The sequence below is a fragment of the Lygodium microphyllum genome, chromosome 22, assembly GCF_053477565.2.
Source record: "Lygodium microphyllum isolate KBCC chromosome 22, Lygodium_microphyllum_v1.1.10, whole genome shotgun sequence".
NCBI classification, from domain to species: Eukaryota; Viridiplantae; Streptophyta; class Polypodiopsida; order Schizaeales; family Lygodiaceae; genus Lygodium; species Lygodium microphyllum.
In genome coordinates, this window is record NC_141156.1 from 55,010,740 (window position 1) to 55,082,828 (window position 72,089).

Consider the following 72,089-nt stretch of genomic DNA (forward strand, 5'->3'; position numbering starts at 1 on the left):
CGAAGAGGGACCGTCATGAAGAGGAGACAAAGAATCCATCCTCAAGCCTTTGCGGTGAGTACATTGCTCCCTCTTGGTTTGTTCTTATTCTTTCTTCTTTTCTTCTGTTTTTTGTGTTGAGAATGAGGTGCATTGAGGGAGAAAGGAAGTGAGAGAGGGAGAAGAAGAAAAGAAAATGAATAAAGAATGAGAGAGAGGGGGAATCAACATGAAACATAATAAAGAGAGAGAGAGAGAGAGAGAGAGAGAGAGAGAGGAAGGAAAAAATGAGAATGAATGAGAAAACACAAGGGGGTAGAGAGACAAGAAAGAGAGAAAATGAGAGAGGGAAAAGAAGGAAAAGGAAGAGAGAACGAGAGAGAGAATAAACATGAAAGATAACACACACACACACACACACACACACACACACACACAGAGGAGAATGAATGAGAAAACACAAGGGGATGGAGAGAAACAAAGAGAGGGTTTTTCTTGAGAATGACGTGCATTGAGGGAGAAAGATAGGAAATGAGAGAGGAAGAAGAAGAAAGGAAAAGAATGAATGAATGAGAGAGAGAGAGAGAGAGAATAAACATGAACAATAATAAAGAAATGGGAAGAGAGAGAGAGAGGGAAGGAGAGAGAAGAATGAGTGAGAAAACATAAGGGGGTGGAGAGAAACAAAGAGAAGGGAAACAAAGAAAGAGAGGAGAATGAGTGAGAAAAAATAAGGGGATGGAGCAAAACAAAGAGAGGGGCAACAAAGAAAGAGAGAGAGAGAAAGAAGGAAATGAGAGAGGCAAAAGAAGAAAGGAAAATGAGGAGAGAGAGAGAGAGAGAGAGAGAGAGATAAACATGAAAGTTAACAAACAAATGGGGAAAGAGAGAGAGAGAGGGAGGGAGGGAGGGAGGGAGAGAGGAGAATGAGTGAGAAAATATAAGGGAATGGAGAGAAACAAAGAGAGGGGCAACGAAGAAAGAGAGAGAGAGAGAGAAAGAATGATAGGAAATAAGAGAGGGAGAAGAAGAAAGGAATCTCTTAAGGGGGTGGAGAGAAACAAAGAGAGGGGAAACAAAGAAAGAGAGAGAGAGAAAGAAAGATAGGAAATGAGAGAGGGAGAAGAAGAAAGGAAAAGGAAGAGAGAACAAGAGAGAGAAAGAAACATAGGAAATGAGGGAGGGAGAAGAAAAAAAGAAAAGGAAGAGAGAACGAGAGAGAGAGAGAGAGAGAGAGAGAGAGAGAATAAACATAAAAGACAACAAAGAAATGGAGAAAGAGAGAGAGAGAGGGAGGGAGGGAGAGAGGAGAATGAGTGAGAAAACATAAGGGGGTGGAGAGAAACAAAGAGAGGGGTAACAAATAAAAATAGAGATAGAAAGAAAGAGAATGGGGAGAAAACATAAAATGAAGAGTCCAAAGAAAGGTGCAAAAAAGGGGGAGAAAACTAAGACTTTACTTTACATTAATTTTGTTGAGTTACAAGGGAAGAAATCCCTTCTCAAGCAAATTAAGAAAAAAAGAGAGAATGAGAATAAAAACAAATTGTTTGTCGTAATGTAGACAAAATGAAAAATGATGAAGGTCGTGATGTTCAAGATCGCGAGGCATATCTTAATCAGCATGTCCATGTCATGGCTCTCAATGCAAGTTGGCGATTAGACGAAAGTGTCACTTTTCTATATGTATGATACTTCGGCGAGTTTCAATCGGAGATCATTGATCAGGCGATCTCAAAATTTGAGCAAATGGTAAGAAAAGTGTGTATCAATCATGCATTATATTCACAAACTAATTGAATATCATATACAAAAACATTGGATGTGGCCATAAAATGTATACATGGAGGTGATGTCTCATTCCAAGGAGGAGTGGACCTATTGGGGCCAATTAGAAGAGTTCATGGGCATGCAATAGATGGAGTGCCTAAGCCAATCCACCACTTGGAAGGCACTACCCAGTCTATACCGTCAATACCAAAGGAGATAGGCAGTGTTTCAAAATTTCCTACAATCTTAGAGCCTGAGATGGAGGCAATGATTGATTTACTGATGGCCATGGATGTCGAGACATCTGATTTGCTTAGAAAGGAAGCATCCATACCATTATATGATGGGTGTCGAGTATCTCACCTAAAGACGTTGCTTGCATTCCTAAGTGTGCAAGAAAAATACATGTGGAGAGATGCGAGTGTGACCGAGTTGTTCAAGTACCTTCTACATACGCTTCATTGATTTCTTTTGGGTACCATTATAAAAAACAATTGTTCTTTTTCAAGGTGTTTTATAATTTCTTTTCAGGTTGCTAAAGTATCATATACTACCACTTGGAAATACCATGCTTGAGTCTCATGATGATGTGCGACATGTTTTACGAAAGCTTGGCATGGACTATAACAACATCCATGCATGTGTCAATGCTTGCGTACTATTTTGAGGAGAGTACGACACTATGGAGGCATGTCCAAAGTGTGGTGCTAAAAAGTATCGATAGGACTTGCAAGGGCAAACCATCCCGTAGACACTTTCCACTTATCCCCCATCTACATCACATGTTTCGTACATTGGACTTAGCAAGCTTGACAATGTGGCATGGGTTGAATAGAACCACAAATGGAGTCCAAGAAATATCAGTGGATTCACGTGCATGGAGCCACATTGACTCTACCTTTCCAAGCTTTGCACGAGAGCTAAGGAATCTTTGGCTTGGTCTTGCTATGGATGGTGTGAACCCATTTGGTCTCCGCTCAACTTCTTACAGTGTGTAGCATGTAGTCCTTGTTAACTACAACATCCCACCGTGGCTTTCTACGAAGAAATGACACCTGATCCTTAGCTTCCTCATTCCTGGCCACTATGAAGTCAATAATATGGATGTTTATCTCCATGCATTAGTCGATGAGCTTAAGATTTTGTGGGAGGAGGGGGTCACCGTGGAAGATATGAGCAAGTGCAATGGTCGATGGTCTGCCAATATATGAGCCATTCTCATGTGGACCATGCATGACTTTTCAGGATTTGGGGTGTGCTCAGGTAAGTAGGCTTCCATTCTCATAGACTCTCGACAGTCACAAACCATGTAGAAGATGGTATATTAAGAACACACCGCTTTCTTGCCAGAGGGTCATGAACTGAGAGAAGGTTTTCTTGGATGACTTCCAGCACGAATGAATGCCCAAAGCTAGTACGAGCTGAAAATGGTCCACAGAAGTCACATCTAAACAGAATACGATGGTTCTCAATTTTCTATGAGTTGCCGTATTGGACCCACTTATAGATCTTTCACTTGTTGGATCCCATGCATATTTCTAAGAATATGGGCAACTTACTATGGGACCACATCACAGGAAAGAGAGACACTGCAGGGGCATGAATGGATTTCAAGGAGGTAGGCAAGATGGAGGTGCTTTGGCCACAGTCCACTGCTGATGGTCACTTGCAACTACCTCATGCTCCTTGGGTTTTTTCCACTAAAGAAAGGTACAGTGTGAAGCAAATTATTAGGTCTATCCGCACTCCGACCAGGTATGATGCATTCTCTCAGATCCGTGTATTCTAAAGATGACCAACTATCAAGGCTAAAATCCCATGATTGACATAAGATATGTCAGGTTTGTACTACAAATGGATTGTAAGTGACCTGCGTATTTTGCTATTCGGAGTGTAGTCATTGTTCGTAATGCTTCTTCATTTGTGGCAATTTGTATTACTGATTGCCTTCACAGGATGCCGTACTCTAGAAATACATGGGGTGAGTTACAACTTTTCAAATTTAGTGCGATGGATCTCACAAGAGATCAATACATCCTCTATTGAATCCACAAGGCGGGGAGTAATGGAGATAGCCTGTCTCTTTGTGAAGTACATACCCATCAGCATGCTTACGATACAAACCCACCTTCTAGTGCATCTCTTGTAGATGAAGTGGAGATTGTTGGACTTGTCCATACGCGATGGATGTTCTTCTTGGAGCACTTCATGAGAACCCCTAAAAGGCTTTTTGCGACAATGAGCTCGACAAAAAGGTAGCATGGCTGAAGGTTTGTTGGTGTTTGAGGCGTTAGTGCATATTTCACAATGGCTACCAATGATGGATTCAGACAACAATATGCTATGGTCACTGAAGGACGATGATAGATTAATCGGAGATGTTGTGGTTGGAAATAGGGTAGAAAAAAGGATGGATGCTACAATGGAGGAGAAAGTGAATCGTTTTTGTATCTTGCACCATGCCTCCATGGAGATGTGGCTCGCTAGGTACGAGCAAGCCAGGAAAGATCAAGAAGAAGCACAATCCGAATTTCAACATAGTATGCGCCATCGACCAATTTGATATCGTGAGGGCATGGAGAAGATGCTGCAGTTTATGTTTATGTAATAGTTACATGGAGCTTTCATCGCAGCCTCTCACGAAGGGGTGGAGGTCTCTATCCGAAGTGCAAGAGTATATGATGAAAGCAATGTTTCCAGAGTAGATAAGGATGGTATGTAGATAGAGGGGTCGATATTGCAATGGGTGGAGGTCGCCCAAAGCTTGGAGTAGAGGAGGAAGAATTGTGTAACGATGATGGAAAGACAGGAGGCCAAGATTTCTTTGAGAACGAGGTGGACTCATCCTTTTATGGTGATCTTTCTATCGACCTTCTATTGTATGCGGAGTTATGTTAGGAGATTGATATGGGACCATAGGCTATGTCATACTTTTAGCATCCACCTACTCAATTCAGTGATGATGAATGGCTTATAAGGGTACTCTAGAATATGCATTTTAAGTAATATCATTTTTTTCAAAGTTATATTACCATGCTTTACTTGAATCTCTATATTGATTATGGTAATATCAATTTTTGTATGCGCATGTGATCTTTGACGATATTTGGAGAGCATGATGAGTCGAGGGATGAGCGACGAGGAGTTGCAAGAGATCTTCACACATATGTCTCTAGATCATATAGCTTGATTTAGAGATATGGCAAACTTAGAGCTGTCTCAGACACCATCAGGCTATTCTATTAGATATACTTCGACATGCTCTGATGCTTTGGTTTCGAGTAGATGAGATTGACACTCCAGACTTGGGCCAGGCGGAGGGAGTGGTTTTGAGGAATCTACTTTGGCATGCTCTAATGCTTTGGTTTCAAGTACACGAGGTCGACACTCCAGGCTTGGACCAGACGGAGGGAGTGGTTTGGGGGGATGTTGTAGAGACGTGGATGTAGTGAGTTCATGGTTGACTTGAGATACATGTGCTACTCCTTACTCTCGTGTAGGTTTGAGAGAGGATGGGTTAGGTGGTTGTTGTGGAGGTACCAATGCAGTGTCTTCGATGGTTAACATCAAGTAATAAACTTTATAAATCAATATATTTTTATTTATTTAATACTTATTTCACATTAAAATAATATATTAGTATTGAAAATATAATATTTAGAGAAATATGGAATATGACTAGAAATAATATCAATAAAAATACACAACACAATATGATATAGGATAAAATCTAATACAATATATAATTTATCCCATTATAAACATTGTTGAGAAGTTGAGTCCTACAAGTTGGTTCAAAGTAGTTTCTAGGTATATTGCAAGTGTGACTTTATTTGTTATTTACAAGTGTAGACGTTACAGATTTGGAATCTATAAGATTTCAAGTATTTGCTAGGTTGTAGACATAGAAGACATCTACATACATATTGCAAGTTATAGTATGTATTGGGTAATTAGTGAAAAAGGCTAAATGTTCTAAATGTACTACATTTGGTATTGGCTTAGTTGTAGATTACAAGTTTTCAAGGTTTCTTGTGATCAAAATATCTGACAATTATAACTAGACTGTTAGTGAGAAGCTTGATAAAAATAATTATCTTGCTTGAAAGTTCAAGATGATAAATTTCTTAAGAGAGACAAAGGCAATTGAAAGGAGACATAGTAGTAGTACACCTAAAGTCCCTTAGCAAAATGCTACTGTAAAATAGATAAAGGCTAAGAAAGATTCAAAGTAGTAGACAGAGAGAAAACTAATGTATTGCTTATCTATGAGTGTCACAAATAGTATGGTAGCCTATTTGCACGAGTCTAAAACCCCACTATTACATGAAAAGACCTAGCAAGATTGTTTGAAGTAAACACAAAGTTTTACAAAGCTACAACTCAAGTTGGAGCTAAACCAAGTTAAAAGAGAGAATATGTTCCTCATGGTTGAGGCTAAGGTGGTGGCCATGCTCAAAATTATAGTACATAACAAAACACAAGGAGGACAGTCTTAAGGAATGGGGAGCCAAAGAGGGCAAGTTGCAGGTTTTAATGGAAAATAGCAAAATTATGGTGATGATAGGAGTTGTTGTCATTGTGGTGAGAAAGGTCATGTTTTTAGAAAGTGTTTCAAAAATAATACTAATGCTAGAAATGGAAAAAAGTAGCAAGGTATTGATGCTTCCACTAGCAAAACTAATGACGACAAAAGTAAGCAAATCTTTGTTATGCAATATTTTATGAATACTATGATTGTTGATAGTTCATCTAAGAATGATGTATGATATGTAGACTCAAGTGTCTTTAATCACGTGACTTCTTGTGGAGAGTGATTTAGAGAGATGCACAGTCTAGAGTCTTCAAAATATGTAGAGAGAGGAGATGATACAACCCATCCCAATACTCATATTGGAAATGTGATTGATGGGATGATATAGCCTATCCCATTACTCACATTGAGAAAATTCCATTACATATGCAGTATGGTAAAACAAAGTTCTTAGCTAATGTGTTGCATGTACCAAACATAACTAAGAGTCTATTTTCTATTGATTAGATGGTAGAATAGGGATTGTATATTCAGTTTCACATTCAATGATTGTTTTGTAGAGGACCTTGAAAATAGTTTTCGATTGATTACAAAAGATAAGTATACTTTCTGATTGTTTACTTTTAATATAGGTCTACCTGAAATGGATGATGTGGCTATGTTTGTTGAAATGTTGTGGCTGATACTGAAATTTGGTATGCACAGATTGATCATGTAAATGTGAAACATTTGAAAAATATATAGCCAAAATAAATTTTGGATGGCTTACCAAATGTTAGAGTTGATGGGATGTATTAAGTATGTGCAACATGTCAATTTGGAAAGTAATCAAGGCATGCATTCCCATATGAAAAGCATATATGTAAGAAGCTACTTGAGTTGACACATTATGATGTGTGGGGTCCTACAAAGATTGCAACTATGAGTGGTTACAAATATTACATCTCCTTTGTTGATGATCGAACTCAAAAAGCATGGGTTTATTTTATACATGAGAGTTCACTCAATCTAAAAGCTTTGAGACTTTGGTTGAGAAGAACCTAAGGCTATATATTAAATATCTAAGGTTGGATGGAGAGGGAGATTCCTTTTTTAATGAATTTTCTAATTTATTATAGAAAAATGGTATTCGAAGGTAATTTATATGTAAGTACACTATATAACAAAATAGATTTACTAAGTGAAAAAATAAGCATATTACAAAGGTGACTCAAGCATTGATATCTGAAAGAGAGTTATCTCATTACTATCAAACTGAAGTAGTTGCTACTATTGTATATATTATGAATAGAATACCTACAACTATTGTACATGATATGACACTAAAGGAAAAGTATTCTAGTAAGAAGTCATCTATACCTCTCAGCTAAAATTATTTGGATGTATTTCCTTTAAGTATATTCTTGATGAGTTGCATAGTAAATTGCATCCCAAGGTTAAAAACTGTATATTTGTGGTATCTCTTGAGCACAAGGGATATAGATACCATAACCCTGTTATATATAAGTTGAGAGTTAGCAAAGATGTTGACTTTGATTAAATGAGCACCAAATATAACAATGTGCAAGACATACTTGGGGTTGATGTGCATGAGAGTATGGATGTAGAAGAAATGTGTTAATGGACATTGAATGGACCACAAGAGTCTCCTAGTCATGTAGCTATTGTTGATAGAACTTGGAGTGGTAGATAATGGACACACATCATTCCACTAAGTACATCACAAATGTCAAAGAAAGGCAAGGAGAAGGTTGGGGTCTCACCTCTTATGATTGATGTATCATCAAGTTTCTCTCACCTTGATGTAGATTCACATGGTTCTAAGTAAAGCTGGATGAAGAGTTTGAGATTCCATCTATTAAGACACCTGGTGTGAAGAAGGCATAAGACGGTGCTAAGGCACCTAATAGTGATTTAGTTCCATGTAGGTTAACAAGAGTATATTTAACAAATACTCATTATCCACTATATTATCCCAATGCTCATCACTATGCATAAATGGCTAAGGTTGTGCAGGTGTAGAGTCCATTAGCTTTGAGGATGCCATGTGTAATGACCATTGGGATAATGTTGTGGATGAAGAAATGGTTACACTTAAGGCAAAAGACACTTAAGATTTAGTGCCTTTACCAAAAGGTAAGAAATTTATTCATTTGCAAATTTCTCTACAAAGTGAATAATAAGTTTGATGGATCAATTTAGCACTATTAGGCAAGACTAATTGCCATAGGCTATATGCAAAATCTTGGTATTGATTATGAGGAGAATTCTCTAATGGCTAAAATGGCTATTGTGAGGACTATCATAGTAGTGGGTGAATCAAATGATTGGATCGTATATAAAATGCACGCTAAAATTGCTTCTTATATGGGGAGTTGTAAGAAGAAGTTTACATTAAGCAGTCACCTAGTTATGTGGATGACAATTATCTTGATTATGTATGTAAACTTTGTAAGGCCTTACATGATTGAAGCAACCACCTAGGGCATGACATTACATGATTGTGGAATACCTTACTAGTATTGTATTCTATAGAGAACATACTGATCACTCACTATATGTATGTGAGAGTGATGTAGGTATTGTAGTCATTACAATATATGTAGGTGACTTGATTATCATAGGTGACAATGGGACAAATATTGACCATATGAAGAGTCTTCTTCTTAAGGCTGAGTTTAAGATGAAAGATTTAGAAGAGCTATGTTATTTTCTTGGTATAGAGATAATCAAAACTCAAGAGAGCATATGATTACCATAGAGACAATATGCTTTAGATATGCTGAAAACGATGGTTGATCGTAAGCCAATCTTAATACCTCTAGATTTAATGATAAACTTAATGCAAATGAGGGTGATGTGATTGAAGATTTCACTGTGTATATAAACATTCTGGATAGTCTTATTTATTTGACAATCATTAGGCTACATCTAAACTACATAGTTGGTTAAAAGAGTTAGTTTATGTACCTTCCATGAAAGCCACATTTGGATATAGTGTAGTGCACATTACACTATGTTAAGTATCCACTTAGCTATGCCTTACTCTATGTTATATGTAGCACTGGACTTGAATGGCTACACATAAGGATATAGGAGAATAGTGAGGCCATTTCTGATGCATATTAGTGGTGTCACTATTGCGACGCAAATAGCGACGGTACTCAAATGAAAAAAAGTGGGCCAAAACCCAAGTGCTCCATTTTGTGCGAAAGAACGAAAGAGGTAGCAAACTGCATCGTACATTTGAGAGGGAGAGGGAGAGAAAGAGAGAAAGAGGGAGAATGAGAGCTTCTCGTCGCCACCGCCGCCATTTGCGAAGAAGAGGAGGAAGTGTACGAAGGGCGAAGACATTAGGAAAAAAATGAACTCACAAATGGGCCCTTAAAAATAATATAGTTTAAGATGTGAGCCTTTTGGATTGTCCAATAGGATGGCTAGATGTTGACATCCATGGAGGGTGAATCTTCTCTCTCCAAATCTTGGGCTTTCTATTAAAAAAAGGGGTAGTGGGGGATTTAAAAAAGGGAGAATAAATAGTACACAAAATTTGAGTTTCTCTTACCTTGTATTTCCCCCCTTTTTTTGGAGAATTTTCAATTTTGGTTTTTTTCCCTCTCACGAGATCAGTTTGACCTAAAAGTTGAGCAATAAACCACTTTCCCTATCTTCTCTATACTCGTGAATTTTTGTCTCCATTGAAGCTCCTTGCTGAGAGTAATTAGGGTTTTGAGCGTTATGCTTACCTCTGCACTTTCTTCTCCATGCAACTCCAAATTTTGGGCAAAACACAGGTGCCCATCTCTTTTTATATTTTCTCTTGTTTGCTATTTTTTCAATAGGTTTTGATGTCATTTCTTACTGTTGTTGTTGTTTTATTGCAGAGGTTGTTTGGGGCAAGAGATAGAGGTGCTCATCTCTCTCTTCTTTCTTTCTACCCTCTCTCTATGTGTTGTTTCTCTTTTATGTTGTGTTTTCAATAGAATTTAATGTTGGTTCTTATGGTTGTTTTCTTGTAGAGTTTATTTGGAGCAAAAAGCAAAGGTATTAATCTCTCTCTATATTTGGTTTTTTTTTTGCTGATATCTTTTCAATACAACACAATGTTAGTTCTAACCCTTATTGTTGTTTTATTGCAGAGATCATTTTGGGTGGCATTCCATAAGTGCTTATCTCACTACAAGGATTGTAACGTATAGTGACGGCGGGTAGCGACGCAGAAATAGCGGCGTCGCTACACAGGGAAAAAAAACAGGCGAAAACCCGAGCGCGGTTCATTTCACGCATTTTCGTCAAACATTTCAAGAGGGAGAGTGAGAGAGAGAGCGACCGTCTTGCATAGGGAGAGAGGGAGAATAAGAAGGCTTGCCGCCGCCACCGTTCGCGAAGGAGAGGAGGAGCCTTCATCACGAAGAGGAGTCGCCAAACCCTCGACATATCTCTTCGGTGAGTCCATTCTCTCGTTCTTTTGCTTATTTAGGAGAGGAAATGAGAGAGAAAGAGAGGGAGAGGGAGAGGGAGGGAGAGAAAGAGAAAGAGAGGGGGAGAGAAAGAGAAAGAGAAAGAGAAAGAGAAAGAGAAAGAGAAAGAGAGGGAGAGGGAGAGGGAGAGGGATGGGGAGGAAATGAGAGAGGGAGAGGGAGGGAGACGGAGGGGGAGTGCATTCTCTCTCTCTCTCTTTTACTTTTGCTTATATAATTTGTGTATATATATTGAGAGAGGGAGAGGAAATGAGAGAGAGAGGGAGGGAGAGGGAGGAAATGGGAGAGGGAGGGGGAGGAAGGGAGAGGGAGAGGGAGAGGGAGGAAATGGACGAGGGAGGGGGATGAAATGAGAGAACGAGAGGGAGGGAGAGTGTATTCTCTCTCTTTTTATTTATTTTTTATATAATTTGTATATAATGAGAGAGGGAGAAGAAATGAGAGAGAGGGAGACTGAGAAAGAGAGGGAGAGTGAGGAAATGGGAGAGGGAGGGGGAGGAAATGAGAGAGGGAGAGGGAATGAGAAAGAGAAAGAGAAAGAGAAGGAGGGGGAGGAAATGAGAGAGGGAGAGAAAGAGAAAGAGAAAGAGAGGGAGAGGGATGGGGAGGAAATAAGAGAGGGAGAGGGAGGGAGAGTGCATTCTCTCTCTCTTTTACGTTTGCTTATATGATTTGTGTATATATATTGAGAGAGGGAGAGGAAATGAGAGAGAAAGAAAGGGAGAGGGAGAAAGAGAGGGAGAGGAAGGAAATGGGAGAGGGAGGGGGAGGGAGAGAGAGAGAGAGAAAAAGAGAGGGAGAGGGAGAGGGAGCGAGAGGGAGAGGGAGAGGGAGAGGGAGAGGGAGGAAATGGAAGAGGGAGGGGGATGAAATGAGAGAACGAGAGGAAGGGAGAGTGTATTCTCTCTCTTTTTTATTTATTTTTTGTATAATTTGTATATAATGAGAGAGGGAGAAGAAATGAGGGAGAGGGAGAGGGAGAGGGAGAAAGAGAGGGAAATTAAAGAGAGGGAGAAGAAATGAGGGAGAGGGAGAGGGAGAAAGAGAGGGAAATTAAAGAGAGGGAGAGGGAGGAAATAGGAGAGGGAGGGGGAGAGGAAATGAGAGAGAGAGAGAGAGGGGGAGGAAGAGAGAGGAAATGAGAGAGGGAGGGGGAGGAAGAGGGAGAGGGAATGAGACAGGGAGAGGGAGAGGGAGAGGGGGGGAGACGAAAACATAATAGGGAAATGAGAGAGGGAGAGGGAGGGAGAAGAAATGAGAGAAGGAGAGGAAGAGAGCAAAAGGGAATGAGAGAGGGAGAGGAGAGAGAAAAAAAGAGAGAATGAGAGAGAGAAAAAGAGATAAGATATTAAACATAATAGGCAAAGAGAGAAAGAGAGGGTGTGAGTGAGGGTGAGGAAGAGAGAAGGAGAGGAAGAGAGAAAAGGAAATGAGAGAGGGAGAGGAGAGAGAAAAAGAAATGAGAGAGAGAGGAGAGAAAAAGAGAGAAAGATCATTAAACCTAATGGAAAAATAGAGAAAGAGAGAGTCAGGGTGAGGGAGGGAGAAGAAATGAGAGAGGGAGAGAAAGAAAGAAAGGGAAATGAGACAGGGAGAGGAGAGAGAAAAAAATGAGAGAGGGAGAGGAGAGAGAAAAAGATAAAACTTTATTAAATCTAATAGAGAAAGAGAAAAATAGAGGGTCAGGGTGAGGAAGGGACAGGAAATGAGGGAGGGAGAGAAAGAGAGAAAGGTAGATGAGAGAGGGAGAGGAGAGAGAAAAAATGAGAGAGAGAGAGAGGAGAGAGAAAAAGAGAGAAAAATCATTAAACCTAATAGGGAAAGAGAGAAAGAGAGGGTGAGGACGAGGGAGGGAGAGGAAATGAGAGAGGGAGAGGAAGAGAGAAAACAAAATGAGAGAGGGAGAGGAGAGAGAAAAAAATGAGAGTGAGAGAGAGAGAGGAGAGAGAAAAAGAGAGAAAAACCATTAAACCTAATAGGGAAAGAGAGAGAGAGGGTGAGGGCGAGGGAGAGAGAGGAAATGAGAGAGGGAGAGGAGAGAGAAAAAGAAAATGAGAGAGAGAAGAGAGAGAAAAAAGAATGAGAGAGGGCGAGGAATGAGAGAGAGAGGAGAGAGAAAAAGAGAAAAATCATTAAACCTAATAGGGAAAGAGAGAAAGAGAGGGTGAGAGCGAGGGAGGGAGAAAGAAAGAAAGAAAGAAAGTTATATTAACGTCTTCTAAAGACCAAAACTGGCCTATGAGACAAACTGTGATACAACTGATGAGGTCCAGCTATCCAAAATAAAAGTGCTGAATGAAAAGCTAAAAACTGGAAACTGAAAATACGGTGCTGTGAGTGTGATAAGTGTCGTGTATATGTATGTGCGTATGTAGCTCTGGTACTCCAGATAATGGCTACAAAAGGGGAACAAATGTCGGCTGTGATAGGGGAACAACTGTCGGCTGTGATAAAGTGGTGCGATGTGTATATGTAACAGATGTAGGGAGATATACTATTCTAGGATGTAGTAGCAGTCGTCGAAGTCGCTAATAGCAGGTGATCCCTCCTGGATGTAGAATGTGGTACATCGGCGGTGGAGAAAGAGCAAACTGGAGATCTGAGATCCAATGTGTCGAGTGTCGTCAGATCTCAGTCTGTTGTCGATGTAGATCAAGAATCCTCCGGATCTCCTGTCGGTGTGGCTGTGGGGTCCGAAACCCACGGATCCTCGTGCGGCGTCGGGTACGCTGGTCCTCAGCCTGCTGTAGTGTGAGCCCGGAGGTCTGGCTGGAGGCTGGTACAGTAGCTCTCATTCTGTCTGTCTGAAAGAACTGTGTAATAGTCGTCTGGATGGGCCCCTCTCTGACTGGGACCCGCTGTGTGCTCTGCTCTCTGATGTGCCATGCCTCTCCCAGAAAACGGCCAAATGATCTCTAATCCATATCAGTCATACATCCCTGAAGTGAGCTGCTCAATGTGTATCTAGATCTCAACTCTGAGTATGCCGGGCATCTGAGAACAAAATGCTCCTCACTCTCCACCTTTGATCTGCAAAGGGGGCATATCCTCTCCTCCCACGGGATGCCACTGGCTCTGCCACTCTCAATCATAAGCTGATGTGATGATACCCTGAGCTGTCCAATAAGAACTCTCAATCGATGTGGCATATAGATCTGCATATATCTCGGAATCTCTATGAATCCCTGCTCTGATATCCTCAAGAACTGTGTATAATAATGTGCCATCTTCGATGGCAGTGGCTGTGCAGGGCTGACCCATGTCCTCTGTATATAAATATGCCATATCTCCTGTCTGATGACTCTGTTCCTCTCAGAGAGAGAGAGGGTGTAAGTGGGAGCCTGAGTATCATATAGAAGAGGTGGGAGTCTATCAATGTCCAGCCCATGTTTGTCAAGCCAAGCTCTAGTCTGTGCATACCATGATATGGTATCCCCCGCTCGAGCCATCTCCTGAGATGCCATATATGCTCTATATGCAATGTGATCTCTGTCCATATCCTGAAATCTGTGTAGGAAGCAGACTGTCTGAAATAATGCCTCGACTAGCATGGGTGGTGTGGCAAGCTCTGCTCGCACAATGTCATGTGGGACTGAGGCCTTGCTGTGAATCAATCTAGATATCATGATCACCTGAGGTCTCTCCATCAATGTCCATACATAATCGGCAAGGCCTGGCCCCCATATAGTTGCTCCATACATCAGTGCTGGAGTGACTAGAGTATCAAAGAGCCACCCCTTGGTGCGGGGCTCCTGGAAATGTGCCTGATGACATTGTGGCTCCATAAGAGCCAATGCTGAGTATCCTCTAGTGAGGCGGTCACGAGCTGCCTGTGTCATCGAGAAAGTCCCTGAAGCTGCTGTAAAGGTGACTCCCAAATATACATATGATCCAGTGACCTCAATACTCCCTCCTGCTACCATGAAAATACTCTATCTGCGTATCTGAGCTGATGTATGGAATATAAGAACCTTGGTTTTACCAAGGTTCACTGTCATGCCTCTCTATATGCAAAAATCATCCAATGCTAATAAATGCTGCTGTAATCCCTGAGCTGAGTCTGAGACCAACACAATGTCATCTACATATAGTAAGATATGAACTGTGGCTCCACTGAGATCTATACCTCCACCGGCTCGTTGTTGAATAAACTCTGCTATCTCATCAATGTATAGCCCAAATAGAGTCGGTGAGAGTGGGCATCCTTGCTTCACACCAATGGTGCTCACAAGGGGATCTGATATACCTCTCGGACATCTGACTCTACCAGTAACCCGCTCATATAGTGCATAAATACCCCACATCATGTCATCATCCACCCCTAGATCAAGTAGGCGTCTGAAAAGCCTCCCTCTCGGAACCGTGTCAAAGGCTTTGTGGAAATCCACAAAGCAACAGTACAATCTCTATTTCTTCACTCGTGTCTGGTCGATCAGACAACGGAGAGTGAAGATGTGGTCTATGGTAGAAAATGCCCGTCTGAACCCTACCTGTCTGGGTGTGCGCATGCACTCTCTCTCTGCCAGTGTGCTGAGCTCCTCCTCCATCACCGTGCCATAAAGTTTGGACAAAACTGGCCCAATCATGATGGTCCTATATGTGTTAGGATCCATAGGATCCCCTGACTTGTGGATAGGTACAATGGTGTGCTCTGTCCACGAGTCAGGGAACCCCTCAGACAATGCACGGTTGAAGAGGTGAGCAATGAGTGGAGCCAATGTGTCTCTGCCATATATAATATGCTTTGCCTGAAGATCAAACTGGTCTCGAGCGCGGCCATGCTGTAACCGTGAGATAGCATGTTTCACCATACTAGTGGTGAAAAAGAATGAAATACCTGGTCTCGGTGTACATGGTGTGGGTATCAGCAGCTGTGCGGGTACATGATATAAACTCTGTGCGTATCCATGCCATACTGCAGGGTCATGTATCGGTGTGGGTGAGCGTGGTTCTCTGATCTGCCTCCATGCCTCTACACAATCTCTGCTCATAAGAAGGTGGTATATATCCCAATATCTCTCCTCCTCCCATTCCCACTTTTTACGGCGGGTCAAGCGGTGCATGCATCTCTGCGCCTGTCTGTGTGTGATCTCTCCTCTGGCCTCCAAATCGCGTAGCTGTTGACGTAGATCTCTACACTCATCATCATACCACCTATTCTGTGGCATGGTACCGGTCCGAGGGGGGTGCGTATATGTGTGATGTGGAAAACTAAGTGTAGCAGAATCATGCAGAATGTGTGTGATATCAGTGGTCAGTGTATCAAGGGGTGCATATGGATCAAGTGACGTGATGTGCTCCTCCAGATGCTGTGAGTAAACATGTGAGAGCTCATGAGTGAAGTGTATGGGAGTATGCATGTGGGGTATGATATCTGCAGGTGGTGATGGTAATGAGGTGAGGAGTGAGAAACTGAGAAAGGTGTGATCGGCACTAGGTGGAAGTCTCCCAAGGCCGAAGGACTCGATAGTATGCATCCCATCGATTGGTCCGAGCAGATAATCTACAGTACTCTCGCCCCCCCCATGTGGGAAGCATGTAAGACCTCCTGAATATGGCCATCGTGCCATCCCGTTATAAATAACGAGATGATGTCTACTACCAAGCTCAAGTAAATGCCCTCCATACCCTGTGGCGTCTGGCCCAGTATCTGTTGACTCCCTACTGATCCCCAACTCCTTAGGGTCTAATGCTCTCATGATCTCTGGCTGCTCCATATCAAAACTCTCACACTGTCGGCTCTGTGTGCACTCGTTGAAGTCCCCCATAAGGAAGACCTCACCCAAACTAGAATATAGAATAATGTCCTCTGAGAGCTGTGAATAAGGGGAGGGGGAATCTCTGGCCTGAATATCACCCTGCCTAGTAGCATATCTGGACCCTCGTGGTGAAAAGTAGCATACTGCCATATAGATCCATCTCTCATCTAATATCTGCACTCTGATCCATATGTAACTGGCCTCCTCATCTCATCTCACTAACTGGATATGTCTCTGTATCCCCTGACGGAATAGAACTGCCACCCCTCTTGAGCCCCTAGATGTGCTCTGCCTAGTAGTAGCCCGGTATGCAGATACCCACTCAAATCCTATAATGCGTGGGAGCCCTCTCTCTGGGCTCTCATGTGTCTCTGTGAGGCATATAACATCATGATCGGGTAAAATCTCCTCAAGTCTGTCCAGTCGTGACCATAGGGAGCTGTTGCAGTTCCAAACTGCCATATGTATCGGGGTCTCCTGTACAGTCCTCTGCCTCGTCTCATAGGCCACGCCCCCCTATTTGGTGGGGCGTCCATCTATAAAAATCTAGCCATCTCGATAGAAGGCCTTACGGCCTTCTCTACGTGCTTGGAGTATCTGTGGCATGCATGCTCGTCTGTGTGCAATCTGCATTTGAGTCAGGTCCTCATCCATGAAGATGGGAGCCCTAGTCATCCCTCGGAGCAAAACCCGCTTCCGAAAGAAAGTGGCTCTGTCCTCCGGTGTGCTCATATGTAATATCAGAGCTCTGACCCTGGTAGTATCTCGTCCTGCACGCCATGCTTGAGTAAAGGGCATGCTCGTGTACCCTAGTTGGGTGCATAGCCCGCGTGCGTCCTCCTCCGGAGAAGCCCCTTCGGAGAGCCCGATAATACGCACGTTCAATCTACGCGCGTTCCTGAGCCTCTCCTCCTCTAAGGTCTCCTGAACCCAGACTACCTCCTCCTTTTTATTTTCTTCCTGGACCTCCTTCTTAATGTTCTTCTTCACTACCTCAATCCACCCCTCCTTATTCCCTTCTAATTCTTCCTTCATGTTTGCTTTGATTTTTTCCTCCCATCCCTCTCTCGAAGCCTCAACTTCGGTTTTAATGCATACCTGGAGGTCCTCTCGGCATTCCTTCGTGATAGCCTCTCGGAGGTCCGCTTTGAAATCCGCGTCCTCTCTTGCCTCCCGTAGATGTGACACTTCCGTTTGTAGCTTGTCCAGGTCGGTTTTGAGATCCCTCTTCTCTTCCGTGAGTGTCTTCACCATCTCCTCCAGTCGCCGGATCCTCTCATGGAGCCGGCGGGTTTCTTGGTTCAAGCCATTATCCGCATCCTTCTTGAAATCTTTCTTCGCCTCCTTGATAGCTTGGCTGATTAGAAGCTCCACGTTATGGAGCTCGAGCGGCATGTCGCCTCACGAGGAAAAAGCCCCCTCGATAGACCTGTTGAATGTCAGAGAGACCACCTTCAATGAAGAAAGTTTCCCACTTTTCACCTCCTCCTGAAACTGCACATCCACAAATGCTGTCCCAGCTTGCACATTCTAGGAGCCTTCCTTCTGCAATGCCTCTAAGCTTGACAATGTGTAACCCTTTGGAAGAACAAAAAAATCCTGCACACTACGAATCTGAATGTATGTGACCCCAGGCTGGGCAGGCTGTTTTAGAGCATGAAAAGCGAGAGCAAAAATGCAAAATCCTCCAATGCCCAAAGATGTGAAGTCGTATACATGACCTCTTTCTAAAGACAACTCTATTTGCCCAAGACGTTCAACTTTCACACCCACGTGCTCCACTCTCTTGCCTGGCAATGGATCTATCCACACCTCCCCTGCTACTGTCTCTCTACTGTGAAAGACAGGAAATGTTGAGGAGAGACCATTTTCTTTACGAATGGAGGCCTGCTTTCGTGTTTCTGCATCTGTAAACTTGATTGAGACTGTACATGGCTGCTTGAAAGCTCCAACAAGATAATTCTGTCACAAGGCTGTTCGTTCCAGGATCTTGCAGTGGAGTGTTGAGGTCCGTGCTCTTTCAGCGTCGCAGTTGAGGTCCGTGCTCTGGGCTCAGCCAATGTTGTCTGCTGTTGATTCCTCCCTAGTTCAGTCTTTAGCTCCAGGCCGTTGTTCCAACCGCCGGTCGATGCTGCTTTCTCCTTGAATTTCGTAGCTAGAGATCGAACTGGACTAGCGGGCAAATCAGGCGGGCACTAGTGGAGCTCGGTTCACACGACAGGGGCAGAGCTGGTCGTGCAAGCGGCGCTTAGCTAGAGCAGGCGGAGGCGCAATCAAGTAAACCAGGGGCCAGGCAGGCAGTGCAATTGGAGGTAGACACAGGGATTTGGCGTAGGGGAGAGGAAATGAGAGAGGGAGAGGAAGAGAGAAAATGAAATGAGAGAGGGAGAGGAGAGAGAAAAAAATGAGAGAGAGAGAGAGGAGAGAGAAAAAAGAGAGAAAAACCATTAAACTTAATAGGGAAAGAAAGAAAGAGAGGGTGAGGGCGAGGGAGGGAGAGGAAATGAGAGGGGAGAGGAGAGAGAAAAAGAAATGAGAGAGAGCGAGCGAGGGAGAGGAATGAGAGAGAGAGGAGAAAGAAAAAGAGAGAGGGAGGGAGAGGAATGAGAGAGAGAGAGGAGAGAGAAAAAGAGAAAAATCATTAAACCTAATAGGGAAAGAGAGAAAGAGAGGGTGAGGGTGAGGGAGGGAGAGGAAATGAGAGAGGGAGAGAAAGAGAGAAAACGAAATATTATGTGCTAGGTACTGAGTACTAGGTACTAAATACTAGTGTTCTATGATACTATATGCTAGGTCATAGAAAAAGAGAGAGATGGAAGGAGAGGATAACAATCTAAGAGAAAAAAAGAATGATAACAAAAACAAATTGTTTGTTGTAACGTAGACAAAATGGAAAATGAAGAAGGTCCTATTTTTCAAGATCACGAGGTGTATCTTAATCAGCGTGTCCCATGTCCTTGCTCTCAATGTAAGCTGGCAATTAGACGAAAACGTCGATTGTCTATAGAACACATACGACGATTTGGCGAGTCTCAATCTGAGATCATTGATCAGGCGATTGCGTATTTTTAGCAAACGGTAATTTGAAGATAATATCAATCATGCATTGTACTCGCAAGCTAATTGAGTACTATATACAATAAGATTGGGTCTCGCTGGCAAATTTTCTATCCAGGGAGGTGATGTCTCATCCCAAGGGGAAGTGCACCCTTTGCGGACAATTAGAAGAGTACGTGGGCGTGCGATGGATGGAGTGCAGGAGCCAATCCACCACTCACAAGGCCAATCTATATCGTCAATGCCAGAGGAGACAAGTAACCTTCCAGACCTACCTACAATCTTGGAGCCTGAGATGGAGGCAATGATCGATGCATTGATTCCCATGGATGTCGAGACTTCTGATCCACTTAGAGAGGAAGCATCCATACCATTATATGATGGGTGCCGAGTATCTCGGCTAAAGACACTGCTTGCACTTTCAAGTGTGCAAGCAAAATACGGGTGGAGCGATACGAGTGTGACTGAGTTGTTCAGGTACCTTGTACATACACTTCATTGATTTTTTTTTTTGCACTATTATTACAAACATTTGTGCTTTTTCAAGGTGTTTAATGATTTTTTTTAGGTTTTTGAAATATCATATATTACCACCTGTAAATACCATGCCTGAGTCTCGTGATGATGCACGACATGTTTTACGAAAGCTTGGCATGGACTACAATAACATCCATATATATATCAACGATTGCATACTATTTCGAGGAGAATACGAGACTGAGACATGTCCAAAGTGTGGTGCTCACAAGTATCGACATGACTTGCAATGGCAAACCATCCCTCAAAATTTGCTCAAACACTTTCCGCTTATCCCTCGCATAAACCACATGTTTCGTGCGTCCGACATGGCGAGCTTGACAACGTGGCATGTACAGAATAGGTCCATAGATGGAGTTCAACGAATATCAACGGATTCACGCGCATGGAGCCACATTGACTCTACCTTCCCAGGCTTTGTTCGAGAGCCAAGGAATCTTCGATTCGGTCTTGCAATGGATGGCGTGAACCCATTCGGTCTGCGCTCAACTTCTTACAATGTGTGGCCTATAGTCCTTGTCAACTACAATATCCCTCCATGGATTTCTATGAAGAAAGGACATCTCATCCTTAGCTTGCTCATCCCCAGCTGCTACAAAGTTAAAATTATGGACGTGTATCTTCGTCCATTAGTCGATGAGCTTAAGATTTTGTGGGAGGAGGGGGTCACCGTGCAAGATATGAGCAGGCGCGATAGTCAGCGGTTAGCCAATATTCGAGCCATTCTCATGTGGACGATGCATGACTTTCCGGGATTCGGAGAGTGCTCAAGTGAGCAGGCCTCCGTTCTCGCTGGTAATATCTATATTTTATCTCGTTCAAGTAAGTGTTCACTAGGTCGTGGTGTTGGAACAGGTCTGGTTACCTCAGGTTATCATGCATGTCCATTGTGCGGACTCTCGAAGGTCACGAACCATGAAGAAGATGGTATATCAAGGACACGCTGCTTTCTTGCCAGAGGATCATGAACTCAGGGAAGGTTTTCTTGGACGACCTCCAACACGTATGAACGCCGCAAGCTGGTACGAGCTAAAAATGGTCCACATAGAATCACATCCAAATGGAATGTGACGGTTCTCAATTTTCTACGAGTTACCATATTGGACCCACTTACAGGTGTTGGATCCCATGCATATTTTCAAGAATGTGGGCAGCTTGTTATGGGACCACATCATAGGAAAGAGAGACACTATAGGGGTACGAATGGATTTAAAGGAGGTAGGTAAGATGGAGGCACTTTGGCCGCAGTCGAGTGCTGATGGTCACGTGCAGCTTACTCGCGCTCCTTGGGTTTTGTCCACTAAAGAAGAGCGCATTGTGAAGCAATTAATCAAGTCTATCTGCACTCCGATGGGTAGGATGCCTTCTCTCAAATCTGCATTTTCTAAAGACGATCAATTATCAGGGCTAAACTCCCATGACTGGCATAAGATATGTCAGGTTTGTACTACGAATGGATTGTAATTGGCGTGGGCATTTTGCTATTTGAAATGTAGCCATTATTCATAATGCTTTCTCATTTGTGGCAGTTTGTACTACCGATCGCGATCGCAGGATGCCTTGCTCCAAAAATACGTGGGGCCATTTACAAGTTGTCGACTTTGGTGCAATGGATCTCAAAGAAGGAGATTAAGACGTCCTCTACTGAATCCACAAGACGGGGAGCAGTGGAGACGGTCTGTCTCTTTGAGAAATACCTGCCTACCAGCATGCTCACGATACAAATCCACCTTTTTGTGCATCTTGTAGATGAAGTAGAGATTGTTGGACCTGTCCATACGTGATGGATGTTCTTCTTGGAGCGCTTCATGAAAACCCTGAAAGGCTTTGTGTGACAACGAGCTCGGCCAGAAGGTAGCATGACTGAAGGTTGGCTGGTGTCTGAGGCGCTAGTGCATATTTCACAATGGCTACCAATGATGGAACCAGACAATGAAATGCTATAGTCGCTGAAGGACGATGATAGATTGACTGGAGATGTGGTGGTTGAAAATGGGGTAGAAAAAAGAATTGATGCCTCAATGGAAGAGAAGGTGAATCGCTTTGGTTATTGCACCATGCCTCTATGGAGACGTGGCTCACCAAGTACTAGATCGCTAGGCAAGATTGAGAGAAAGCGCAAGCTGAATTCTGACATAGTATGCATCATCGACCGATTTGATATCCCAAAGGCATGGAGGACATGCCGCAGTTCATGTCAATGTGATGGTTGCATGGAGCTTTGACCGCAACGTCTTCTGAAGGGACAAAGGTCTCAATGGAGGAGTGGGAATTCTCGAGGGGATGTAGTCCAAAGGTGATAAGGGGTTTAGAATCTGTCGTATCTAAATTTTATATGTGACATCTAATTTGAGTGTTTCAATGTACAGTACAAAATATATAGTGCAGCGTGGTCACGCGGACGGCATTTTCGCGTAAAGCGTATTGACAAAATGCACTCCACAATGGACAGTGGTATCATGGCAAGGTTTAAGCAAGAGAGCTAGCGACGAGCAATGGATCTAAACACGATTGTGGATATCGAATTCTTTGAGAATGAGGTGGACTCATTCTTTTGTGGTAACATGTCTATCGACCTTTCAGTATATGCGGAGTTGTGTCAGGAGATTAACATGGGACCATAGGATACTTCATACTTGGAGTATCCACTTAATTCGTTGACCAATCGCTTATAAGGGTACATAAGATATACATTTTAAGTGAGATTTTTTTAAACTGATTTATATTATTGTGCTTTGTATGATTTAAATTGATTATTCTAACATCATTTTTTGTCTGTGTAGGTGACATTTTCAGGATGAGTCAAGGAATGAGCGATGAGGAGTTATAGGACATCTTCACATGCATGTCTCCAAACCAGATCGCGAGATTCAGAGATATGGCAGACCAGGAGTTGTCTCAGTCTTCGTGAGGGCGCTCTATTAGATCTACTTCAGCACGATCAGATGCTTCGGCTTCGAGCAGATGAGCTCGACGCTCATGACTTGGGCCAGAGGGAGAGAGTGCATCGGGATCAGGGGGATGCTGCAGAGATACAGAGATAGTGAGCCCTCGGTCAACACAGGATACAAGTGCGACTCCTCACTCTCATGGCCCTTCTAGGGAGCGTGGCTCAGGCTCAGGTGGATACTGTGGAGGCATGGACGCAGTGTCTCTATCTCATTGTTCAGCTGGAGGTGTGTCACCTCAGGGATTTGTTAGACCTGTGGGGACGTCTACTCCAGTTACTCCGGCTTTTGCGCAGTCGTGAGTAGGTGGCATCCTTGTGGGTGCCACTCTGAGAGATATTACCCCGGTCGGTACACCAGATGCACAAGGGTCTCCTGGATATGCCCAGGAGCGTGGACGCAGATGGGAGAGGACCCTCTTAGGCAGACTCCAAGGGGGTTATGGATATCTAGTCGATAGTAGGTCAGGAGCCATCATCATGAATGATGAAGGGAGGAGGGTGATAGCTCGCATGAGAGAGTTGTGCCAACAAGTTTTTCGGCACAACGTCTTGGATCATTGGAAGAACATACCGGAGGGAAGCAAGGACTACATAGTAGCATCCTTGCACGAGAATTTTCCAGTGCCAGTCTCAGTAGATAGATTCTCTATGGACTGGATGATGGATTACATGCGTGTATACATGTCACATAGACGATCCGACACACGTAAGGCAATCAAGAGTGGGACTGCAAAGCCCAAGTGGTTAGATGCAGATAACTGGCACCGACGACTGAGGGACGAGGCTACAGATTCTCCAGGACGTTGGACTTAGCAGTGCGAGGCAGCGAGGGCACAACTTGAGGCCGTAGTGGTCCATCATCTTGGGAGTGGCGGCCACAGGACATATTTGGAGGACTTTGTAAGTTTTTCTTTTATTTTGCTTGTTTCTTTTTTTGAAATATTCTTTGTACTGACAATCATGTTTCTAATAGTTAGCGTTTTCTTTTCTTTGCAGCACTCCATTACAAATCGCGATCCGACTGGCCTTGAGACTCGATATGCAGAGAGGCATGGTCTCACTTCATTGATCGACCGATTGTATAGACGCGGTGGCCCTATAAGTCACTCATCTTTCTTGTCTGTAGTTACCGTGAGATATTTGAATGCATTATTGTATGGTGGATTGATGTATTGTTTCTTTTTCTGCAGAGTCCGTTCGATGCTTCTTTGTGACGGGATGAGCCTTCAGGGGACGAGGATATGTAGCTTGCCCTTGGATCTGTGGAGCTCACACACCTTTATTTTTGAGTCGCCTGATCTATGTAGACATTTTTTATGTATTAGTGATATCTTGTCATGATTGTACCAATCACTTATTATGCGATCATGTATTTATTTCATATATCAGTTTTATGATTTCAGTATACATTGTTTTTGTTTGCAAGCACATTGTACAATGCAAAAACTATTTTGTATGGCTCTCATAAAGCACACAGTGCTATATGTGCTGCCCTACAAATTTTTTTTCCCTGTTACCGTCGCTATTAGCGTCGCAAATTTTACTGCTCGCGTCGTTATTGGCATCGTTATATACGTCGCAAACCATCACTATCAGCGACGCTGGTAGCGATGCTGATACCGACTATTCTATGGCGTCGCCAATAACAATGCTTTTTGCGATGACAGGGGCAAATTTTGTTATTTGAATTTTCGTCGCTTTAAACGTCGGTATAAGGTCTATATCTTGTAGTGTGTGTCTCTCTTCCTCTCTCTTTCTCTCTCTATGTTTTCTCTTTTCTATTGTTTTTTCAGTATACCTTCATGTAAATACTAACTCTTGCAAAATTATCTTTTGCAGAGATCAATTTGGGCAAGATTGGATATGTGCTCATTTCTTTCTCTCTCTCGTGTGCTCACACACTCTCTCTTTCTTCCTCTCTGCATTATCCCTTTTCTACTATCTATACAATTGGGTTTGATGCTAGTTCTAACTTAAGGATCAATTGTTGTTGCAGCACTTAACACAAGGTAGAGCAGAGATTCTGTAGCTCAATTTACAAGTAAATCTGCCATATTTTGTGGTGCTAAAATTTTTTCATTTAATTAGTGACTTTTATATTTGATGGGATTGATGTTTTCTTATGTCCATCATTTGCAATGGGTTTTAATTAGCAATGATTCAATCTTATCTTCAGCAGATCAGCTTATAGGTGAATCGGCCCTGTTTTGTATTGCTTCTATTCATGTAGTTATCTAGATATTTTTTGCTAAAAGAGATTCATGCAAGTATTTTTGTTAAAAGGGGGTATTGTACAAGGTTTAGGTGAAGCATATAACTCTCGATCAACTATTTTGATGTGATGAGTGATTCCTTTGTGTTGGATGATATGGATCTGTTGGAAGTCGATGGTTCAAAAATCCTCTGCTTTATTGGTCCTATGTGTCCATTTGGATCTCCATGTCAATTGGCAATGATCCATAACTCTTGTATCATATCATCCATATAACACACAATGTGTTCAGTCTTAGAATATCTCATGTGTCAATCCAATGTGTCTGTTAAGATTTGCATGCCATGTGGCTGCTATCCTTGTAACAACTACTCTATAATACCCATATTTCATACAATGTATTGAGTCAAATCAGACTTCTCTTCATTATAATAAAATTTATTTAGGCAAAATTCTCTGAGTATTCTTGTGCTATTCTTTTCATTATATTTCGTGTAAATTGTATGATTAAAGTGATGTCTTGAAATTAAATCTATACTTTGTGTTGATGTATATATCCACATGTGTTTCGATATCAATGTTTATGTCTGTTTACAAAAGAGTAAACATCTCTTAATGCCATGGTGATTTGTATGGCATATTGGTGATTACTGGACAGACTTAAAATGCTTATTATTTAGGGATTAATACATACTTATTTACATCTAATGCATAGGTTATAATGCTTGAGAGAAGAACAAGCATTCTCCCGATAGAAGTACGTAATATAAAAGATGAAGAAGGGAATTGGATCACTAATACGTATCATTGCTCGTCTTCGGTATATATGCGTCCAAGTATGAAGGGAGCTTTCAGGGTGAAAGCATCTACAATTGCATATGTATCAAAGCACTGGAAGGGTAAAATTTTAGCTCTGAAACAAAGGAATGTTGATTATCACCTTGTAACAGAGGCATTTGTACAACATGTATTCATGTAAAAACAAATACATATTGCGCCCACTGTGCCCTTTCAACGAAACATTGCAAACATTAAGTATTTGTAACTCATTGAGAATGAGAAATTTCATGATACCTATGTAACAACTTGTCTCATATTTACAGAAGTATACTCTTCGGATTGCTGTGAGTGGCAAAATCTTGAGAGTTTCACTGGTTCTTCTAAGTGTTACCACCTCAAAATCGGTAGATTGCTCTTTGAGGGGTATACAGCTAAGCAACTCGCAGAGGACCTTGTTTTTTTCTATGACTCCAAGTACATATTGCCCAAGGGGAGTTGAGAATATGGAACCCTTGACTCTATGCACATATCGAATCTCAATAGCATAGAATGGCCATTGTGTAATAGCGACATTTTGCACATGTGTAGCACAAAAATTTCAGCAGACATATTGAATTCTATGAAGCCAAGCACTAGCTCAAAGAATGTATATCTAAGCTGGTTCATACCAATTGCAATTTTCTCTCTTAGTTGACTATTATCTTACTTTGGGATGAATCGACTAACTTTCCTTTCCAATTACAGGTACTTTGTCGCACGACAAACTTTATTCCTAGTGTTCAAGTATCGTAGATGGAGGATGCTCAAGGGTAAATGGTTGTGCCTTGATCAAGACATGCGTGAAAGTGCAGCTATGGATGTTGCTGTCATTTGTGAGGGCCGCGAGCCCCAAGTGTTGCAAATGGAGGATGATTGGCCCTTGAGTATAATGCGCCAAGAAATTACAATGTTAATGCAGAATCCACCTGTTAACTTCTATTTTAAACTAGATGGTAGAAAAATTTTAAGCCGAGTTGAGGATACTATTACCAGTGGAAAGTGTGTGGCTCCATATATTTTAGAAATTGAAGAGTCTCCCTCAAAATCCAAACATCACAAGTTGTAATATCCAACACCTATAAATTCTTGGATTTTTTTGGTCAATAGAATATTGTCGTTTACAAACTTTTAATATTTAAAAATTATGGTATTTATGCAAAATCATACACTTGTTATACACTTTCCACATCAACACATTTACATATGTATATAAACTTTACAGAGATGTAAGTAAAGCCATAACTAAATATTGTATGCGAACAACCCTTAGTGGTTTAAAACTTAAGGTTTTTAATGTAGAACTAGTTTAGTTCTTGTTTCATTGTTTCATTTCACACTTTCTCTCTTCATCTCTTTATATCCACCACATCCCTCCTGCCTGCGATGGATGCTTACGCACACTTTGATGAGTGGATCCACGAGACTATATTTGCCAACCAGGGTGACGAGATATTCCAGGTTTTCTCTAAGAACTTCAACCTTGAAAGCATGCTCTCATCGCTGCATCCCCCTCTTTAGGTTTTGGAAGAGTTTGTGAACACCATTGCTATATGCACATACTCTATCGAGGGATCTGACATGACTTGGGTGCCTCTGGAATAGCTTATGGTATTTCAAGTAGGGAAGAATCACCAAAAAGTGGTGAATAGGTGTCTGGCCCATATGGATCCTTCACATAGAGTATGCATTGTTCCGATGGGAAGTACACCATGTACATCACCTTTGGATCTTGTGGAGTGTGATTGCGCATTGGCAATTTACCTCCTTGCATTGGATACACCCCTAGAGGAGGAGAGCGATGAAGATACAACTCCACAGGCTATTTCTATCACATACACGAGAGAAGAACCGGTTGAAGAGCTCATAAATGTTGAAGAGGAACATCAAGTGGTGGTAGAGCAAGGGTTGGCTCTCATGGTGCCATCTTCTTTAGAATAGCCGCAAGTCCACAAACGCAACCTTGCCTCCTTGACACCCATTGAAGTAGATGGTGTACAATACTTGCTTCTATCAGATGTACTGCAATACTTGGAAATAAAGGAAGAAGAGTTGTTTTCTATCCTAGTCAGGGTTTCAATGGAAGACCTGATCGATTATGATTACATGGATGTGCAGCCAACAATGGCAGAGATTGGAAGATATGATGGCACAAGCTTAGATAATGTGATAGCGATCATAGCAGCACAGGAGCATATTACCTCGGTTGAAGAAGATTACCTTGTGCCAGATACTGAATTTGTAGCATTACAGCATGATTTGTTCGACCAAGGCCCCGGCTTCCTAGCAAGGAGTTTGTAGATCTCTCTGCCCAAAGAGATGCCTCCCTGACACACGAGGAAATGAAGATACAAGATGATCTGGAGAAGGTGATATTTCTAATTACCATATATTTTTATGCAATGAAACTTGACAATAGGGTGTGTCGGGTCCCCAAGAGTCCACCGGTGAAATATTGGCAAAAAATGATGCCTGCAGCTGCCTTGTCCGAAGTCTGGCATCTGGGGGCCCAGATACGCCAGACAGCTATGGGCATCATTTTTAGTCAAGATTTCAAAAAGTGGCCCTAGACGCTAGACTTCGGACAGGGTAGCTGTAGGCATCATTTTTTGCCAAGATTTCACTGGTGGACTCAAGGGACCCGAAAGCACCCTATCATCAAGTTTTCATCGCTTTTTGATAACTCTAGGTTAGTCGCTAAATATATTGTTTGATTTGACTTTGTCGTTTAGGACATACTTTATATAGATGAGTTTGCATCAAGGAAAGGAGGAGCTCGACATGCCGATCAATGCAAGGATTCAGCTTTGAAGGAGTATATTGGTAATCTTGTTGCAGATTTGGTGGTCTTCCATAAGAAGGACTCACCAGAAGGGCAAGAAATAATCATGAAAATTCAAGCTTTGACCAAGTTTGGACATTTTCAAGCGATACTTGTGACATCTAGCTTGGAGAAGGTGGTGCTAATCAAGCGGTCAAAGCTTCTTTACTTGTTTGACCAAATGCGTGATGGAGCAATGTGTATGTTTGCTACATTAGGCGACCTCGCTAAAGTGTTAGATTTGCTTCTCCTGGAGAGGATGTATGAGATGTCTCAAGGGAGCCTTCATAAAGAAAAAGAAAAGAGGTCTGGAGCAACTATTTGGTTTGAAGTTCCACGATTGGCACAAAATGATTCAAGTAAGGGTATCTCTAACCATGAATATAGTAATTAGTGGAGTAACTATGTGTAAACTTTGGGGTATGATGACTTTTTGTTCAACTAATAATTTGATCTATGAATATTGTTTACATTCAGTTCGTACTTTCTACTAGCATATCCCATTGTGTATCCAAAGATGTACGTGATATCATTTACAAGATGGGAGAGCTTGTGAGGTGTGTATACATTGTATTTTTTCATTATATATCTTTGAATTTCTACACAAAAATAAACAATTCTCAAATACATCTTGACAGATACGCGAGCTCGAAGGAAATTGATCCAAACACATTGCAAGATGCTCGAGTATTATCTGTTGAGGTGGTTTGTTTGGTGGAGGAAATTTTTCCTCGATCCATTTTGACTACTCAATTACATTTACTCGTACATTTGATTGATGAGATCACACTTTGTGGGGCAGTTCATGTAAGGCGGATGTTTTTTCTTGAGCGCTTCATGAAAACCTTGAAAGATTTTGTGAGGCAAAAAGCATGGCCTGAGGGAAGCATGGCTGAGGGTTGGTTAGTGCAATCATCCCTTGTTTATATCTCTGAATATCTTGTTGAAGTGGATCCCTCTCAACCACGACTATGGAAAGATGATGAAGACTTGAGGATGACCTCTATAGTACCTCAAGGAAAAGGAATTAGTAAAGTGCTAACAAAAGAAGAACTTCATAAGTTAAAAAGTTTTTGTGTGCTCAATAGTGATATAATGAGCAAATGGGTAACACTATATAATGAAGCAAGGAAAAGAAGAAAAAGTGAAAGACAAGAATTTCGCACTAGATATGGACGTAATGTCTCATTTCTAGATCACCTAAATGTGCTCCCACGTCATATTGATATAGATTGGTTACATGAGGAAATGGAGAGAATGGAAAAAGAGGAGGAAATTAATATATCTCAAGAAGAGTGGGAATACGCACGAGGTTGCTTATCAAAGGTGAGACATACTATCAATTAATTTGTTTCTATAAGTTTTATTTTATATAAATAATTGACATGTTTGATCTTTTATCTTTTACTACTAGTGCACATTATTCAATGCACTTTGGTGTAAGGGTAAACATCTTCGAACTCAACGTATAGATGAAAAGAGAAATACCCAAGATTGTGGTGTCCTTGCTCACTTCGAGGATGCCAATGGTACCATGGAAGGTTATTGTGGCTTGATCCAAGATATTCTGAAGCTTGACTTCAGACGATTCTTTATATATGTACTGGATGTGAAGTGGTTTAAAGAAGTGGTAACAAATGGTGAGCATTGCATAATTAGACGTCATCCAAGTGGTTTTGTAATCATTGACTCTACAAAATTTCACCAAAACAAGAATGACACATTAGTACTACCTCAACAATGCGAGCAGGTATATATGCAAAGGCTAATTTTTTTATATGTATACATGTGATACATATACACAATATAATAAGTACTTAAGTTTTTTGCTTTTGTTTTTCAAATACAGGTTGTGTATCATCCAATGGTAAAAAATAACCGATGGTGGTATGTCATCCCTATATCTAATCGTTCAAAACCAATATATGGTAATATTACCGACATGGAGATAGTAGATGGCAATCCAACAATTAATGATGATGTGCATGATGACACCATAATGGATGATATACATGATATAGTACAAGATGAACCTCGCGAGGATGTTCAAGGAAACACAGAAGAAGACAATAATGTGATTGTCGATGATATTGATGAAGTTATTGAGCAATATAGTAACACATCTGATAGTGGGATAGACTTATTTGTTTTGTTACCTCTTGGTAACATAGACCTAGAAGTAGATAGTTTAGCAAGGGCTGATCTCATTGAAGATTAGATGGATCATTCACTGTAACATACTTAATTTGCTTATTGATTCAATGTGTATTCCTAATTCTATGCTTTTTATCATGCGCACACGTGCATACTCAAGAATCAATAGTCAATTTTAAAGCTAAATTGAATTTTCCATAATAAAAAGGAAGTATCTTTTATCATCTTCAAGTACGTAGAGAAATTACGAGATACATATTGCAATGCTTGCTACTAATTGTAAGGTTTCTGTCGCTTGCCGCTAATTACTTATATAAGGCTTGTCAACTGGAGGAACTGCCATTCATTAGAGAGCAATGAAAAAGTAATTATTAACTCTATTTTTTTAATTCAATGATTCAATGTGTATTCTTAATTCTATGGTTTTTATCATGCGCACATGTGCAATCTCAAGAATCAATTTCAGGTGGTTAAATAATTATTAACTTTGGTTTTTTAATTATGTGAATTGCTAATTTTAGGTGGTTAAATAATTGTGCGTCTGCTGGCGCGTCTATATTAGCGTCTATTTGCGCAGATATATAGACGCAAAATGCGTGTCTATTTACACGCATGTTTACACGCACTTATAGATGCTCTGATAGACGCGCCCGACTTTGCGCATCTAACATGCACGTCTATGCCTCGTTTTTGTTGTAGTGTAGTAGCATTCTTGTATGAGGAGTTTGTAGTACCCATCGCAGCAGATAGGTTTTTCATAGGCAGGATGATGGAGTGCATGCGTATGTACATGTCACATAGACGATCATACGCACACAAGGCACTTAAGAGTGGGGCCTCAAAGCCCGAGTGGCTGACACAAATGACTGGCGTGCCGACTCAGGGAGGAGGCTACAGATTCTCTAAGATGTTGAAGACAGCAGCGCGAGGTGGGTGAGGGCATGACTAGAGGTAGGAGTGATCCATCATCTTGGGAGTGACGGCCATAGGACTTATTTAGAGGATTTTGTAATTTTTTCTTTTGTTCTGCTTGCTTATTTTTTTACAATATCCCTTGTACTGACAATCATGTTTCTAACAGTTGTATTTTGTTTTGTTTACAACACTCCATTACAAACCGCGATTCCAACGGCCTAGAGACTCGATATGCAGAGAGACATGGTCTCACGGCATTGATCGACCGATTGTATGGACGTGGCGGCCCAGTAAGTCACTCATCTTTATTGTCCGTAGTTACTAATTTTAATTAAAATAAAATACATTATTGTATGGTGGACTGATGTATAGTTGTTCCTTTTTTTGTAGAGTCCGTTCGATGCTTCTTTGCAGCAGGACGATGTTCCGGATGGCGAGGATCTATAGCTCGCCCTTGGATCCGTGGAGCGCACATTCTTTTCTTTTTTTGTTATGTGATTTATGTAGGAATTTTCTATACACTATCTTATTATCATCCTTTGTATATTTCCATGATTATACCATCGCTTTTATTATGTGATCTTGTATTTATTTTATGTATTAGTCTTATGGATTCAAGTACACTTTGCCTTCATGGAGATAACCATTGTACACTTTTATTGTAACTCTTTTATATGGCCCAAACAAAGCACATAATCCTGCCACAATTTTTTTTTCCTTGTAACCGTCGCTATTAACATCCCAAATTTACTACATGCATCGCTATTAGCATCGCAGTTAGCATCATAAATCGTCGCTATATGCGTCGCTATTAGCATCACATAGCGAGGCAAATAGCAACGATAATAGTGACTGTTCTATAGTGTCGCTAATAGTGATTCTTATAGAGATATTTATACCAATCATATGAACGATGCTATTAGTGATAGCAATAGTGACTATAATAGTGGTGCTTATAGTGATGATGTGAAAACTGTCGAGCATGTAGCATCGATATGAGTAGATCTCCTTGTTGTGTGATTTTTGATTGCACTCTCTTTTTGCAACTTCCCCAACATTACATTGGTCCTTCACTGGTTAGTGGATTGCATTTCCAAATTTGCTCATGAATATTTGATTAGTGCTCCTACAAAATTGACTTTAGTGTTTACATATTTGCTTAAATTTATAGTTATATTACTGAGAGTTCTAAAAGTTTATTTGAATTTTATCTTGCTTGTAGAGAACTTTTTGGCATGCTCTGTGTGTGTGTGTGTGTGTGTGTGTGTTGTCTCCAAGTTCAATGGTCCTCATGGTAACACATGTTATGCATCTGTCATGCAAAGATCTCCAAGTTTAACAGCATAAGCATGTGCAACAAGTTTTCTTGGATGGGAAAAATAAAAAATGATCTTACACGACTACAAAAATTGACATTACGACGATGCTTAAATCATTCGAGAAAAATCAAGCCACATATTTACCAGGTGGCCATCCCAATGTTGCACGTTTTCTTCAAAACTATTTTACTACTATAAAGCCACTACACTATTGTCTTCAAAAGTTTCAAACAATTGGGCCCCATCACACGATTGGCCCCTTTACATTATTCCTTCTTTCATTTCTATTTACTTTTCATACAGAATATTGTTTAGTGTATAGGTTCATTCACACAGACAAACCTTTAAGGTTTTTAATTTATACACCTTAACCATCTATTAGTACAGATATTATACAATGTAGACATATATAGTACAGAGTACATATGCATATACATTCATATATGCATACCTTTTTGCACACATGCATGATTACATGATATAGCCATACAATAAAAATACAAAAATGCAAACATGCATATATACTTCATGGATGCACCTATAAGAAACTTTCCATATCATGTGCATCAAAAAGGTTTTAAAAATCCCCTTTACTTACAAGTTATCAAGCTCTAAAATGATTCTAAAATGACCTTCTTTTCTTAAGAAACTTACTTTTTTTTTCAAATTGCACACATGCATGCGCATGTGCACACACATACACCCACACACCTCTACATGCATCCAAGTCATAGACTAAATCTCCATTTACTTGCTTAAATATATTACAAATAATGCCATCAGCTAGCTTTCAAATTTTAAGTACTTAATATATCATACTTACTACTAATCATATATTTAAGTAGAACAAACTCTTACCAAGAGATACTTAACATTGTCTATCAAAGTCTGCTTTGTTCTTCATTAGACCATTTAGAATCTCTACCTCAAATCTTTAAAGTAGTTTTAGTGCCTTCTTACAGAGGTATGGAGGATCTACAAGACTTCTAGGAATAGTCACCCCACTATCCATGTGCAAGTGGAGATTGTGCTGGACTCTGTTGTGATGAGGTGATGATAAGAGAGAGGAAGCACATTGGATGGAAGATAGATGAGGTCCATTTTCATGGAACGGCCATTACACATTTGGTACATCACTCTTGATGAGTGATTTAGCTAAAGTTTGCCCCAAGATGATATAGGTCAAGGCAAGCATAAGTATCCACACACTTGAAATTTACTTGCACGTGGAATAGGTTGTAGAGTTAAGATGCTGCTTTCATGTAATGCAAGGAGGCCACTGTGATTACATCAACTTGTCATAAGCAAGTTATTCCTACTTTACATTTCACAAAAGGAAGACTAAATGTCATAGAAGAGGGATTTAAAAAAAGGAATGTCGAATTTCATAAAAGGAGGGTTTTTGAAAGGAAGATTGAATTTCATTAGAAGGAGGCTTGTGTTGTAAGTGCTAGAAACTATATTGAGATATCATATATGTTATTGATATTGATATTTCATGAAAGGAGGCTTGTTTGGTAAAATGGTAAAACCATATTGAGATATCTATCATATATGTTATCGATATAGAATAAGTGTTGAAGGATCGATATAGAAGTAAGATGGAATTTCATAAAAGGAAGGCTGAAGGATGGCAATGTGTCTTTTACTTGGATTGGTTGGAGCCATGAAAGCCTTTTCTTTTTTTGGATTGGAGTCCTCTCTAGGAAGCTTTTGCAGAGACTCTCGGGGGGGGGCAGAGACAAAGGGGACAAGGCGAGTGAAGGCAACAGTTTGCGAAGTACGCGAGGCCTGCATCTTCATAATGGGTGCGTGAGCGCGGTTGCAGAAATGGCTGCCAAGGGGAGAGGGAACTGAGAGAGAGAGAGAGAAAAGCTTTAGCGCGCGAGAGAGAGAGAGAGAGGCTTTAACGGGAGGCGGAGAGAGACGTCTCGAGCCCCTGGATGCGCACCAGGGTCCATGGCGGGGCCCGCATCACGAGTTGCCGGAAGCATCGTAGATTCGCCGCGTCACCGTGACGTCAGCCTGCCCCACGAGCGACCAGTCGAGGTCCAATCACATCTCGTGGCCCCTCCCCACCACGTCAGCACCGCGCCGGGCCCTTCCCTCCCGGCGCGGGGAACCAGCGTGGGCCCCCACAGGCCAAGTGCACAATTACCTGTGCGGCTCTCCCGTCCCGTCCGGATGTGTACCCCATCTTGTCGCAACTTTATTTTCCCCACTTTTCTTTCCCGAATTCGGTCGTTTAAAAATCGCAAAAATAATAATTGGGGGCTTATTCAATTCTGAAAAAAATAATTCCTCTCTCTCTCTCTCGCTCTCTCTCTCTCTCTCGCATCGATCCATCGCCCCATCAAATCCTGGCTTTTTTCCTCGCCCCCACTGTGTGTTCGCACAGTGATGATGATGATTTACCCCTCCCTTTTGCTTGTCATCCTTTAGATTCCCCACTGCCCCTCTCTCTCTCTCTCTCTCTCTCTCTCTCTCTCTCTCGTACACCAGGCTTAAAGATCTAGCGCCCCTGTTGTAGCCCAATCTGGAAGTAGGATTCACACAGGACGAGCTGCGCCGCATCATTGATGTTTGCCAATGTGAAAAAAAGAGTGGAGGGTCAAAAAAAACCTAAGAAGGGATTAGAAGGCGTGGGTGGAACGTAATCCGGGGGTTAATTAGGGTCCCCGAATGGAGTACTGATCAGAGGATCAAAAGGCGTGTGAGCTGCAGGATGTCGATGATCAGAGGAGAAGGAGAAGGAGGAGGCGATCAGAGAATCAGTGCTGGTGGTGGCGTGAGGATGATGCAGAACGGGGGGACGACAATAGAGACGATAATGATGCAGGAGTTTGGGACGACGTCTATGGGGCCGGCGCAGGAGCAGCAGCAGCTGCAGGAGGGGGCTGGGAGAGGGATGGATAGTAGGATGGTGCAGGGGTTTGATCTGAGCAGGGTGGTCCAGCAGCAGCTGGTGCAGCAACAGCAGGCGGGGGGGGTCGGTGCGGGCTCGAGTCCCGGGCCTGCGGGCGGCGGGGCGGCGGGGAGAGGGGGAGCTGCAGCTGCAGCAGCGAGTAATACCCCGAGCCGGTACGAGGCCCAGAAGAGGCGAGACTGGAACACGTTCGGGCAGTATCTGAAAAACCAGAGACCGCCGCTGGCCATGTCGCGATGCAGCAGCGGGCACGTGCTGGAGTTCCTGCACTACCTCGACCAGTTCGGCAAGACCAAGGTCCACACGGGCGGCTGCCCCTATTTCGGCCGGCCCCACCCCACCCCGCCCGCCTGCCCCTGTCCCCTCCGCCAGGCCTGGGGCTCCCTCGACGCCCTCATCGGCCGCCTCCGCGCCGCCTTCGAGGAGCACGGCGGCAAGCCCGAGTCCAACCCCTTCGGGACACGTGCCGTCCGCCTCTACCTCCGCGAGGTCCGGGAGCTCCAGGCCAAGGCCCGCGGCATCGCCTACGCCAAGAAGAAGCGCAAGCGCCCCGGCCCGCCCCCCGCCCCGGACTCCGAACCTCCGCCCCGGGCCCCCCCGCCCGCACCGCCAGCTGCAGGTATCGGCCTCACCAGCTCCTCCTGCCACATCCCCTCGTCGCCCACACGTGCCCCGCCCCAGCTGCCTTCCTCACTGCCAGCTGCCTGTAGCTCTACAGCAACCGCTGCTGCCGCCAGTTCGGCCCTTACTCACTTGCCGGCCCCCGATCTCCACGTCCAGCTTCCTTCCCATACGCATCTGCATCTCTCACAGTACACCATGTAACCTGCTCAAACGTACTATTATAACATCTCACAGCATGCAATAAACCATCGTACCCGGTCTCTTCCCTCCCTCCCCCCTTCCAATTACCATCAATATAGCTCTCCATATAGGGAGCGTCCCAACCTTCAAGCAGGTACAGATTTACATAATCACCCTTAACAGTACAGGATCTAATTGTTGTACCCTAACGACAGTAGCCAGCTAGTTTTGCTGTATATCAAGTATATAGTAGTGATTATATCTCATGACTGATCTCTTTGAGATCAAAAAATCAAGGGAAACACACTCATATTATCGACTGATTTTGGAGGATTCTACATGATCGGCTCCGGCCACTTCAAGTTTGTGATTCGGGACCCCAAGCTCGGTGAAAATGGAAAGCTTGCAGCTGCATCAAAGCCAGCGAGGTGCAGCCCTTTCTTACTTCCGAGCTCTTGATCAAAACATGTAACTAAAATAGGAAGCTGAAGAAGGTACTTTTAATTAACTGCTTCCTGTATTTGTGCTGCAATCCTATCCAGAAATTTTACGCGCTGATCATATGCTGCATCTATCATCAAGTTCTCACGATTCGGTTTAACATATTAATGCACATTGGTGATGGCTGACCATGATCAGTCCTACTTTACGCTATATTAATGGACTCCTGAACGTAATCATGTCGCTCACCATAAGCCTGCTTGCTTGATGGTTCAGACTCGATCATGATGATGATAATCTCTATGCTGACGTGATGGTTTTCAATCGGTCCAACTCATCCACCCTAAACATTATGCTATAACCCAGTTACGCAAGCTTATGAGTTGGACTTAGTAGTTGTCACTAAGCCACTAACAAATGATCACATGTAATTATGTACTAGATACTGATACTAATACTAGTAACGAGAGCAGAACCTAGTCACAATCTTAGGGGCTATGGCTATGCATCAAAACTTGGCAATGATGTTATTCATTTGAGTATTGACTTGAAGCAACAACCCACATTATCCTACAAGAGACATTATATAAGATATTCTCTCATGAAAGGGCAAATGCTTATACATTAAGGCATTAAGGCACACCAAAATCTATCTCAAATGACTTTTGTTAGAAGATATATGCTCTTATACTAACTAGTTTCTTGTCCATTGTGGAAGCACAATAAAATGTTATGCTCTAGTTTGGAATGAGAAAGAAGGGGCTAACTAATAGGTGTACTTTAGAATAGTAGGTCTTCATCTACATTGTGCATAAAACTACAGGAAATCTATAGATCACTAAGAAATTCCTAACATTACATGGATTTTATGAACTTGATCTATAAACAATGTAAATTGTAATGATCTTTGAGCTAGTTTATCAATGATAGTTAGTCATTCAACATGCTGTAAGAAATTTTAGACCTATAGACATGGCATAAGAAAATATTCTAGAGAATTAGGTAGAAAATTCATGCTTTTACACTTCAAGGTCGTAAAATGAGTGACAATCGCTTCATGTACATTGAATACAATATTTTATCTCAAGAAATCCTTTTCTTATCACACTTTGACATCTCCTAACTCCAATGAGGTACTTCTCTGTTTTGTTGAACATGATTAGATGGCATCTTGTAAGTATGCATTTAGAAGGTAGCATTTGGTCAACTTCATGTACATAAACATCAAATTTATTTGTGTCATCATATTGTTTTATAAGCCTTACAATTCACAATAAGCACATAAAGATGGATACAACACACAGGGTCACAATAAATGTGCATTAACAACTTGCAACTAGCTATTTGACCATCCTTAGATAACATAGGTTGTTAATTAGGCTCATCACTTGTTTATTACTGTGCAGCTTCATGATGATAATATGGTCATTCTGTATGGGTAAACTTCCAACAACTATAACATGTTCTCTATGTTTCTTTTCGATACTATCAACATTGTTATGTCAATTGGGGATTAAAATTCAATTAATTTAAAACCCACCATTATGGGCAAATTGATTAAGAGAAGACCTTACTCCATTGACTCATTTGTTGAGCAAAAAAAGCCCATCTATGAACTTACTTATAGAGAGTTACGAAAATCAATCATGTAGCTGCAAACTAAGATGGTCACATTTCACAACTTATCATGTATGTAGGATTAAAACTAAGGGCTCAATTGTATGGTAAGAGCATAGATAGATCAATAAGCATATTTAGTTATTGAGATGCTAAATTTCAAAGAGCACAATGCCCTTTTTGTTTTCAATACTTTGTGTGCTATGGTAGAAACTACATCAACATTTTAAAAGTCTCATTTACATATTTTTCAAACTGTAGGACTAGGGATGATTGGAATACAAATAGCTCTTTTTCTTTTTGCTACACATTACACAATAATCATTGACATAAGTACTACTTTTATGACCTATAGATACATAGGGGATGCATTTATGCACTTTTCTTCTACATTAAGGGTTGTAGAATTCAAATACTAGCAAGTGTCCCTATAGAGAGAGGCCCTCAAATTTGATGGATGCTTTCCACATAAATTGTTGTTAGGGGATATTCTATGTATGGCCAAATAAGAAGAAATGATAGTTATGAGGGATAACAATTCAAGAAGTAGGGTTCAAATTGTTTATTTGGGAGGATATCGTAGACAATGGAATCCAATATAGCCATTTAACCAACTTTCCTTCACATTGGCCTCTTGCTAAAACAATGTCTAATTAAGCATAATAATCTAGTTCTAAGGAAGTATAGGATATTCATGCATGAGGTTTAGAGAAGCTAAATGATCATAGAAAATGGGGGATTGGAAGACATTAACATTGTCTTTTGCTAATGTGGGGGCAATGGCCATGTGGATAATTTTTATGGGGCAACAAATCTTGCTCATGGGATAAGGAGGATTCTCCACTATGTGCACATGAGAGCCTTATAGAGAAGCTTCAATCACTAATTTCTTAATCTGTATTGATTTGTATTTCATAGAAGCAATATCCAAGATTCATAAATTTGAATCTTAACTAGCATATACATTAGATATGGGGTCCATATTTCATCATGGACATGGCCAATATCAGTCGGATGCCATATACATCATTATGGTTATGAGTAGACAACATATGATTAGCCCACCAAATCTTGCAAGACCTTGGCTTTTATCTTCAGGACAACAACATAGAAGAAGACTTCAAAACAATTCACTTTATCTTCTCAAAACAAGGCTTCATGAGCATGTAATTGTAAGAGACGTTGTATAATAGTAGGGCTACCTTGTTTCCATGTGTATGCAATAGTAAGTCCTCACATATATGGGCCTTCAAAACACTCAAGGGTTTCCTCCTCTTTTTCCTCCTTTTCTCTAGCTTGTTTATGCCTATATTAGTGCCTTTGTTTCCCTTTTGATGTCCATAGTTGGGTCCTTGTTTTGGAGCATGTTTGTCTATGAAAATTTTAGAAAAAAAATTGAGGTTGATCCTCTCTCTTTCACACTTTAAACTCCCTCTAAATCATACATGAATCCCTTAAGATGGTCTAGTTTTCACCTAATTGTGGGCTCGTGACTTGCAAATGGTCATAGATTATATGAATTCATCATGTCTATAGACAAGTTTGATTCTATATACACATAGCTAGAATCTTCTATTGATGGGCTTCCTTAAGGATCTCATCCTTTGTACTTTCATCCATTATCTTCTTCATATCCATTATCATTATCTTCTTTCTCTTATATGCTATCATGGGTAGTCTCATTGCCATCTTCATCCTTTTCATAGGTGGTAGAATGCCTTCTTTTTGATCCTTTTTCTAGCTATAAGAATCTTCCAATCTGTCCCATCAAGCTTTCAGAGACAATAGGTAGCATTGTCATATACATGATTCACAATGTAAGGATGAAACCATCTCTTTGAAACCTTCTTGATGGTGCTATTTTGATTATCTAGGCTACTATCATATGTGAGTGTCCAATCTTCTTCCTCCGTGGCTCTCGAATAAAGTCTATGCGTATGATCAAACTTGTCTCTAATTATTTAACCTAGCTTCCTTCAATATCCTTACTGTAACATCTATATCTTCAAGCCATCTCATGAACTTTCTTCATAATCTATAGTTGAGTATCTCTGTTATATACTAACAGTGGGGTGCCTCTCATATGCTTTGGGTGCTTCCATAGAAAACCATTCTTTGAGAAGTATCCATATGCTTTCCTTCAAATCCTCTTAAACTCTAATTTTATCCACCATTCCCTTCTTGTTTAATTGCTTGAGTATTATCCGATTTGTAGCCATTCATCTTCATACAACTCCTCTAAAAAGGTCTCAACTAAAGAGATATAACATACATGGTCAAGTGTTGTCCCTACACTTTTAGCTTCTTGATCATCTGTAACCATACCCTTTTCATTCTCATATCTCATTCTTGAAAGCATATTAGCCACTTGATGATTTTTTTTGCTATATGTTGAAACTCTAGATTCAAGGACTTAATGTACGCAATCCAATGAAACATAGCAATGTTAGGAATGGAACATCTAGTGATCATACCAAGAATTAGTGATCATCTCTACAATAACTGGAATCCCATTAAAATACTCTTGATCTCATTTCAAGGCTACAATAACTCTCCACTAGTCTCTTTTGATTTGTGGATACTTTCTTTGATCTTGATTCAAAACTTTAGCCCCAAACCTTATTCAACACACCTATTTTTCTCTTCATCATTATGCCCAATGGCGCAACCAATCCCAATAGGACTCATATCAATGGTAGTAATGATGATTCTTTTGCCTATATAATCAGCCATTTTCAATGTAGGCAATGTTTGCAACAACCTTTTTAGTTTTCTCATTGCATTTATATGCATTTTATCCCACTCAAATGTTTGCCCCTTTCTTAACAACTAATAAAGGGCATCTACAATATGTGAAAAGTGTGGAATCCATATGAGATAATACACAAAATCTCCCCAGCATCTCTATACCTCCTCTAAAATTGGTGTGCAAGTCTCACCCATTGTCTTAATAAAATCCATCTTAACTTGAGATGGCCATCTTTCATATGAACCACAGATGTGATCCAAATCAAGACCTCATTTACCACAAGAACTAACTCTATCTTAAAGGAGTGAGGTTCATCTCTTCCAATCTAGCTAGTCAAGATTCCTTCACAATTGGCTATGTGATGTGTAAAAAATTGTCTACTTCCCTTTTCATACAATTCTTCATCTTGCACATCCTTTTTTTGGCATGTTATCTAGAAAAGGCATAGTAAGCTATGGTATATAATCCTACAAAACCTTAGTCATGGCATTCATCATATGTGTAATGTGCCTGCCTATTGACTGTGCAAGCATGTTTTAGCAGTCCATCAAGAAACGAATCTAAGCGTCGCCGCCTAGCACTCCCATGGAATGTCACGGGGTTTGTCGCCTAGGGTTTCCCAAGTTCACCTTGCAATGGAACGTTCATGGCCGAACCCACTAGGATCGACCTGAAACTTGAGTCTCTAGTGGTCAAGATCTTCTAATACCATTCTAGCGTTGAGTGTCCTAAACATTCTACTTTATGCAGAGTTACCCAATCTGAAGTAGATCCATACCGCACTTGGTTCAAGGAGAATGAGAAACAAGAGGGATGTGTCGCTCAACCTCTCTGCCCATAGGGCATAGTTCCATTCTGGTCCCTTATAACAATATAAATCAGGTTCTAACCTAGCACTGCCTAAAGGTCGAACGATGGTAAAACCTTGTGAGAAGCCTCTCAGTTCTTTGGGACCTAGGACAGACCCGTTGGGGGTTCTGTCCATGCGCTTCCCTCAATAGGCGTACTTTAGTTATCTAATTAGCCCCTATCACATTTATGTGTGATATTTAAAATCATCTTCCTTAATTAAGCCCTTTTAGGGAATAGTGTTCGTTCACATAATCTTATGGCACTAACAAAAAAACAATTTTAGACAGGTTCCTTGGAAGTAAACTTAATATTAGCATTTTAAGTGAGATACAAGTCTTGTTCAAAAGGGGTGATTTCTGTAATTCGTGAGGACGCACCTTATTTCCTCCAAGATTTCGCCCTTGTACTAGTAATAGGGGCCTTGAGAATCTATCTCAAGTCATGCAGATCGTTTGAGTAGGACCCGGAGGCAAGGAATTTACAGCCAAAGCCCCCCTTGGCATCCAAGTGTCCTCCAATGTTCAAACCAACCTGTAGAGAGACCTCTCATGGCGGGTTCGGTCCATGTTCCCATCACGACTATGTAGAACCCCCTTGGCAAGGGTTTGCCGCCAGCTGGGGGTGGTTTAGCGCGCCCTCCAAGAGTTTAACCTGATTCATTATTCCCATTTCTTTTATGAGTTTGGGATCATACAATCCTCTTACAACAAGTGGTGTTTCTAAATTTAAAAGCACAAACAATGGTGAAGGCGAGTGTCGCGACATTTGCTAAGGTGGAGTCCCTATCTTTGACGCTTAGCATTTGTCCTTCTTGCCTTGGCATCAATTTCCAATATCCTCTAAGGGATAGAGATTTCCCTCTTTTCGATCCTGCTTCTATGTGATAGGAGCGAGAGATTATGCAATTGAATCTATATCCATGTAGCTGTCTTAGCTTGCTAGCCTTTAGTCAGATGTTCTTGTCTTGGGAAAACGAGACTCGAGTTTCCTTGTATTAACATCGAGTTGTATCATGGTTGAAGGTGATGTCTTCAAGTTTGTTTTGGCTTTATTGAGCCCAAATTTAGGATAGAGACCAATGAGTGGTTTACTTGTCTCAAGGTCAACCTATGAATGTAACAATAGTTTGGTTCATTTACTTTTAAACCCTAAATAATTCGAGTTAAGACCTAGCCTTACATATGATATAGGATTCATCTTATTGAATTGCCTTGAGCAATTAATTTTAGCACTTCATATGCACATCTTATGTCTATCTTTAAGAGATGAATCCCTAGTAGTGCAACTGAAACTGTCCATGATACCACACAATATAGGTGCGAGTCATTCTTAAGACGATGATGCAATGCGGATCTTCCACTCTTGGGAATTCATTTCAATGCACTTATGAAAATTGTAAATAGAGACTTGTATTTTTCCTTTGTGTGAGAAACATGAAGTCATCAGGCCTAATGCAAATACAAGCTTCTTCTCTTTAAAGGTTTATAGGAGCCTAATACTTGGCTTAGTATTGCAACGACCCAAACATACTTAACCGTTATCGTGGAAACTCATGATCATCATGGACTTGATTTAAGCCTTTACACCTACCTTTCCAATTTCACCAATTTCGCGATGCAAAAAGTATGATTTCCGCCTAATGATGACTATGCTTTATCTTTCCGATAACCCATTTTTTAGTTTCTTTTACCTCTCAAGCATGCCAATGCTAGTGCATAAATCTAATGCACTACAAACACAATCAATAAAGTCCTTGATTTCAGTGTGCACCAATGCATAATATTTTGTGCAAGTTGTTCATTCTAAAACATGCCAGAGTGCAATAGAACACAATTTCCAACATGATTGAATAATGCAACCTAATTGGTGGTTAGTTATCATAGATTTTTGCCAGAATACTTATCCCTTCTCAATGAAGTCGATCTATGTTTTTAAGAGTTCCCATCAAAGTAGGATTTATGGGACGCACTTGGTTACCAAGTGTCGCGGTTCCTTGACCCGCAGCTGCATTGGTTGAAGTGAGATTCACACTCAATTGGACCTTACTTTGCTTGGGAGGCATCGTATAGTTCGCCTTTTTCTTTGCGGCTACGCACCGGAGCTACAAGGGAGTTGACTCCTTGTGGAAGAAAATCAACCATGAGAACCCTCTCAAAGAGGGGGAAAAAGAGGGGAAGCTTGAAAGCCTCCAAGGGAAATTTCCCTTTCTCTCTCTCCTCACTCACTCACTCACTCTCTCTCTCTCTTTTCTATCACTCTCTCTCATTCTCTCTCTCTCTCTCTAGACCGATAGTAGGGGAGGGTAGAAATAGTAATCCCCCCTCCTTCTCTCGCCTAAGGGGGATTTTGTCATGGTATTGGGGGGGAAATAGTATGGTATGGAGCCCCCCCTTATCCCCATCAGGGTGGCCAGGTGGATAGTCGCCATGTAGAGTATGGTGGAGGGGGAGAGAAGGGTTAGTCGATGCCTCACTGCTCCACGTCAACCTGTCCTCCTAGAGCAGCCGTCGGCCATCAGCGCAGCTCCCCCTCCCTGCGCCATTCCATCCCGTCATCCCATAGCAGCCCCCCCTCCGTTTGCCAATTGGCGATGTGAGTAAGGGGGTGTTTATTATTATTATTTTTAAATTTTGTTAACTTAAAAGAAAAGGGGGTCATTTGATGGGGAAAATATTACAATATGAGCAATAGAATTCATAGCTCCTTATGTTAAAGTACACATTTGCACCAAATCCAATGGTTTTTTTATAGTAGTAAGATCTCTACTTTATATAGCCAGGTGAAATTGGTCATAACCGAAACATGCATCTTCCAAAGAGTAAATATGTCTCCTAGCACCCACAATGGGACCCATCACTACATTTTTTATAGGAAGTTCATTTACCAATTGAATATCTTGAATAAGCATCAAGATTTCAGTTTTCTTTGATCCTGTAGATAATTTGTTTGAATATGAAGCTCAAGAAGGCTTCAAAATTCCTATGTTAATCTTCTCATTCAATAAGTCAATCAACTTGGTAGATGAGCTTTAGGCACTAGAATGAGTTGCAAATACCAAGGTACACAAGGATAGTAAAAATAATCATACGTGATATAATACTTAGATCAATACAACTAGTTTCATATGACTTAAATGCAAGTGCTCTACCATGTCTAGACCATATATCCATAAAATTGTCTCTCTATAGGTGTAAGAAAATCCTCACAACTAATCTTCAATTCTTTTAGAGGCTCTACCAAAAGTAAATGCCCAATATTTTTCAAATCTCTAAAATTTGATTGACAATATGCTGATTCAATTTTCTCATTAGTGACACAGTGTGATGATAGTGCAACAAGCTTAATCTCTTTTGCCATACTTTTATACTTTGCATCAACCCTTACTTCAACCATTTCATTTGAACAAATATATTCTTGTTTTACAAATTATTCAATCAATTGATACATATTAAAGGAGCATACTTTAACCATGCCATTTTGAGTTTTTAGCCCAAAATTTAGCATAACTGGAAGCTTATCCATGGTATCAATATAGGATAGCTCATCATACATTCCTAATGCATATTCTTTAGCTTCAAGTAATCCATGTCTCTTCATATCTTCCTACATCTTACAAATATACTATTCTTGATGTAGCTCTACGCATGCTTTCACACTTCTAAAAACATACTGTACTATCTATAAAAAATGGAACAAATTTGTAGAAAAAGTACCTAAACCTACTATATGAGACAAGAGCCTTTTCTATCTTGCATCATCATATTCTTACTTTACAATGATTCCTATTGAAAAACCATTGTCTCAAGAGAGTCTTTGAATTCCTTAACATTAGGAGGCAAAAGATAGTCTCTTAGGCTATCATGATTTATTGAATGATTGAAACAAATAGTAAGGTTACACAACTCACTTTTTGTCACTACTTCTAATTATAGTGTATACTAAACCATAATCCAAATCTCTGATTTCCATGCATACTATGGTAATGTACAGCCACCCAAGGATCACAAGATATGAATAATAATCTTATATGAACAAAGTGTTGTTCATCTCAAACATCTCCAATTATAGTAACTTTCACATTAGGAATATTGTACACAAATCCCTAGATGCACTATTAGCAATTCATATCCTCCATTCATGCTCTAAATCCACTAGCCACCTTTCATTTTCATAAAGACTCTTGATCATAACATTAATTTCAGATCCATGATCACTCAAGGAAATCCAAGACACAACAAGATCTTCCACTTTTATTAGCATCTTAGTGGTTGTTCTAGCATAGTGATTTTGCATATAGTGGCTTCTAAGTATAACACTTGCTACATCATCTTCATTGAAATGCACTTGATATACTCCTCTTGAGATATGGCTACAAAGCATTGCATTTCCAACATGAACAATTTCATTTTTTGCATCAATAATTACAATTATAGCATTGCAATTGTATTTTCAACATTCTCATCATCTCATGAGTTGCTAGTATATCTTGCAAATGTGGTTCTTCTTCTCCCTAAACAATAGGATATGTTGGATCTCCAATGCATTGCTTGTATATCTTGCAAACCTAGTTTTTCTTCTCCCTAAATAGAGCAAGTGTTGGATCTCCAACAAATTGTCACTTTCTCTTTGTAGTATTAATAATCTCCTCATTAAATTCATGTTTGACAATGCTAAGGCTGTTATCTAAGGTTAAATTCCACTTTATTATTCGAAATATGATATTTCAAAACCTTCTTTAAAATAGGAGCTATCTGTATATCATACTATAATTTGTAATCCAATTGGTTGCCTTTCATTTCACATTCTTGCTTCTTTTCTTTTGATATATCTTCCATAGGCATCTCAAGTGGAGACTTTACAAGAGCTCGAGGATAATCAAACTCAATCTTATTGCTCCGTTTTCCTCTCTCTTTGATATCCTTGGATTCCCATGATTCCACTTTCTCTCTTTCCCATGGTATTTGAGGTTTTGACAAGATATGCATACACAAAGAATGAATCAATTGGAGCATCCTAAGCTATTATTTTTCAAATCCAATTCATTGCCTTGTTCAACTTATCTCTAGAAATCTTTCCTTTCCCTACAATATGCACTGCATGTGACCAAGGTTTTGTTTTCTTACCAAAAGTAGTCCCACATCTAGAATCCTTCATGAAAATATTCTCAATTTTCAAGCCAATGTCACAATCTCTATTGTAGCATATGCATTTTTAATAGCCATTTCATCTACCAATTTTTTCATATTACCCACTCCAATGTTTCAAGTGAGTGGCAACCTAGTTTCACGTAGATGAATTTTCCATCTTTGAAAAAAATAAAATTTCTATCCAATGCATCCTTATATGTTTTGTAGTCTTTGTGTTCATGCTCTATACCATTGCATCAAATATATTCGTGTACAAAGCCTTCATGAGTGAAATTTTGGTCATGTAGACTTCCTTTTTTCTTCCAAATTCACAAATTTCAACTATAAGTCTAATATGCATTTTATCAACTCATCAATTATATCATCCTTCACTGGCATAGTAGTGATCTACTATTTACCTATTAGCTTATTTTCCTTCATTGGTAGGTGAATGAATACCACCTATATGCATCTTTGCCCTTCTCCTTTGTCATTTTAGTATCATAGACACAATGTCTTTTACATCTTTTCAGTTTGGCTTCAATCATTGCTCTCCAATTTCATCCTCCAAAAGCAACTCAAGGCTCAGTTGTAGTGTAGAGTTAGCTGACTAAATAAATAAGGGAATGCTTTTAGATTCAATGGATTACTATACTATGCTATTCAATTAGGCATATCTTTGCTCAAATTAAGGAAGCAACTTTGTTATAGCCAAATGGGCTTCACAAGCCACTCCAAGAAAGTTCTCTTTGTGAATAAGTCCACATATTTCGTAAAGTATTCTTCCTTTAGTGCTTCATTGAAATCATTCCATATGGTTTGTTGAACTAAAAATATTTCATTTATGCATGGCTTGAGTTCATGATTCACAAGTTGCACAAAATAGTGATCCATCTAGTTTGTAGGCCCCAAAAAAATCACTCTTTTTGTATAGACCTTCAAACACTTTGATACATTCTTGCCATTAAGTAGTTTCATATCATTTTCTATATCTTACATTACTTTTTTCACAATTGATTCAAGCTTAGTAGCAACACGTTGTTGTTGCTGTCATTATTATTGATGTATGTATTATTGTTGTTGCTATAAGTGTAACTATTCTTGGTGCTACAAATACATATAACTTCCCCCATCTTGCAAAAACCTTCCTTTAACCTTAATGTTGAGTGTATCAAAGATGTTGAGGGATTTTATGTGTATGGTGAAAAGTTAATGGGACTCAAGTAAGTGGAGGAAACAAATTTCAAAATTGTAATAGGAAGAAATGATAGTTATGAGATAGGAGTTCAAGAAGTAGGATTTAAAACTAGTCTATGTTTCAAAGAAATATCCAAGATTCATAAATTTGAATCTTAACCAACATATACATTGGATATGGGGTCCATATTTCATCATGGACATGGCCAATATTAGTTGGAGGTCAAATACATCATTATGGTTATGGGTAGACATCATACAATGCTTTCATGCTTCAAGAATAGTCCTTAGAAGAATCATGTTTTATAACATCCCATATACATATAAATATCATTGCATAAGAGAAAAATTAACCCATAAAATCTTCCCAAACCCTTACTTTTATCTTTAGAATAGTATAAATACAAGAAGACTTCAAAACAGTCCATGATCTTCTAAAACAAGGCTTTATAAGCATGTAACTACAAGAGAGCATGTACAATAGTAGTACTATGTTGTTGCCTTATGGCAATGCCCACGGAAGTCAGCCAATACATATATGTATGTATCATGTGGGTTCAATATAAGGGATTTTTTAAATACAAATTTTGCACATTTTTTATATACAAGAGGATCCCATATAAAGGGGTTACTTACAGATTGAATAGAAAAGGGTTATGTTTTATTAAGGAAAAATTTATAGATAAGGATATTTTTCAATAGGCCTTGAACACATGTGATATAGAGGGTATACATATAGTGAATTACCCAAGTGGATGCAGCAATAAGTCTTCACCTAGGTTAGCCTTCAAAAAGCTCTTCTCTTTGTTCTCCTTTTCTCTAGCTTGTTCATTCCTACATTAGCATTTCCCTTCCCTTTTTATATTTGTTGTGATCGGACCTTTGAAGTCCCTCTTTAAACGTCCACAACTAGTCCTTATTAGAAGCTATCTCTCCCTGAGAATTGTTGCAAAAAAGTAGGGTTACTCCTCTCTCTCTCTTTCAAACTTTAAACTCCTTGTACATCATGCATAAAATCCCTAAAATGATCCACTTTTCACCTAATTGTGGGCTCAAGACTTACCTTCCCAAATTGGGGCATAAAACACTTGTGATCTTTGTGATTGATGGTCATAGAATGTACACATTGAGTATGTTTATAGGCAAGTCCAATTATATAGGCACACAACTACAATCTTCTAGTGATAGACATTCTTAAAGTTTTTGTGGTTTGTACCTTTTTGCACATGACATCATGTACCAAATTTAACAAAAATAAGGAGTTTATCATGAATTGCATCTAGGGACTTGTATGTAATAACTTGGGGGTAGTTTCTTATAGTTACTTCATTGCAAGTTACACAACTCTACAATGAAATCTTGGAATTATCAAGTGAGAATTATAATGGACTAGTTAAATTTTGGAAGGAAAATAGTTTTAAGAATATTTCTACCTTGCAAATTTGGATGGTGTTAGAAACATAACATAATTAGATTAAAGTAGATAAGTACAATCCCAAAGCTTGATAATCATATAGCTTGTGATTTAATAAATAAAAATCCAAAATGTTGGATTTGGGATTAGTAGTAGGAGAAAGTAATTAGGTTGTGCTTATGCATATATGTATGCCTATGGGTGGCTACGCGTACACATACACATGCATATATGGTATGTACCATGATTTATTTTAAATTTCATTAACTTAAAAGAAAAAGCGCAAGGTGCACCATGATTTATTTTAAGAGTATCGGGCTCTCACCTGTGCAATTTGTAAATGTAGACGGGCGGTGGAAAGGAAGCTAGGAAGATAGGAGGACAATGGAAAAAAGGGCCTAAAGGGATTTAGGGTTTTGTATTTAAAGTTGAAAAGTGAATGAGAAGCTCATTCTTGTGTGTGGCAAAAAGTTTCTCTCCTCTTCTTTTTCTTGTTCTTGCTAGCTTGAGCTTGTGCTTGAGAGAGGGAGTGTGAGAGTGTGAGGGAGTGAGTGTGTGAGGGTGAGGGACTGGGGAGGAGAAGCTCTCCATATTCTCCTCTCCTCTCTTCTCTTCTCTTCTCTTCTATTCTCTTATCTTCTCTTCTCTTGCTCGCGGAAATGGAGCTTGGAGCGTCGAGCTTGAGGGTGGAGCTTGCTTTAAGCTTGCACTTGGATCATGGTGCTACCGGAGGGCGTGGGAGAGGAGGTAACTCGGTCGGCATGGAGGTAAGCTTAGTACACTCATGGATAGGTAGCACTTTGGCTATGTGAGAGGTAGCCATTAGTGCTCGTCTTGGAACGCTTGAAGCAATAAGCGGTCCGTGGGTCTTGGTGGTTGAGCGAGAGCTCCCACATTTTGGTTTCATTTTCGGGACCAACAAATTCAAGCCTTGAGCATTTACATGCTTTGAATCGAGCATTGAAGTAGGGTTTTCCCCAAATCGGTGCTTGAGGTAGGTAGGTAGGTAGGAAACGAGGGAGTTTGAAGAGGTATTGGATCTCCTTAGTAAGTACGGTTTTGGTTTTTGGACTTGGAAAAGCATGATGAAGTAATGTAGGTATTTCCCTTGTGATTTTTTCTTGCATTTAGGAAGGATAGGAGCAAAACATTGGAGCACACAATAGGGTTTTCTATTGCTATATAACAGACTGAAATAGGGAAAAGAAGGGTAAAAAATGAAAATTTGGGTTAAATATTAGTAAGGGAAGCAAGACTAAGGTGAGTACAGGCTTGGGCAGGGGTGATAAGGGGCTAGGAGTGGCAAGAAAGGCCACATTTTGCATTGCAGGGTTTCAGGAGAGTTGGAGAGAGGGAGAGAGCTTCATTGCGTGGACATGCTTTGATCTTGTCATCTAGGAGTTATTTGCGCAGCATAAGTAATTCCACACCTTTTCCTACATTGGTGGCTTGGATATGGAGGTGCTCAACAAGTAGGAAGGCCTCGATCACTTGACGCGACGAATTCTTGGAAGTTTGACAAAAAAACGTGTCACGCTCGGCCCGTCCAAGTAACGGCGATTCTAGGTCGAGTCCTAGAATCGGCCCTCGGCCCAGCGTCCTGTATTCAGCCCTCGCACCACTCGGCCATTCGGCCCTTGGACCACTTGGGCCCTCGTCCAACTACACTCGCACGCCTTTCACTTGGCCCATCCGAGTGAAGCATTTGGACCACTTCATACTCGGCTCACTTGACTCGGTCATTCGACCCTCGGCTGACTCGGCCCAACGCCATTCGGACCAACTTGAGACTCGTCCCTCGACCCACTCGGCCACTTGGCCCTCGGACAAATGCACTCGGACCGATCAAATTTAACATTCGGACTAGTACATTCGACCCTCGGCCATTCGGGCGGGCTGAATCAGACATTCGGCCCCTGTAATTTGAACCTGTTGGGCTGAATTTGGATTTTTTTAAATTTTAATGTGTAGATCCCGAAACTGACCGAGAGAGCATATAGAGCCGAAACCACATCAGAGGTGTATCATTGGGCTGAAATCTAAAGCAAGCAGTTCAAAACTTGGCTATAAATGGTCCTTCAAATTACGCATGGCATTTACCGTAACGGCCCTATGGGCTGGGGGGACTGCCCCCCCTGGATCCCCACAAAGGGGGCGTTGCCCCTTCATATCTCCCCCAAGTAGGTTGGAGAGAAAATGCACACCGTGACAGGTCCTCCAAATTAGATCCTAGTATAGTAATGGTTCTACACAAAGCCCATACCCGAACAAAGACAAACAGAGACCCTAGAACCTCAATGGGCCAATCTAGCCAATAAGGGTAAAAGGTCACACTGCAAAAAAACATATGTGTTGCATTCGGACTACATCTAGTCAAAGCGAAAATCAACAACATCAAGCTGCAACTGCGAGGATGACTAGATATGACAATACTGATGATAGATGCACCTTGAATAGCATTGTATAGACGATCCAAGTTATTAGTGGAGAATCCACATCTGGTCATGCAGTTGCGGACTCAAGGGCATTTATCAAAAGGCTTAAATTTATAAAGCAAGACCCGAAAGATGAAGACATAGTACTGCCTACTTATCTTAGGGTCAAACTCACCGCAAAAAGAGAGCACACTGTCGATGCTTTGACTGATGAAGGAGCAGATTTTAATATCTGCACCTATGAAGCATGGATCCTACTAGGCCAACCAGAGCTCACACCAACTAATGCAACTCTTAGTCTTTACGGGGGACACCCACAAGCACTCATAGAAAAGTGCAAAATCCTTGTAACTATTGAAACTGAAAGCTTGCCTGCACTATTCCATGTTTCTCCAAATAGTGGTAGTTGTGGAAAGGAAACCCTCCTTGGATGACCCTTCATAAGGGCAACCAAGTGTGAGGTCGACTATGTCACACAAAGGATACACTTGACGCTATCGGGTGTGAGGATAATCACAACCTTTAGTAAGGGTGACCTCATCAAACCTCGAGGGAAAGACAAGGAACATTTCGACATGCCAAGCAAGCCTAGTGATGAGAGCAAGGACTTATTGAAAGAGTTGCTACAAGTGCATGTTGAACAAAGAGAACCATTGAGTGAGGCCAGGCTTGAAACAAGAAGGTTAGGAGACAATGCCAAGGGTAGGCTTTGGACTTACAAACATAGTAGAAGACCACGAAAGAAGCCTAAGCCTTATAGATGAAGGCATCGATGGAGAGCTAGCACAACGCCTCGATGGATATCCAAAGCATCGCTATGTGCTCAAGGGTATTACGTTGTCAAGTGTTTTTTTGAAAACTGAAATCCCCTAGTCAAATTGTAGTTAGGTTTGATTTTTAGCTAGTTTAGTTGTTGTGTGACAGTTTGTTTTGTTGTTTTGTAATTCGATTTATTGTGTTTGTCTAGCTTAGGATTTATTTCTGTCTTTTTGTTTGATTTGTTGAGTGTGAAACTTGATAGCCTTGGTCGAGCTTGGTATTTTTTTGGACAGGTAGGAGTTGGAGTTTGCTAGTAGCTACCGAACATTGAGGAGCTAGGTATATTTTCTTGTCGAGACTCTTGCACATCACTGGGACTGTGGGTTCACGAGCACTTCACGTTGCACTTGTTGATGCACTGCACTCGGGGGTCATCTCCTGTTCTTATCAAATACTTCCATGCCATGGGTTGGGATTATGCACGTTTTGCAGCATCATTGAGCACTAGCACGTCATGAGGTCCGCTGCAACTATATGCAATGACTTTTAGATGCATGCGCACATGAGAGAGCACCTGTCATTGAGCACGCACATTTCTTGCACGCACCATTTGGGATGTTCATCACAAAGTTAGGAACCTCTGGTTGAGAGTGTAAGGTGGTTGGGAGAGTTAGAGGGTCGTGAAGGACGCCATCAATTGTGAGAAGGGTTGTTCTTATCTGGTCAACATCTTAAGGACCATCATTTTTTAGAGTGATTGTGAGATTTTGGATGGGTGGAGCGGAGTATATCATATCTTTTTGATGAGAGTTGAGAGGTGAGGATAAGGAATTTTTAATTAATTAAGGAATTCTGTTTGCATCTTGCATGACGCACGATCACATCTAGATAGGCTAGGCACAACTTCTTCAGTGCATTCATAATTTTTATGTGTAGCATCGATTGATTGGTTGCATATCATGGATCCAACATTGCATGTTTTCTCAAATCATGAATGATTGTGCACGGAGTTCTCTTTCAAATCATATTCCTACTAGGACACACTGCATAAAAAACAGGTTCATATCCAGAGAATATTCATTTTGAAGACTCAAGGATCAAAGGAAAAAGGTCGTACATTTTACCTCATCATTGAGTATTTCTTGAAGAAAAAGAGGACATATGTGCTAAAAGTGTATACAATTACAAGAACAATAGGCCAAGGAAGGCAATAAGTCATCCAAGATAAAAGATGGAGAAAAAAAGATGTGATTTACAAAAATCAATATTTTTGTCAATTTTGATGGATTTTTGTAATTTTGCCCGCGCAAGCTTGTTGATCAGATGCGTTCCGATCGTTTTGAGTATTCGAATATCTATATTCAAAGTTCAAATGACGAAGTTATGATCCAAACAAGTTGCAAACAGGCATAAAGCAGAAAAAACAAAAATAGTGAAAAGCAGTAGAAAAGCAAAAGCCAAAAGCTGAAAGCTGAAAGCAAAAAGTCTAATGTGTGTGAGTGTGGATAGAAAACTATATAAGGAGATGAGAGTGGAGAGTTAGGGGCCTTCCCCCTTGATTATAATTGTATTTTGTGAGAGAGGAGAGTGGAGGGTCGCATGCTAGAGTGAGCTCTTGTCATGCCAATTTGGAAGTTGGAGCCTTTGGATGTCAATGTGTCAAGCCTCGGCTCAAGAATGTTAAGGTATGAGAATAGATTTCTCTTGGTTTGTTTTCGAATTATTGGTATTTCCATTGTGTGGTTGTGTGATGCTCTACCCGCATACGGGTTTTAAATTTTTTGTGAACTATAAGAGGCATTGTTTTTAGTCTTGTTTTGTGGTGTTTTATCAAATATTTGAATTTTTCAAATTGAGTTGTGTATTCGACAAAGTCAATTACCCCAACCGGCACTCCTTAACGTCTCATTATCGGGTTGTGAGTGAGGCTTGCTCTCGATCACCGCTCGCATAACAACGTAGGTAACCGATGGATATGGGTACAAAAACCCCTTGCTAAACCACCTCTATTATAACTGAAGGCCAGATTGCATCAAAAGCAAAGAAGCACAGGAGGAAATCTAAGAGGAAATCCAGGTCTCGGGGCAAGAAACCAAACATGAGTATTAGAAAGGAAGAGCCTAACATGCTTAATAAGCAGATGTCAGATGTAACCATTGGGCGTGCACAAAGACCACTAGTGCTCAAGGAGCTTTTGATTTCCCAAGAGGATCATGAGCACCACATGCACAACACTACTCATAAGAAGGTTGATTTCTCAACAAAGCAAATGGCACAATCGTCTAACAATTGCGAGCAAATCTTTCAACCAGTGTCAAGTCCACCTAAGAGTCCCAGATCTCCTACACCCTCTTTCCCTAAATGGACACAGGAAGCAGAACATCAGCTGTCAAGTGCAGCTTCTCAATCCCAATCTCTATCTCCATCTAAGATTCCAAATGTCCAAAAGGTCCGACATGACACTACCCGCAGCTCTCGGCCCAAGGATATGCCTGTGCAACCTAATGTGACTAGATCAATTGATGCTCAATCTACACAAGTGAATGCTCAAAGGGCAACAAAAAACACGACCACTTTCGATCGGCCTAAGGACTTGACACCGCAATCCACCAAGAGTAGCCAGTCCACTGAACTAGCTGCTACTACTTCCAATTAGGGATCATAGTAGTCACAACCCTTGGCTGTGACAATGCCCCTTGCGGAACATGTCCTTAGCCATTCACCTATGGAGGAGGTGTTGCAACCAACATCCTTGACAACTCCAGCACTTCCAAAGCATGTAAAGCCTAGGCTTGATAAATAGAGGGGAATCAGCTGAAGAGCTAGACTCTCCAAAAAGAGTGGTGGTTGTACCCTCACAACCTAGCAGGGCTGTTTAGCAGGCTGCACCTATGTCCCATGAGGATACACTAGAGAAAGAGAATGCTGAGGCCCAACCAAGCACATCAATGACTGGCCTAGTTCAAGGTCCCAATTCTTCCAAGGATACACCTCGATTGCCTAAGAAAGAGAAGAGAACAACGAAAACAACAATGACAGTTGCAAGCGGTTGTAGACCCCAAGAAGATTGAGATCAAGGCTGCCGGGAATAAAGCATCGAGTCCGCCCACGAATGAATCCACTGCCATATCTCCTAACAAAAGTGAGATCTCAGACACATCCATGTGCTCTAAAAAATCAAAGCAACCATTTCCATCAATGGTTTCTTGAAACACTCAATCCACCGACAACAAAACTCACATTAACCAATCAAGAGTGGATACAACACTATCACAACAAGGTGACAGGACTATACCAGTCACATCTGAGGAGAACCATGACACAATAACAATAAAATCTCAGGAAAAATACGAAACCACGAGGACATAATCAATCCTAGAGTTTACCAATCTTGCTTATCTAGGCCTGAGCCCCAAGCTATGCTAAAGCCTAGGGAAACTCCTAGAACCTTGCATGAGATAGCAACCGAGCAAGCCCTCGTTGAACATAGAAGTGTCGCAGAATGCTTAACCGATTTGGATGCTAAACTCAAAGTATTCGCACGTGTCTACGTCCTTGCGGATATGGATGGATTCCCCAAGAAGAAGCTTAGGGAATACTTGCCATTTCCCCTATCCTGGGAAGAGCAAGAACATATTGATGAGCACTATGACAGGCTCCTGCATGAACGCATGTGACTCACCTCTGACGAGGAAGATGGCTTAACTGTAACACTCAATTATGTGCTCTGCGAACCAAATCTTTTAGAGATAGAGCAACTAAAGTGATAATCAGGGGGTCGAAGTCAATTTGGAAAACCTTGGTTTGAAAACCACATTGCAATGGTCGAACTAGGAGCCCAGATTATGACAGTAGAGGAGCGATTGGCTAAATGGCATTCTCAAAGAGACAAAATCTATGTGGTCCTGACTTTCTTTCAAGTATTGGCTGCCATTCAGGGTATGGACTTAGCTAGAACTAGCCAAGAGAACTCTCTGGCTGATATGGTTCTCACTGAGGAGGAGTTACATGTTGCTAGCAGACTCAGACAAGGTACCATGCTACTCGATGTTGCAAAATATCTATTGTTATTGAGTAAGTTGCCACGAGTACTGGATGCGTGTGCCACACTCCAGTACAATCCTGAGTTCTACAATTGGTTTTTATCCTCACGAAGTGACTTGGATTTGTAAATATGTATATAAATAAACAATGAGTTTTGTGACCTTGTATAGATAATATCAACACACACAAGAAATGATAGTCAAGCGCAGGGAGAAAAGTTGGGTTTGACAGGCTGAGCTCCTCAGCTCCTCCTCTCATCACACATTTAGAAGGCATGTGACCATTCTCGCCTCTAGGTGGAGGGCATGCAACCCTCATTACTGCCATAGGAAGCCTTGACAAACATCTCTGATGGCGTAGATGGGGCATCGTCCCCTTCTATACACCTTTTCCCTTTTCGGTCTATCCTTTTGGGGATGAGCCCTGCTCCACTCCATGACAACTAGTCCATGCAACTTAGCATAAGCCAAGATCTGCTAATGGCCGGAATATGCCTGCTGTAGTCTAGGCAAGACGAACATCATCACGGGGGTCGTCCCTCTACAACAAACACTGCATGCCTCACCTCGGCCCTCCTCCTCATATGCGCTTGATAATCCACTCTTTAATCCCTTTCATGCAAATAATTCTATCATGTCTCAAAGCCTAACCTTGATTCACATTTTGCAGATTTTCCCACAGTAGCCATCATGGAGCACACAATGTAGCTAGCATGCAAGGAAGCTCTCCTCCGTAGAAGGGAGCATAAGGCACAAGCGCCTCCACCAAAGCGATATGTGCCTACCCTGAAGAGGTATGCACCAAAAAGAGGCCCCAAGAGACACTGCCCATGATGCATGCCAAAAACTCCCCAAGCCAAGAGGACAAAGGCTCAAGGGAGCACCCAGGGTGTGGCAACACCAGTCGTGTAGGCCCCCACCAGACACTCAGGCACCAAGTGAGGAGAAGGCAGCTAGAGACAAGTGGGAATTTGATGAATTGTTTAAAAGCATTCTTGAAACAGCTGTAGCCAGGGACTACACCATTCCAGTCCCGACTGATATCTTCCCCGCCCAGCCTAATAGTAGCCCACCACTGGCACAGCCCCAGTCGTCTGATCACCCAAATTCACCATACAAAGAGAATAATCCCCTTAATGTAGGAGAACTGCAATGGGGTCAAGGCATTTAGCCGGAGGGGTTTCTATTTGTGCTTACGAGGTTTTTGACACTGATCTATGTGTAGGGACTCCCTCTGAGGAGTGTGGGGCTTAATCTTTGGACTACAATTCAAAAGAAATGCAAGATTCACAATAGAGGCCGTCCTACCCTATTTGACTCCAAGCACAAGATTTACAGCACATGTAGAAGGCACCGAATTTTTTTTGTCACGGACAACATGCTTCTCTTCAAGGTCTCCGGCTTCCACTCATGGCTCTAATACCATGGGAGAGTGTGCAATGGAAAGAAGAAAGTAAGCACGGATTGAAGAAGGAGACAAAGAGAATGCATGAGAGAGAAGGAACAATGTGACTACAATGGCTAAAGATATAAGGCTGCAATGGTCGACCCCAATACACAGCTCTACACATTAGTGTGGATGCTAGATATGATAGCAGGGGGACAAGAGAATGAGGAGGGATCATTGATCGTGAATGATCAATGATGGATAATGGATAATGAAAGTGGGAGGGCATGCCACCTGTATAAAGTTGAAAAAGAGAGAAAACCTCAAATGTGGTCAAACCCCTTAAAAATAGCCAAAAAGTATACAAAAAGAAATGCACTAATGTGTCCTCCATCTAAAGTGTCTAAAGCAAAAAACAATGTCAAAGCTCTTAATGTCCTATTTGACTCAAACTAAGGCTTACATGCATGAAATGACTATACAAGAAACACATGATTTCTAACAATTCGAACATGTAGGATTCCTTCTAAAGAGTGCAACCACTTAAGAGCACATTACTTAGGGTTATCTATAATAACTTATGATATATCACATTGAGAATATCGATTTATTCCCTAGTTCATAACTTTGTGATTCAATCATACCGTAAGAGCTACAAATAAGACATCACATTTTTCCATAGAAAGTATACCCCTTAGGTCTTTAGTTTTAAACTCCAATTCCTTTATGAGGATCCTAAGAGCCTTTCCCTTCTCTAAGGTTTTCCTAATGGCTACTTGTGGTCTTAAAAGGATCCTATCTTATCTATTTAAGAGTCTATATTAACTTATCAACGTGCATGAATTGTAGCATGACCCACAAGAAGAGACACTCATGGATCTTGATGCTTCAACCATTAAAGGGTCTTGTGGATTAGCCCTAGCCTATGTTAGGTGCATTTAATCTTAAACCACTTATGAGGGTTTACAATAGGCTATGTTATTTTCTCATCATCAATAGGAGTGCTCAAAGGAGTCATCTGACCTAGCCTTTCTAGGCTGGATTTGGAATTTGAAAAAGTGCTATTTAGACGCAAGAGTATCAATTCATAATACATTCCGACACATCAATACAAGAGAACTAAGTTTACTAGGGAGAATCTCAAAGGCTTTGTAGGTAGTGAATTTAGCTTGAGAGAATCTCAAAGTCTTTGTAGGTAGTGAATCTCACATAGTTGTAGTTGTGAGCTTTGAGATTGAAGTAACCCTCTTGAGTGCCATTCCAAGCTCCTTGTCTTTCCTTATAAACTCCTTGAATGATCCTTATGCTAGATGTTTGATGGTGTAGATAGATCCATTCATTGTCCAAGAGATTGATGAAGGTTGATGGAGATAGAGACTCATTGTAACCTAGTTTATCCCCCCCTTGGAAATGGTGATAACAAGGGTTGGCCTTGTGAATAACCTCATTTTTTAGTTCTAAAATCCTTTCTTTTGCTTCTCTCTTTGCTTCCTTTCCTATCTCTATATTTCCCTCCTCTCACTCGCCCTATCCACTCAAGTGGCACTTTGGGATTGGAAATGCTAGCTTGTGGATGATAATATCTTTGTTCACCAAAGCTCTCATTGTTGTTTCTTTACCTTTGATGCCCTCAATTATATCATTCTCTTTTAGCCCTTTTCTAACATGTAATAGGCAAGACTATCCATGAAACATGTAGTTCGCATATGGGAGACTAAATGGAGAGAGAGAGAGAGAGAGAGAGAGAGAGAGAGAGAGAGAGAGAGAGAGAGAGAGAGAGAGAGAGAGAGAGATTGTGTGTGTGTGTGTGTGTGTGTGTGTGCACATGTGCCAATGTGTCTACATTAGTTAGTGTGATTGCTCTTCATTATGCATGTGTCTGTAAGTGTGCAAGCATGTGCCTATATATGTTGGCATATCTTAATGATTCTAGCTCTTTACTACACAAGTATATGCACATATGCACGAGCCATGTGTCTTGCTCACATCTCTATGTTTCTGCTTACATAAAGTACATGCAAACATAAAGTATACATGATATTTCTTCTTACAAAGGCTAAATTTTAGATATCAAATTATAGATTTCATATATTTGTGCATACACATCAATCACTCTTCTTTAAATGAAGATGCATACTCATAACTCTCTTATTCTTATTCTTATTATTGTTCTCTCTCTCTCTCGCTCTCTCTCTCTCTACGAATATGCATGCTTGCCTACATTTAAAGCAAAACTCTTATGTGTTTAGATATGTTATATGGGAGCGTGGAATGTATACTCATGCAAGAAAATCACAAAATTGATGCACTTACTTAAATCATTGGTTGTCCTATAGTCCCTTCCAATAGAGGGGTAGCTATAGATTTACATCCCTCCCAAACTTTTGGGATGCTATATGATTTTCCATCAAATAAATTTTGTCATCCAATTCATCCTTTGCAACATCCAATTCATCCTCAATGTCTCAAACAATCTTTAACCTTTTTTTATACGCACCTATACTTAAATATGTTGATATGCATTTCTTTCTACTGGCAAACAAAACATTAAAAGAATACTATATAACTTGAAGCAACCACTTCAATGGTGGTTACAATGATGCTATCTCCCTCAACGATTCCAACATTATGCTCAAAGACAGTTAAGGTTAATAACATGCTATATAACTACATATAACAATTTGCAAACCAAGTTTTTGTCTTTCAAAGTAAAAAATTTGGTGTGCTAGGCATAATGGAGCTTGAGTAAAAGTGATATCTAAAGAATGGAAGGTAACCTTGAAAGTTGTGCATAGCTGACTTACTCGTTCCTCTCAGCAAGGCTTCCTAGGCATGACCAGACCCTGCACTGAGAGAGAGAGAGAGAGAGAGAGAGGCTGTATATGATACCGGTTGGATCCTGCTCTCTGCGATGAGCGTAGCTGCATGCACTTGTGCAAGAAGAGAGCGCAAAGTCATCCTACGAGTGATCATGTGGGAAACGGCATCAGTTTCTAGTATGTCCAATTTACAGATCAGTAGGCATGGCATATGCTTCTCAGGTCCTTCAACTATCATCATCATCCGCTTGCCTTGCCTACGGCTCAGAGACTAGAACCAGATCAGGCTGGAAAAAATGTGTTGATTATATATATATATATATATATGTATGTATGTATATGTATATGTATATGTCTATAACATAAAAAAGATTGTTTTAGTATTGATTATTTTATACCATTATGTTTGTTTCGTGTTAAGTGTTTGAGTTTTATATTCAGGTGTCATGAACAAATTTGATTGCTAGAACTCCTTAAGTCATTATGAAAATTGAGAGTATATTTGAAGTCTGAGCAAGTCTATCTCAATTTCTTGCTCCTTCAATTGTTAATCTCTTTTTTTCCTTATATGCATATCCTTAAGGTTATGATTCATTCTGAAATCTTAAAAATTATTCTTTTTTTTCTCTTAAATAAATTTTGTGAATATCTACACTATATGCATCTATTACTAATTAGAGGTAATACTCATGAAATCTATCAATGTTTTTTTGTGGTGTTGTATGTTCTAAGTCCATCTATGTTATTAGTTCTCTTCATATGTAGAAGCCTAAGTGGTTGTGCAAAAGTAAACTACTTATCTTTGTAGCTTATTTGTTGATACAACTTTCTATTATGTAAGTATATTAATTTTGTTGTTAAATAGAGCACAAAGGAGTATATATTTATATCTGCAACATATGCACCATAAAATCTTTTAACATTGTTAAACTTGATTATATTGTAGGGGAAATATAAGAAGATGAGGCACATTGTTTGGATATACACAAGGAGCACAAAGTACATTGACAAGAAGTTGGCGTAAACACTATAATATACATGCCGCATACCAACATTCAAAGCGACAAAAATGTTCATTAAAAAAATTGCCCCTGTCGTCACTAAACGCATTGGTATCAACGTCTCCATAAAACTGTCGGTATATTTGCATCGCAATTTTTGTCGGTTTTGCGATGCAAATACCGACGCATATAACAACGCTTTGTAATGCCAATAGTGACACGCACAGTAAATTCGTGATACTAATAGCAACGGTTACTGAGAAAATAAAAATTTTGTGACAGCCACATATAGCACTATGTGGTGTATTTATATTCTACAAATGAATTACATGTTAGGTGTGCAATGGTCATTAAGATGAGTGCAAAATGCACTTGAATCCACAAGACTGATACATAAAATAAGTACAAGATCCTTGTTGAAGACTCATGGAATTATGGCAAGATACAAAGGATGATAACAACATAGTACATAGAAGATGCATGCCAATAAATCACAAGACCAAAAAAGAAGAGGATGTGCACTCCACAAATCCAAGTGCAAGCTATAAATCCTCGCCATCTGAAAGCTCATCTCGATGCAAAGGAGCATTGGACAGACTTTGCAAAATAAACAGCTACACATCAGTCCACCATACATAATGCAATTTTTTAAAAAAAGTAACTACACATAAGAAAGATGATTGACTTATTGGGCCACCGCGTGCATATAGTTTATAGATTAATATAGTGAGACCGTGTCTCTCTGCATATCGAGTCTCTAGGCCGATGGGATCATGGTTTTGTAATGGAGTGCTGCAAAGAAAACAGAATACCACTGTTAGAAACACGATTATTAGTACAAGTTATATTGCAAATAAGAAAGTGAGAAGAATAAAAGAAAAACTTACAAAGTCCTCCAGCTAAATCCTGTGGCCGCCACTTCCCAGATGATGCACGATCGCTATCTCCAATCATGCCCTCGCTGCATCCTGCTAATGTCTCCAACATCTTGGAGAATCTGTAGCCTTCTCCCTAAGTCTTCGCAAGTCATCTGCGTCTAGCCACTTAAGCTTTGAGGTGCCCCTCTTGAGTGCCTTGCATGCATCCGATCGTTTGTGTGACATGTACACCCGAGGAGATCAGTCATAAATATATGTATGTATCATGTGAGTTCAACATAAGGGATTTAAAAAATACAAATTTTACATATTTTTTACATACAGAAGGGTCCCATATAAAGGGGTTACTTACAGATTGAATAGAAAAGGGTTATCTTTTATTAAGAAAAAATTCACAGATAAGGATATTTATAAATAGGCCTTGAACGCACGTGATATGGAGGGTATATATATAGTAAACTACTTGAGCATGTACGCATACATGCACTCCATTATCCGCCCAATGGAAAACCTCTTTGCCACGGTAGGTATGGGAGACTCCTTATGCAAGGATGCTACTATATAGTCCTTGATCCCCTCGGGTATGTTCTTCCAATGGTCAAAGAAGTTTTTCCAAAAAACTTGTTGGTACAACTCTCTCATGCGAGACATCACCCTCCTCCCCTCATCATTCATGATCACACCTCCTATCCTATCATCTACAAGGTATCCATACCCATCTATGGTATGTCTAAGGTGTGTCCTCTCCCATCTACGACTGCGCTCATGGGCAACCAAGAGACCCCTGTACATCTGGTGTACCCACAAGGATGGTATCTCTCAAAGTAGCATCCATAGGGGTGCCACCTATGGATGACTGAGCAAAAGATAGAGTCGCTGGAGTAAATGTCCCCACAGGTGTGACAAATCCTACAGATGAGAGACCTCCACCAGAACGATAAGACGGAGACATTTCATCAGTACCTCCACAACACCCATTTGAGCTACCCTCTCTCTAACCTATACAAGAGCGAGAAGTAGCACACGTATCTTAAGCCGACTATGGGCTCATAGCATCCACATCTCTGCAGCACCCCCCAGAACCACTCCCTTTGTCTAGGCCCAGTCTGGATTGTCGACCTCGTCCACATCTCTGCAGCACCCCCCAGAACCACTCCCTTTGTCTAGGCCCAATCTGGATCGTCGACCTCGTCTACTAGAAATTGAAGCATCAGAGCGTGCTGAAGTAGATCTAATGAAATGACATGATGGTGTCCGAGACAGCACCTCGTCCGCCCTATCTCTGATTCGAGTCATCTGATCTAGAGAAATGTATGTGAATATCTCCAGAAACTCCTCATCTCTCATTCCTCGACTCGTCCTACTCTCCAAATATCGTCAAAAGTAGCCTACACAGACAAAAAATGATGTTAGCATAATCAATATAAAGATTCAAGTAAAGCACAGTAATATAACTCTGAAAAATAAGCGATTCATCAATAAATTGAGTAGGTAGATGTGCAAGTATGGTGTAGCCTATGGTCCCATCTCAATCTCCTGGCACAACTTCGCGTACATTGGAAGGTCGATAAATAGGTCACCACAAAAGGATGAGTCCACCTCGTTCTCAAAGAATTCATGGCCTCTTATCTTTTCATCATCGTTACCTGAATTTGCCTCCTCTAAAAGCTCTTCGATCTCCACCCCTTGCAATATTGACCCCTCCACTTACATACTCTCCTCATCTACATTGGGAACATTTCTTTCATCATACACTCTCGCACTTTGAGGAGCTGAAGGCACAACATACTACCATTGAGGTTGTTGAGGATTTGGATAGAAAATTACCTATTCAAAATCACATATAAGAGAGATTCAACATTTATGACTGCTTTGTGTCGTGAAAATTTGAAAATTTTTATTCATGCACTTGTTCATCACAATGGGCTTGCAAGACAAACGTGTTGATATGTAGATCTATCCATCTTTTCTCGGAATCGATTTCAAGAAATCTAGATGGACCTCGCCAAATGGTTGCGCCCTAGCTCCTTCTAATACCACTTTGAACCACTGCATATTAAATATAATCATGAAGAATGTATGGTAATCTACTAAGATAACACTTTGTGAGTTCCCAAAATACTCCATCTCATTTATAACGGTGTTTTGATCCATGGCTCCCCGTCAGCTCTCTCGCTAGAACTTTGCCATGACACCACAATCCGTTGTGAAGTGTATTTTGTTGATGCACTCAATGCAGAAATGTCACCCGCGCGACCACACCACACTAAATATTTTGTATTGTACATTGAAACGGTTAGATTAGTTGTCACATATAAAATCTAAATATGATAGCTTATAAAACATGCAGTCACCTTTGGACTACATCCCCTCGAGAATTCCCACTCCTTAGTAGAGACCTCCATCCCTTTACAAGAAGCTACAATCAAAGTTCCATGTAACCATTGTATAGACATACACCACAACATCTCCTCCATGCCCTCAAGATATCGAATCGTTTGATGGCGCATATTGCGTCAAAATTGTGATCCCGCTTCTTTTCGATCTTAAAAGAAGAAAGCTTAAAAACAAACCAAGAGGAGGCAATGTACTTACCAGAAAGGATCGAGGATGGATTCTTTGTCTCCTCTTCGTGATGTCCCCTATTTATCCTTTGTGCACTTCTCCCTCTTCTTTATGTACGACGGTGACGGCATCAACAATGAGAAGCTCTCCTTCTCTCTCTTTCTCTATTCATCTCCCTCTCCCTCCCAAAGCCATGATCTCTTTCACTCTCTCTCAAACTCTTTGTCGCAAAATGCCACACTCAGGTTTTTTTCGCTCTTTTTTCTCAGATTGGCGTTGCTATTTGCATCATATTTATGATGCAAATAGTGGTGCCACTATTTTGCGTCGAAAACGACCGTCATTATACCCCCATTCCGTTGTAGTGAAACATAAGGGTGTTCTAGCCAGTAGGTAAGCTTCATTAATGCTCTAGATTTTAACTTGTGAAATAATCACCTTGAAATATGATGTAGTTGCTTTATACGATATGCATATTTTTATGTTATTACTTTGATCTACATATAAGGAAATGAGTGTATTTATGTGAGCTGAAGTATTGCATTTTTTGCTTGTCTTTTTATAAGTTTTTGGTTGCATATACATTCATTTTAAGATTTGGTCAATATATACTTTTAGGATGGGGAGACCAACGCTAATGATTGCTAGAGCAATCAATAATTACAATACTAGGTATGCATCATACTTTTAAAAAAAGGTGGAGATAATTATGTTCTCAATGAAAGAAATACAATATATGTCCAAAACTATGTCTCCTCATGGAAGTTATTGTATCCATAGTCATACTTTATTATTGATGAGGAGGACAAGGAAAGGATTAAGTGCTCAATTTGCAATGCATTGAGCATGTCTAATCCTTTTGATGGAAAAGGTAGTACCATTATACAAAAGCAAGCTTTAGCTATTCATAATGCATCCAAGTCCCACAAGCTAGCAGTTCAACATAAAAAAATTTATGGCTGCTCAAAATGTGAAGCATATTGAAAAAGATGTGAAACTTATGGTAAATAATGAGAAGTGTAGAATTATTAGTGTGATACAAATCATGCATAGAGTGGCCATGAAAGATATGTCTTTAGAAGTGTTTGAAGATGAATGTAAGCTTCATATGTATATAAAGACTCCAAGCATACCTCTTACTTGTTAGTATTCAGCATACATAAATCCAACTTTGGAAAAATAATTTCTCTCACCCATGTATATGGTGTATTGGAAAAACTTGTAATATATCAAATACGGAAATGCACACATGAACCTCCTATTAAGGTTAACGGGAATTTTTTTTTTCTCTTATCCTCACCGTCGGCGACGGTCATGCTGGAAGGAGAGAGGTAAATAGAAGGCCAGCAAGCTCCTCGCTGGAGCTTGCTTGGCCTCATGGCCATGCTAATAAACACGCAAGGGTGAGGAGGACCTTATCCCCTCCCCTATATAATTGGGGGGGGGGGGGGCCGCAGGGCTGAGGGATGGGAGGAGCTCAGATACGTGAGGAGAGACGACTGACGGAGGGCCGCCATTCTGAACCCTGAGGGAGAGAGAGAAGGGTAAAGCCAACGCCGCTGTCGCCCTGCAAGAGTGCTGTGGATGAGGGCTGGGCTATCGTGCAGCCAACGGGAGGGCCACCGAGTCGCCATTCTGTCTGGATGAGGGCCGTTAGTCCACGCGCCAGCTTTGCTAGTCGTCGCCAGGCGCCATTTGGCCACGTGGGAAGCTCTAGAAACTTCTTGGGAGGGAGCTTCTAAAGGATAAAGAAGCCCCCTTTCACCCCCGTGTCCCAAAATCTCCCAAGGCCCCCTTCTTATGCCTTTTGGAACCAAACCCCATGCCCCCGGGTTCTAAAGTCCCCTTAAGCCCCTTTCTTATGGGCTTGAAACCCTTTATTTTCATCACACACCCCCCCCTCCCCTGTGTCTAAACCCCCCTTTCTGATGGGTATTAGAGCCCCCATGTTTTACCCATTAAGCCTTTCCCTTAGGCCTTAAAAACCCTTTTTACTCCCTGGTTTTAACCCCCATAAGCCCTTTCTCTTGGGCCTTGGAACCCCATGCCCCCTTCTGTATTTTATAAATCCTTAAGCCCCCTTTTCCCTGGAACCACACCCCCCGTGTATTAACCCTTAAACCCTTTCCTTGGGCATTCTGAAACCACACCCCCCGTGTTAATCCCTTAAACCCCTATCCCTTGGCTTTGGAACCACCCCTCTTTCCTCCGTGTTTAAACCTTCGCTAGCCCCTCCCCTTATGGCGTATTGAAACCCCTTTTCCTCCAAGTTTGACCTAAGGGTCCTTCGACCTTAATTATAACCTTTATGGTTACTATAATCCCTTGGAGTTCTCTCCCGCACCTTGTGTCTTTTTCATCCCTTTTCATTCCTCATTTGAACGAGTCATTAAAAGGCCATTAAGCCTTCCCCATGGCTTCAATGGGTCTTAGTCGTAAAAGATTTTGAAATACCCTTTTGAATCCCCGACTTCAAGGAGGGAGCATTCCAAAAACTGCTTTCGACGCGGGCGGTGCAAGGGAGCGACGGTGGAACTCCAAGGAGGAGTTGTAAAGCTACTTCCATGTCTGAAAAGCTACAATTGTGATGCCTCCTAAGAAAGTCCAAGGCGTAGCCGCGCGAGGGTCATCTCTGGGCATCCATGTGGATATCTCACCCCAAGCCCAGGTTTTCCTTCCTAATTATTATTTGATATTGTTATAATTCAATCTTGCAAGGTTAATTGTTAGAAATAGGATATATTTTTGTCCTAGATGCTCACGACGAAGGAACTTAGTCGTTAATACTTTTTAATGAAACATGCAAAATAAAGAAAGCATAAAAGCATTTCTAGCAAATAGCTTATGCATTGAAATGAATTATAAGATTAGATTATTATCCATTGAAATAGTATACTTCAATTAAGCCTAGAAGTATAAACTGCATCTCGTACTATTAATCCATATCCTCTTTGCAATGAATCATCATGGAAAGTGCAAGCATGAAATGATTCTTACGATGCATAAACTCTAGGAAAATATTGTTTGTCAACAACATAAATTATCAGGTAAAAGGTTGCTTGTTTAGTATAAATTTTGTTCACAAAGTGTAAGAAGATTATTTGGAATTAACCTAACCTCAAATCGATAAAGTTTAGGATTGAAAAATCAATTTATGTATAGTCAACGAATCATGTGGAAGTAATCTCAAAATTATCTTCTAAAGTTAACCAAATTGGCATAAAACCTAAAACACCTAAGTCGCGGAGTACTTGTTCGGAATAAGTAAAATTATGAGAAATGCCTATACCTTAAATACTTGCCCACATTCTTTGAATGTAGGGACAGTGAAAAATGTAATTGGAAAGTGATCTAGGGTTTGTCCCTAAGAATCTTACAACATGAAACTTGGAAACCCTAGGTCTAACGACATCAGCCTAGTAACCTGAAACAGATTATTTCGTGATTCCATTGTCTCATAGTTCGATGTGATACTTGCACAGCAAGTGTGGAGTCATATGATCTTGTGATTGGATCACAAGAGAATGGACAAAATCTCGCAATGAGGTTCGCGGATCCTTACGCAAGCTATATTGCAAGAGGATGAATACTTTAGTATCCTTCTTGAGTAAGGAGGATTAATTGGAACTAATGACCAGCCATTAAATTGAAGTAACCAATGAACTTAAGGTTTGACCAAGTTGGGTTAATAGGGTACGCCCTAACCCAGGATATAGGGGATCCTGCCAAGTTGCAAGTCATCCCGGATCGAGTGCTAGATGCATTCGAAAGGAAGGATTCATTCCTTAGCAGTTTGCCAACAACAAAAACGATCAATGGAAATGTTTGTGCTTGCTACAGATTTTAGAGCACTGTTTGGCTTTGTTTGATCAATGAATTAAAAGATAAATGAATATCTATGCTTCAGGTTGAAGGCCTGAAGGGAGAGGAAGCTTCAGTTACCCCCGATTGCCTACCTAACCCTAACCAAGGGGGTTGTTGACCGTGCCAGGAATGTGGACCGAACCCGTCGAGAGAGGTCTTTCTGTTGAGCGCTACTTGGAGCAGGAGGATGCTTGGGTGCCAGGGGGGGCTCTGACCGTAAATCCCTCGCCTTTCGGGCCCTGCACAAGAGTCTAACGTGACTCGGGATTGGATCTCGAGGCCCGCATACTAGTCTATGGGTGGAAACTTGGAATAGTGATCCCTGTGGATTGTTGGATAGCCTTCAGATGGATAAAGCCTACGGGCTGGACTCTTTGTATTTCAAAGATAAATATGATAACCTATTAATAAGGAACTTGTCTGATGTTGTTTTTCTATGTCAAGTGATAAGATTACGTGAAGGAACCATTGCCTAATGGGTTAATTAAAGAAGCTGGTTGTTACATGTCCAACTAATGTGTTAGGTAATTAAATAACTAAAACAACGTGAGGAAAGTGCAGAGGATGGGCCATAGGTCGGTCCTACGGATGGGTGGTCCCAGTTGGCCGGGAACTTTTCTCAAATCGTGATGGACAGCTGGAAGATCATCAAAGAACACGAACAACAAGAGCGTTGACCTAGAGTTATGATTAAACCCGATTTACGTTGTTTTAGGGAAACAGAATGGGACTATGTCTTATGTGGCAGAGAGGTTGAGCTTTGCATCCCTCTCGTTTCCCATTCTCCTTGAACCAAGTACAGCGTAAATCCGCTTCGGAACTGGCGTTTTTGGGTAAAGTAGTTCGCTTGGATCCGATACTAGTTGCTGTTAGGAAATGACCAATCAGGAAAACCCTAATTCAGGTCGATCCTAAGTGGGAACGGCCGGAATACTTCCGCTACGTGGCAGATGCGAAAAGCTCTAGATCGCAAACCCCGTAACATTCCATGGGAGTGCCGGGAGGAGCTTTCTAGACATCCTTTTCGATGGACTGCTAAGACATGTCCTAAGAATACAAGTGGACACGTTACAGTTGGTATCAAAGCCATGTTACATAAGCTAGATGCTAAGATGAAGAAGTCTGCATTCTTCAAGCGTCAAATTGAATATCTGGGATTCATAATATCAGCAAAAGGAATCTCAGTGGACCGAGCCCAGGTCAGAGATGTGCTAGAATAGCCAATACCAACCTCTGTGAAAGAAATATGCAGCTTTCTTGGATTGACAGGATGGTATAGGGTCTTCATAAAAAACTGTGCTTTGATTGTAGCACCTCTGACGGACTTACTAAAGAAGCAAACAGCCATTGCATGGCCAACTCCCGAACAAAAAAGCTTCGATAGATTGAAGCAAAGTTTGGTATCAGCACCTATCCTAAAACTTCCAGACCTCAATAAAGAGTTCGAGGTAGTAACTGATACTAGCATACTTGCCTTGGGATGTGTACTTATGCAGGAAGGTCATCCAATAGCATACTCTTCAAGGAAATTGAAGAGGCATTAAAAGAATTATGCTACGCATGATCTGGAATTGCTAGTTGGCATCCATGCTATAAAGCTTTGGAGACACTACCTGTTGGGTAACAAGTTTACTCTAGTAGCTGACCATAAGAGTCTCAAATGGATCTTTACCTAGAATGAGCTCAACATGAGGCAACGTCAGTGGATTGAAGTGTTAGAGGAATATGACTTTGAAATCAAGTACTGGCTAGGATAAGAGAATGTAGTTGCCGATGCACTTAGTCGTAAGGCATTCCTTAATTCCCTAATCTTGTAGAATCCATCAACAGCCAGATCTCTAGCTACAAAAGTATCTATGCCAAACAATCCAATACTTGAGTTAGCAAGAGAGGATGCATGCCATGATC

General features: G+C 40.8%; 1 protein-coding gene and 1 pseudogene across 1 annotated transcript; one reads left to right on the forward strand and one right to left on the reverse strand.

The window, feature by feature from the left end:
• Positions 1–17,039: 17,039 nt before the first annotated feature.
• On the reverse strand, positions 17,040–17,979 carry LOC148017164 (uncharacterized; annotated as a pseudogene).
• A 17,798-nt stretch (positions 17,980–35,777) lies between these two features.
• LOC148017165 (uncharacterized) lies at positions 35,778–37,595 on the forward strand. The gene has a single exon (XM_087662565.1). The coding sequence runs from the start codon at positions 36,030–36,032 to the stop codon at positions 37,053–37,055; it is 1,026 nt and encodes a 341-aa protein (XP_087518691.1). The 5' UTR covers positions 35,778–36,029; the 3' UTR covers positions 37,056–37,595.
• Positions 37,596–72,089: the final 34,494 nt, after the last annotated feature.

What these genes read in the sequence shown, in the direction of transcription:
- LOC148017165 (XM_087662565.1), top strand. Translation starts at nt 36,030, where the DNA reads ATGTCGATGATCAGAGGAGAAGGAGAAGGAGGAGGCGATCAGAGAATC.